Raw genomic sequence first — 71,586 nt, forward strand, 5'->3', positions numbered from 1 at the left:
GGCTCCGTGCCCGGCCAGGGCAGGCTTACCCCCAGGGCTGACACAGTATCCCCAGCGCTCTCATCGTCACTCATGTCTCTCATCTCGGTGATGGTTGGTTCACTTCAGATGGCACCTGCCCTCCGACTCTCCACGATGCTTTCAGCCTGCTTTTCCTCCCGGGGCGGTGGGGCCAAAGACAGGGAGAAGACAAAGGCTGGCCGCTGGTATTTAAGGAGCTCTCCCAGGTGCAACAGGTCCAGGCAAATCCAGGGATTTGCTGTGTTCCAGGGAGAAGAAAAGCTGTAGAAAGGTTAGAATAAGGGAGAGTCTGCTCTCATCTCCCACATAATGGTCATGAGAAATTCCCCAAACCCTTGTTAATAGGGACTGCTCAGCAGGAGTGAGTGTGAGATTCTTGCATCTGGAGCTGGGCCTGGGGCACTGGAAGGAGGGGAGGATCCAGCTGTGGGGGTGGGGCAGGAAGTAGTAGGATCTTCTGTGGCACTTTGGGACTTAGGGAACACAGACAAGCTAACTGATCACAGAGAAGGGAGGGAGGGGGTTTGCAGAGCATTCTTTGGGCTCAGTCATCGTACTAAGCCCTGGGTCTTGTGTTAATTTCGTGATTCTCTCCTTTTTTGATGAAATTGAGACACAGAGAGGTCATGATTATCTGCCTAGAGTCACATGATTAGGAATGACAGAGTCTTGTTTGACACAGTTTCTCTCCTTTCGGTGCTTCATTGTTCACACCTGTCTCTCTCCTGACCCCTTTCCTTGGACCAAGGCTTGCCTGCCAAGATATGGCTGGGTGAAGACGTGACTGGCCTCATCAGTATTGCTTTACTATGCCCAGGAGACTGGCCCAGAAAGATATAAGTTGCAAGAGTCAACTGGGAAAAAAAAAAGGCTCAACATAGGAGCTGTAAGTTGAATTTTACTCAGTTATCATACTGAGGACTATAGCCTGGGAGACAGTCTCTCAGCTAGCTCTGAGAAACTACCAGAGTTTGGAGTTGGAGGAGAATGTATATGAAATTTTTTGACTGGGAAATACATGTAGTCAAGTCTTGCTGTTGTTGTTTAGTTGCTAAATCATGCCTGACTCTTTTGCAACCCCATGAACTGTAGCCTATCAGGCTCCTCTGTCCATGGGATTTCTCCAGGCAAGAATACTTGAGTGGGTGGCTATTTCCTTCTCAAGGGGATCTTCCCCACCCAGGGACTGAACCCACATCTCCCATATTGGCAGGCAAATTCTTTTACCACTGAGCCACCAGGGAAGCCTACATCTTGGTAAAAGATGCCTGCCAATCACAAAAACCAGATATCTCCAGTTAATGATTTTAGTGCTTTGTTCTACATGGGAAGTGCAGAGAATCTGGGGTCATCAAAATTCTTCCTTAGATATGCATCTTAACTCTCTAGAGGCCCATGTACCCAGAACACAGGGTGCTTCATCCTGAATTCCTTTCAGGGTGTGCTGTCAGTCAGGGGCTAATGACTTGTAGAACTGGAAGACTGGGCAACATTTTTTCATTTCCACAAGTAACATCTAGTTTCCTTTAAGAACTTTCAAGAAACACTAAACATTCTTTAACAGAAAGCATCGTTGACAGTTTACACCAGAACTCTTGAGAATTCTTTACCTCCAGAGCCTTACCTCACTATACCCTCTAATCCAAAACTGTGATATCATAATCCTTGCCCAATCCCAAGCAAATTAAAAGACCCACTTCAAATCACACTTCAAAAATGTGCAACTTCCAGAGGTTAAGACAGTCCAGAGGTTAAGACTCCGCCTTTCAATGCAGGGGTGGTGAGTTTGATTCCTGGTCAGGGAACTAAGGTCTCAAATGCCCCTGTGTGCAGCCAGAATTTTTAAAAAGTGCCACTGGTTGTCCAGTAGTTAGGGTTCCATGCTTCCAGGTCAAGGGGCACAGGTTTGATTCCTGGTGAGGGAACTAAGATCTCATAAACTGGGCTATGCAGCCAAAAACCAAAAATGTCACTAAATATCCCACTAAATGTCCCTCCCACTCTGTGAAGTGAAGTGAAAGTCACTCAGTTATGTTCAGCCCTTGGTGACTCCACAGACTATACAGTCCCTGGAATTCTCCAGGCCATAATACTTGAGTGGGTATCTGTTCCCTTCTCCAGGGCATCTTCCCAACCCAGGGATCGAGTCCAGGTCTCCCGCATTGCAGGCGGATTCTTTACCAGCTGAGCCTACTAAGGCCCTGTTGACAATGCTTTTCCTTATCCTGCCAGCAATGCATGGCTTTGTCTTATCAATAGGCAAGGCTGGCTCAAAGGCAGACCTGCAACCCATGCAGTCACTAGGGACTCTGATGAGAAGGGCAACTTCATTTGGCCCAACTGTAATAAGATCTCAGTAAATACTAGCTATTAACTCCTATCAATGTCCTGACCCCATAACACCAGGAAAATTTTTTCTACATGGAACCTGGATTCTATTCTAATAAGTGATTCTGAGTTTGAGGGGTTTTTTGTTTTTTTTTTTGAGGGGGGGACCCACATGCTTCATTCAGAAAGTAATTTATCTCTTTCCCTCAAACTTCTAACTTTTCAGATGTGAAAGGTTTAGGCCCCATGTACATGCTGGGCTGATGCCAGGGTCTCACTCTGTGCCCAGAACCCCACTGGTTCTGGGGGAACAGGTCCAACAGAGTGGTCCATGGAACTTCTGGTCTCTATGGACACCATGGCATCTCAGAGGTCTGCTTGGAAGGCTATGGAGCAGAGGGAGGTGCACTTCAGGGTGTCTGCTGGTTGAGGGCATGAATACCTGCCAAAAGTAGGGAGTTAAGTCAGAAGGGAAAAGGAGGGCTTTCCAGGGAGAGGGAACAGCCTTATTATATCATGATTTATAATCAGAAATCTGTATTTCATCTTCATCTGTTCTTGGCACAGAGATGCTAAGATATTTGGAATTTCCTCAGCACTGAGGGTGTCTTTGTTTTATCAATGAGGTGACTTTTGAAAAAGCACTGTGTAAACAAAGAACGGGGCTGGTTGCCAAGGGAACCAGTGAGTTAATCTAGCAAATTGATGAGACCCAAAGAGGGGGTCTTGGAACCTCCCATCTACACATGGTTGATCAGAAGCACAGCTGACAACTGGACTTTGAGCTGGTGTCTGAAGCGAGGAGGCTGTCTTTGGGACTGAGCCCTTCACCTGAGGATGTGATGCTCTCCAGGTAAAGCTGAATGGTGGAACACTCAGCTGGTCTTACAGCTGGGGTCAGAGAACTGCTTGTTGGGGTTGGGAAAAACCACACGCATCACTAGCATGAAAGGGTGTGCTCTCCGCTGGGGTGAGAAGGATGGAGGGAAACCCGAAAAGGCGACAGGTGCCGGTTGGAGGAGGTCTGAGAGTTTGGACTGTTTCCTGCAGCTGCTGGAGTTCTTCAGGCCAGGCTGCCTGGCCAGACTGTGCCTCGGGTGGTGCTCAGAGCCTCCCTGAGCCGGATGAGGGGGCTGGTGGGACGATCAGAGAAGGGTGATGAAGGGTCACCAAGAGGAGGCGGGATGGACAGAGAGAGGCACACAGCACCTAATGAGGAGCAGAGGGTCTCTGAAAGGTTTCTCAGCATCAGTTGGGAAAGGCTTTTTCCATTTTCTCTCAGGTAAACGCATAGTGTCTGGTTCAAGATGTGGGGACCAAGGCAAGAGAGAGTAGCTAAAAAACTCTCCCAAGTGGTTGCCTGGAAGAAGCAGGACACTGCTAATTTTGTATTGTTGAAGTTTGTGTGTGCTGCATCTTTTTTTAATCATTTTATTTTTTTTAATTAAAAATTTTTATTTTATATTGGAGCATAGCTGATTAACAATATTGTTAGTTTCAAATCTATAGTAAAGTGATTCAGTTATACATATACATGGGTCTATTCTTTTTCAAATTCTTTCCCATTTAGGTTATTACAGAATATTCACCAGCATCCCTGTGCTATACCGTAGGTCCTTGTTATCTATTTTAAATATAGAAAGCTGTACATGTCAATCCCAAACTCCCAATCTATCCCTCCCCTCATGTTGCATCTTTTTTTTCCCATGTTGCATCTTAATAACAAAATTAATATAAAAAAGATGCAAGCCATTTCTAGGGGCTAGTCTATGTATTTTTAAATTAATTATATTAAGACTTTAGAGAAGTTTTAGGTTTACAGCAAAATTGAAGGGAAGATACAGATTTTCAATGTGACCCTTGCTCCCACTCTTGCACAACCTTCATCACCAACACCTCCCACCAATGGTTCACTTGTTACTTAGGATGAAAATGCACTAACATGTCATTATCACCCAGAGTCCACAGTTTACATCAGGGCTCACTCTTGGTGTTGGACATCCTGTGTGTTTGGATAAGTCTGTGTTGACAAGTGTCCATCATCATAGAGTCTGTGTTGTGGCAAGTCGCTTCAGTCGTGTCTGACTCTTTTCAACCCTTATGGGCTGTAGTCCACCAGGCTTCTCTGTCCATGGGATGCTCCAGGCAAGAATACTGGAGTGGGTTGCTGTGCCCTCCTCCAGGGGATCTTCCTGAATCAGGGTCATACAGAGTGGTTTCACTGCCCTAAAAACTCCCTGTGTTCCACCTCTCTTCCTCAGCCCCTGGCAGCCACTAGTCTTTACTGTCTCCATAGTTCTTGCCCTTTCCAGGATGTCTTATGTTGGGATCATACAGGATGTAGCCTTTGCAGACCGGCTTCTTTCACTTAGGAATGGGTTTAAGTTTCCTGTGTCTTTTCATGACTTGATAGCTCTTTTCCATTTCGTGCTGAGTAATGTTTCACTGTCTGGATTGTTGTTGTTGTTTAGTTGCTAAGTCGTGTCTGACTCTTTTGTGACCCCATGGACTGTAGCCTGCCAGGTTCCTCTGTCCATGGGATTTCCCAGGCAAGAACACTGGAGTGGGTTGCCATTTCCTGCTCAAGGGAATCTTCCTGACCCAGGGATCGAACCCCCATCTCCTGCATTGGCAGGCAGATTCTTTACCACCGAGCCACCAGGGAAGCCCCTGGTGCACTGTCTGGGTGCACCACAGTTTGTTTATCTACCGAAGGGTATCTTGATTGCTTCCAAGTTTTGGGCAGTTATGGATAAAGCTGCTACAAACGTCCATATGTAGGTTTTTGTGAGGACATAAGTTTTCCACTTGTTTGGGTAAATAGCAAGGAGCACGATGGCCGGATTGTATGGTAACAGCATGTTTAGTTTCGTAAGGAACCGCCCAACTCTCTTCCAGTGTGGCTGCACCATGTTGCATTCCCATCAGCAGTGAACGAGAGCTCCTGTTGCTCCACATACTTGCCAGCATTTGGTGGTGTCAGTGTTGTGGATCTTGGCCATCCTCCTCAGTGTGCAGTAGTGCCTCCTTGTTCTAATTTATGTTACCTGGTGACACGAGATGTGGAGCATCTTTTCAAATGCATATTTGCCACCCATGTATCTTATTAATATTTGGTAGGCGCCTCTTAAGGTCTTTGGCCCATTTCTTAATCAAGTTGTTTTCTTCTTCCTGAGTGTTAGACGGCCCACTGTATATGTTGGTAAGATACAGATGTGTCTCCCTCTCCTCCCAGTTTCACTGAGAAATAGTTGACACATATCCCTAAGTTGTATCAAGGTGTATAGTGTGATGGTGATTCACCAATATTGTGAAATGATGACAATAAGCTAACATCCATTATCTCTTTTGCATATATTTTCTTTCAGTCTGTGGCTTGTCCTTTCATCCTCTTGATAGCTAATGTATTTTTAGCCTTATGAAATCCAGCAAATCGAACAGATAAACAAGCAGCACTTTGGGAAGCAAAGTTCCCCAAGATATAGCAGTTAAAAAAAAAAAAGACTTGAAGGCAGGGCTGCATGGGCTGTGAGGGTCTGCACAGAGTGAGACAGTGGGCTCTGATGCTTGGTTTTGGAAGCCCTTGTGCTCCAGCAGTCCACAGCCACCAGGGAACCTTAGCAGCCACTGCAGTGGGTCACTGGGTGTCACGACAAAATCATGCAGGGAGACAAGGTTGGTGGCTCAGTGTCTGCAGTGTCTCACTCAGGAGAGTTTAGCCTCAAGCTGTGAGCCCTTGAAACTTGGATCTGTTGATCCTCAGATGGGACGGTGCCTGGGAATCTGTATTCTAAACACCACTACCCCTGTCCCCCAACGACCACTGACACTGGTGTCTCTATCAGGCAAACTCAGGAGCAGCTGGCTGTGGCAACCGGGTGGCCTCCCACTTGACTGCTTTTGCCCACAGACAGGACCCAGACGTTGTCTCCAGGGCCCAACGGTGTGGAAGGTGCTGGACGTGCCCCCACAGCACAGATCAGTCTGAGCCAACCTGCCCAGCTCCACCCACATCAACGACAATCAGTTTACCAAACACACAAAAGAAAAATATTTTATTTAAAATAGCCACTTTGGCCTTGACCCTGTCAGGGTTTTCATGACAACTTTGCACATGCCTAAAAACCTCTCTCAATGTCATTATGCCATTACAGGAAGTCTGAAAAAATGTTCTTTTTCTCATCATGGATGCATGCAGAGCTCTGTCTGTACCCTCAGCCGAGGCTAAAGTCATAATCCTTATTAAAAAACAAACACACACACACACACACACCAAAACAAAAACAGACACAATTCAGAAGCTCAGAAGAACAAAGAGGCAGAAAGTGCTTAGTAAACCTGAGAAAAAGACCAAGGTTCAAAAAGTGCCTGAGAAGAGAGGGGCTCAGGGCTGAGCCCATAGCCCCTGTGCAGGCTGAGGTCATACAGCGGTGCCCGGAGGATGAGGGTGGATAATCTTTAACTACACGGACACACAGAGAGAACCCACAGGAGCCCCACCACGTGTAAGAGGAACGCTCTTCTGTCTTGCTCTGATACGAGGCAGGAACCCCTCCTGGAGTTCAGAAAAGGGCTTTATTCCACTCGTTCTACTGCTCTGAACTCCAGCTGCCCAGCTAGACTGACCTGAGTGAGAAAGAGGAGATGCTGCTATTTGCCAGGCTCTGCCCACACCTGTTCACCACTCACAGGAACACTTTCACCCAGCTACACAGATGGGGTGGGGAGCAGAGGAAGGGAATGGAAATAGGTGCATCTTTGGGGTGGTTTTCAGAAGAGCAGACCGCACAGCAGAGGTGTGCACAGGTGGAATGAGGGTGGCCTCGACCCAGAGAGGCTCCTCTCTGTGCCCTGACTCCCTCTGCAGGTGTTTCCCAGCTGCATCCGGTCTGGGGAAACCCAGGTCTCAGGCTCGTCCTTAGAGGCCACGCCCAGCAGGCAGCAGTGTTGCACCATCTGATCCAAGGCTCTGGAGCCCCCTTGGGAACAAGATGTAGTCTAGCATCATTCTCCCTGGGGGCCCACACTCTAACTCAGCCGTGACTGATTTTCTCCTTTGCAACGGCAACCTCCGGAATTTCTGCTCCATTCTAGAAGCTAATGTGAGGCTCTTTACCATCTGGGCACCCAAGGTGTGCTGTAACATTCTTAGGGGAACCCTGACTCCCCCGACATAGGCCATTTCTGTAAGCAGACTGCCCTCCTGCCAAGCAGCCTGGAACTTTCTCTGAATCCTAAAGGGATGTTCACCCCTTGCTGATTTTCATAAAATCTTTTTTAAAAAGAAAACCCAACAAGAGCGTTTTCGACCTAGTTCTGTAGAGGACTCTTCCTTTCAGTCTCTTCCTGTTACAGATTTTGCTTTTGAGAGTAAAAGAGGGATCAGCAGTAGGCTGTGGCTTTGATTTTAATCCAGAACCATTTTACGGGTTCAGAACATCACTGCAGTTACGCAGAGTGCTCGTGGGACCCACGGGAGAGGCACCTAAGGGAGGCGCAACACCTGTTGAGTTAAGTTCGACTCCTCCTCCTCAAGCCGCACACCCCCCCATCCCAGTGACAAGTACACCTCCCTTCTTAGCCAGTGCCTTCTGTGACTTAACAGGGAAACTGTTTTCTGACCTATAGAGGAAAGGGTTGGTGGAAGAGTCATAGATGATAGAGATACGGATGCTTCTTTTAAATCCTTTTTCTTTCAAATCACCCCAGGATGCATATGTCACGGCCCCCACCCCAAACAATTCCCCTAACTTTCCCCTTCAGGGAAAAACCAGTATTTGGGTGATTCCCTAACTCTTTAGTTGCCTTCCCTATAAAAAATTAACCTAGGAAGTGAATAAATCAGCAATCTCCAGGCAAAAATTACTGGAGTGGGTAGCCATTCCCTTTTCCAGGGCTCCAGCCCTGGGTCTCCTTGCATTGCAGGCAGATTCTTTATCATCTGAGCCACCAGGGAAGCCCAATCCTTCCCCAACGTTAATTGTCTCATAGAGGCAGGAGTCTGGATTCTGGCCACACCATCTCCACCAAAGGCAGGCAGCCCATGGACACAGGAGGTTGTGTGTCCAATTCAGGAGGCCCCTGGAGACTGCCCATCCTGAGCAGCTGTGTGCAGCTGTGCCCATGCTGGTCACCAGGGAACCTCCTGGTTCAAGGTAACTGACCCTTGCATTGACCAGCAAAGCCATCCAGGAAAAGCCAGGCTCTCAGGGGAATCCCGACGCCCAGACAAACCAGGAATCTGCTCTGTGTTATCTCAGTGGGAGCCCCATCTCTGGCACCCCGACAGTTTATTGAGGATGGGTGCACGGTTGTACATGTATCTCTCGGTGCCTTTCTCACCCGTGTGGGTCCCTCTGACTGTAAACAGTGTCGTGTGGTCAGGGGCTCCAGACTCCTGGACCACAAGGCGACCTGGCAGTGCTCACGAACCACTGGTTTCCCTGAATCTCAGTGCAGCCCTCGTGCTGATGGAATCTCCCCAGTGCAGAAGGATGCGGCGTGAGGGGGCCATGCCTGAGGGTTGAGGAGGCAGACAAGCTGAGTTTGCACTGCTCCCCACAGGGGTCAGGAGCTGCAATGGCAGGAGGCTGACAGGGCACCTGACGTCCCTGCTAGGGACTCGGAGCTGCCTGCCCCAGGTCGGCCGCATCCACGCCTGGAACTAGGAGGGGAGCAGCTCAGGTGCTTGGAAATTCGTTTGGGGTCCACCTGGGCCTCTGAAACTCGCCCGTCTTGGAGGGCGCAGGAGCCTTGAGAGGGCCGGCCGGGCTCTCCGCGGCGGCGGGAGGCTGAGGGAAGCAGCAGCAGCAGCAGAGAGAGAGGAGTCGGGTCCTGACTGCACGCGTGCAGAAGACAAACATGATGCAGTTGGCACCTCCCTGGAAGGTGTTCCCAATGCCCTGGCGGGGAGAAAGGAAGAGGCATGAGTGCCAGGGCTGAGCAGGTCTGAGCAACACACACAAGGAGGAGCAGGGGACCCCGGACCTTGTCCTCCACCCCTGGGGGCTGATCAGTGGGGACCCTGGCCACGGGGACCTCTGACAGAGCACCGGACAGGCCTGAACTTGAAGGCATGCCTCTTGAGTCTTCTGGGTTGGGAAGGGCTAAGGGTCAGTCCACTTTCCTGGGGTTACTCCTAGGCCATGAGACAGCAGCTCAACCCCCCGGGGCTGCCCTGGAGCCACGCTGACCTTCAACTTCTCCTCAAGGCTCATGGAGGAGGGACAGGGGAGCAGGGTCCCCCATCCACCCACGCTGGCCGGAGTGTTGGGGTCTGCCTGCCCCACTGACCCTGCAGCTGGCTGGGTGGGGGAGGGCAGACCTACATGCAAAACCACCAGCACTGGCATCCGCACCGCCGGGGAGCCACAGAGGGTCAGGACGAAGCGTACGGTGCTCCAGACTCGGAGGCAAATGAAGATGAGCGGGATGAGGACCAGCTTCTTATCGGCCACGGAGGTGCGGCGCTGGAGCTGGTGCGCCTCAGAGAGGATGGGCCGGTACTCCGAGAGCTCCTCATGCTGTGCGGGGAAGGCAGAGAGCAGACGTGAGATGAGCGACCTGAGATGGGGGCCCTCCTCCCCACTCCCTCCCCTGCCCATGGGCTGCTGTCTCCTGCCTCCTCCTGGGGAAACAGACTGGCTGGAGCAGGAGGACGTGAGGCGTGCAGTGCCTGACGCTGGCAGCCCAGGTTCCATCTCTGGCCTGTCTTATCCATCCACTGTTCACTTCACATCCTCATGTGGGTGTCTAAAGCGTGTTGGAAGCTTCTCATGTTCAAAACAGATGCCTGACCTCGGCCCCAAGCCTACTGCCTGCTTCCCCATCTCAACTAACAAGAGCCCTGTCCTTCCAGCTGCCTGGGCCCCAAGCTTGGGAGCGGTCTTTGGTTCCTGTCTCTGTGCGACAGCTCACGTCCGCCCCATAGGCAAACCCCGCAGGCTCTGACCTCAAAACAGACTCAGACCTGGAAGTTCTGTCCACAGTCACTGCCACCAGCCAGGTCCAAACACCACCACCACTTCTCTGGACGGTTGCCACTGCCTCTTCACTGGTCTCCCTCCATCGCCCTGACCACCCCAACCCCCTCCCCACTGCAATGTCACTCTCAACACAAATGCAGTATGGTTCCTTGAAAACCAATGTTCATTACAACACTATTTGCAACAGCCAGGACATGGAAGCAAACTAGATGTCCACTGAAAGACGAATGGATAAGGAAGACGTGGCGCATATACACAATGGAATATTACTCAGCCATAAAAAAATCTGAGTCAGTTCTAGTGAGGTGGATGAACCTAGAGCCTGTTATACAGACTGAAGTAAGTCAGAAAGAGAAAAACAAATATCATATATTAACACACATATACGGAATCTAGAAAAACGGTACTGATGAACCTACTTGCAGGGCAGCCATGGAGACGAAGATACAGAGAACAGACTTGTGGACACAGTGAGGGAAGGAGAAAGTGGGACAAATGGAGAAAGTAGCATCAACATATATACACTACCAGGCATAAGACAGATAAAAGTGCTAGTCACTCAGTCATATCTGACTCTTTGTGACGCCATGGACTGTAGCCTGCCAGGCTCCTCTGTCCATGGGATTTCCCAAGGCAAAAATACTGGAGTGGGTAGCCATTCCCTTCTCCAGGGGATATTCCTGACCCAGGGATCCAGGTCTCCTGCATGGCAGGCAGATACTTTACCATCTGAGCCTCCAAGGAAGCCCCCATAAGGATGGCTGGTGGGAAGTTGCTGTATAGCACAGGGAGCCCCGTGTGGGGCTCTGTGATGATCTGGAAGGATGGTGGGGGGACAGGAGGGCAAGGAGGGAGGCTATGGAGGGAGGGGATGTATGTACAATTATGTCCAGTTCACACTGTTGTAGGGCAGAAACCAACACAACATTGTAAAAATTACAACAACAACAAACCTAAGTCAGATCAAGCCAGTCTTCCACTCCAAGCTCTTGGTGACTCCTCATTTCGTACATTCCTTACAAAGTTCCCAACTCTAGCTCTCTCTGACCTCATTCCTGCCACATTCCTCATGTTTATTCTGCTCCAGCCACACAGACCTCCTAATCCTCCAAACATGCCAGGCACACCCCACCCCCGGGCCTCTGCACAAGCTCCCTCCCACATACATGCCCCATCAGTTCAGTTCAGCTCAGTCATGTCTGACTCTTTGTGACCCCATGAACCACAGCACACCAGGCCTCCCTGTCCATCACCAACTCCCAGAGTTTACCCAAACTCATGTCCATTGAGTCGGTGATGCCATCTAACCATCTCACCCTCTGTTGTCCCCTTCTCCTCCTGCCTTCAATCTTTCCCAACATTAAGGTCTTTTCAAATGAGTCAGCTCTTCACATCAGGTGGCCAAACCGCCAAAAAAAAAGAAAGACACAGGCAAGAGCTGCAGCTGGGGAGCGGGGGGGGGGGGGGGGGGGGAGAGTCCTGGGTAGAGCCCGGTGGGGCTCCTGGGAACTTCTATCTGGGAGCCCTGGAATCCTCGTAGGGCAGCAGGAAAGAGAAGGTGAGAAGGGCACCCTCAGCCCAGACAGAAGACCAACTAAAAAGCCCTTCAAAGACAGAGGATCTCAGACCCATTGGTACACCTGCCAGCATCTCTGTCAGCGACTCCAAGTTGAGCCACAAGAGGGCGGCAGGGAGGAGTGAGAATCGGGTAGATTCCAAGTAAAAAGAAAACCCGAAATGTGTGTTTCAGGAGACAGACAGGAGTACAGGGTGGGGATGAGGTCTCAGACACCTTTGAGGAGCACCTTACACACTTGGAAATGGCTGTTGAACCTGCAGCACACTCGAAAGATGGGGACATTCTCTCCTACAATTTCAGCCTTGAAAACGCAGAGCAAAACAGAAAGACAGGCACCACATCAGCAGGATGAGCTAGGAAGTCTATCCCCCGAGCTTTCACTCTGTTACCGCTCCAGCCATGTGCCATATTTTATCTTCCATCAGAATTACACCTCTGCCTCCTCCTAGGAGTGCAGGAACCATGTTTGAATTCTCATTAGAAACTCCTATTGCCACACAGAACTTTCATGTATAGTAGATGCTCAATAAAAATACACTGAATGAATGCTTGAGCAGATCAATGGATGGGCTAATCTGAGTATTTCTGGGGTAGCAGTTTGCACATGGCTGGCTTCCCTGGTGGGTCAGCAGTAAAGAATACATCTGCCAAAGCAGATGTGGTTTCGATCCCTGGGTTGGGAAGATCCCCTGGAGAAGGGAATGGCAACCTACTCCAGGATTCTCGCCTGGGAAATCCCATGGACAGAGGAGCCTGGCGGGCTACAGTCCATGAGGTTGCAAAAGAGTCAGACACGACTTAGTGACTAAACAATCACAACAACGACTTGTACGTGGCTAGGAGAAAGCCTGTACTTTACATCTGCAGAAACGAACTGGTAGTCCAGCACCAGGAACAATTCGGTCAGATTATCAGAGGGAAAGCATTCTTTCCGAGAATTTCTGGCCAGAAGTCTAGCAGACTTCTGATCAGCCCAGTCTATTGAATTCCTGAGAGCCCGAAAAATCTACCACTTAGGATATTTTAATCACAAAGAATAAGAAGTGAATTATTTGTATCACTGATTATGGAAGTCTGTGGCCTCCCCTGCCCTCCCTCGGGGGTGGGGTGGGGCCCTGCCAGCTCAATTCTTATTTGGCTAGTGCTCATCTGCACGCAAGCATCTTTCATCCAGGTTCCTTTCAAGGTTAAACAACTGCATGGGTCTGTCCAGGAGGGGGCAGTAGAGAGCTGTGGCCCAGACCGCAGGCTGAGCTCATAGCCTCCTTAATTCCAGACACTCACTGGGAGTCTGGGGAACCCCTTAACCTTGGTGAGCCTTGTTTCCTCATCCACAAACGAAGGAATAAAAGGACCCGCCCCGACGGGTCTGTGTGTAATTAGCAAGCCAGACAACTCACGGTGCTTATAAAATTTGGCATGCGTCACGGTGAGTGATGCAGAGCAAGCCCTCCCTCACTCTCGCCGGTCACTCGTCCTTCCCCTGAGATGGCCGACCCCGACGCGGGGACACACTGGACACACAGAGCTCTGGGCGGGCCCCCCGGGGGCACCTACCGCCCGGCGGATGTGCTTCCGGATGAGGAGGTAGAGCACGGGCAGAGTGACGTAGGCCAGCAGCTCCCACAGCTTCCCGGTCAGCAGCATCCACAGCACCCGGTCTTCCGCCTCCAGGTTGATCCAGCACCAGCCCACCGACACGTCGGAGGCGTCGTAGCCGATCTTCTTCAGAGCCACAGCCGCCACGGTGATGGCCAGCGGAACCCCCCAGCTGAGGAGTAAGGAGCAAATAGGACGCGGTGAGGTCAGACCCAGCTCCCAGCAAAGCCAGCAAGGGCAAAGCGACTGGGATGCTGTGTAGACAAGGCCAGTGCTCTCCCAAGCCCGCAGCAGACAGGGTCCCTGGAGAACAGGGGGGTGGGAGTCCTCAAAGCCCCCAACACAGCCCTGTTCTGCCCAAGCCCAGGAAAGGGGACACAGGGGATGTCCTGGCCTCCCACCTGGACACACACAGCCTCCCAAGCGCTCAGAGGCTGGGTTCTAATTCAGAATTGCCAGGCTCCTCCGAGACTAGGATGCTATAGCACTCTCACTTCCCCGGTGGCTCAGACGGTAAAGTCTGCCTACAATGTGGGAGACCCGGGTTCGATCCTGTGTTGGGAAGATCCTCTGGAGAAGGAAATGGCAACTCACTCCAGTACTCTTGTTTGGAAAATCCCATGGACGGAGGAGCCTGGTAGTCTACATTCCATGGGGTCACAAAGAGTCGGACACGACTGAGTGACTAAAATCACACACCATAGCACCGGAACAGCCAGCTCCTTCCTGCATCGGGAGACCTGGGCACCAACCTGCAAACATCGGCCCACGTGGCCAAATATCATCCAGACACTCCACTAGCAGACAGGCCCCCGTGGCCAGCCTGGGTCCGGGAGTGCATACATACACTGGTGGCTTGGGGCTGTCAGGGTCCCGTGCAGCTGCAGCAGGAACTAGAAGAGGGGGCAGGCTCTAGGCAGACACATCTTCTTGGGCCCTGGCAAAGATCTAAGTGTGTTAGTCGCTCAGTCTTGTCTGACTCTTTGCGACCCCATGAACTGTAGCCTGCCAGGCTACTCTGTCCATGGAATTCTCCAGGCCAGAATACTGGAGTGGGTAGCCATTCCCTTCTCCAGGGGATCTTCCCAACCTGGGAATCGAACCCAAGTCTCCTGCATTGCAAGCAGATTCTTTACCATCTAAGCCACCACAGAAGCCCAAGGGGACCCTCTAAAGCATAGAGCCAGGGCAGGGCCCCCTCTCAAGGCAGTGCTGGATGGACTTTTCTAGAGTTTAACACAATGGCAACACAGCCCAGATTAGGGCCGAGCCCCAAGGCCCCTCCCCGGTCTTCCCCACACCAATCTCCCCCAAAAACCTTTCAAGTCTGTGAGAGGGACACAAACAAGCTAATGTGGAGGCCCGCAGGGTAGTTAAGAGCTTGGATGGCGATGCAACAGGCTGGGTCCAAGTCTCGGGCCTGCCCCGCGTCGCTGCAACACAGCAGTGTTTTTCGGCACAAAGGGGGATGATCACGGTGCCTGGAGCAGAGCATTGCAGTCAGTCATTACCAGAATAAACTGATCAGCGTGAGGTGCGCACACGGGGCAGGGTGTGTCCGTGTTTATGTCAGGCAGGCTCATCCCTAGGTCCCAGGATCCAGGATCCAGGATCCAGGCCTGTGGTGCAGGCGCCAGGGAGGCGTGAGGCCTGTGAACCCAGGAGGACACACAGGCCTATGTCCCAGGTCAGCTGCCAAGAGAACAAGCAGTAAGTGACCAGGACCATGTCATTAGGAAAACACTTAGTGCAGAAAGCGGTTCTACCCCAAGGGCTCTGTGTAAGGGATGCCGGGTCCTTCTGAAAGTCATAGAACAATGATGTGATCCCAGTTGCACCTGGTCTGTTACCAAAGGGAGGCTAGAAGAGCGGTGTTTCTATCAGGGTCTCCAAAGGCTGCAGGATGGGGGAGGAGGCAGGGTGGGGATGGAGATGTAAAGGAGAAAGTCAGCTCCCTGGGCCTGGGGAAAGCTTGGTGTCCATCCTCCACTGACCTCCGCAGGAAGGCCCCGCAGCCTTGCAGCTCTGGCTGTCCAGAGGCAGAAGCGACACGTCCTCCTTGAAGGCACAGAGGTGCAGGAGGGGCCAAAACTCTACCCAAATCAAAGGATTATGGGATTATTATGTTACACTTACAATGGAGTGTGCTATTTTTTTTTAAACTTTATTTGTGGCTGCACTGGGTCTTGGTTGCTGCAAGAGGGATTTCTCAGTTGTGATTAGCGGGGGCTACTCTAGTCATGGTGCAAAGGCTTCTCATTGCAGTGGCTTCTGTTGTTGTGGAGAAGGGCTCCAGCGTGCAGACTCTAGAGTGCAGACTCAGTAGTTGTGGCGCATGGGCTTAGTTGTTCTGTGGCATGTGGGATCTTCCTGGACCAGGGATCAAACCCGTGTCTCCTGCATTGGCAGGAGGATTCTTAATCACTGGACCACCAGGGAAGCCAAATGCTTGTCCTGTGAAGAATTATTGATCTATTGAGTTAATATATATTATTGTCAAACTATTTTGTCTTAATAAAAGGTTCCCATTTTAAAACTCAAGCCATTGTAAATAGTGCTGCAACGAACACTGTTGTATGGCAGAAACCAACACAACATTGTAAAGCAGTTATCCTCCAATTTTAAAAAACAACCTCACACCATCCTAGTAAAGGACAACATGTGTCCACTATGAGCTCCAGAAGGCGATGGCCATGTGGGCTCACTGCTCCATCTCAGCATCCACACCAGTGCCTGGCATGTGGCAGGGCAAAACTAGGACCTACTGAATGAATGAAGTATGAGCCCAGTGGCCAAGACAGCCTTTCCCAATTTACTCCTTAAATGTTCACTGCAAGGACATTACTGAAAGGAGGTGAAAGGCTTTTAAGGCAGTAGTCTCCAACCTTTTTGGCCCCAGGCACTGGTTTCATCGAAGACAATTTTTCCACAGACTGAGGGGTAGGGGAGATGGTTTTGGGATGTGGTGTTGGAAGACTGTTGAGTGTCCCTTGGACAGCACGGAGATCAAACCAGTCAATCCCACAGGAAATCAACCCTGAATATTCATTGGAAGGACTGATGCTGAAGCTGAAGCTCCAATACTTTGGCCACCTGATGTGAAGAACTGACTCATTGGAAAAGGCCCTGATGCTGGGAAAGATTGAAGGCAGGTAGAGAAGGGGACGACAGAGGATGAGATGGTGGGATGGCAACATCGACTCAGCGGACATGAGTTTGAGCAAGCTCCAGAAGATAGTGAAAGACAGAGAAGCCTGGAGTGCTGCAGTTCATGGGGTTGCAAAGAGTCAAGACACAACTTAGCGACTGAACAACAAAACACATTACATGCATTGTGCACTTTATTTCTATTATGGTTACAGCAGCTCCGCTTCAGATCATCAGGCATTAGATCCCAGAGGTTGGGGACCCCTGTTAAAGGGCTGAACCAGAAATCCTGAAGTTAGAGGTGGGAGAGCAGTGAGCAGATACCATTACCCGGCAGGACGGGAGCTGGGGATTCCCATCCTCGGGGGAAGGCAGAGCACAGGCTTGGCAGGAGGAAGCTGCTTCCTTCCCTCCTCAGCATCCCCAGGGCCCCCAAAGGAAACCTGGGGACCACAGGGTGACATTTCCAGGTTTTACAACTTTGGGTCTGACGGACAAAAGCTACAACACGATATCTCTCCTCTGTGTGACTGGAGTGTGCCTGGAGCTGAGTCTGTGCTGGAAAACAGCCAGAGGGAAGACCAAATAGACAAAAGGTTTTGAAAGGGCTGAGACTGTGGGTTGATCAATCAGAGTCGCTGTTTGAACTTGAGCACAGACAGCAGCTTTACTGGAGCCAGAAGCTGCCTGGGAGGTACCTGAGTGGAGGTGGGAAGAGGAGTAACCTCAGGGGGTGTGGGAACATAGTGGGTGGGATGATCTAATAACCCCACCAAGCAGGCTCTACCAGATGTGTAATTTATAGGTAAAGACACTGGCGCGTTGGTGATGTTTTAACATTAGAAAAACGTCTGCATACACACACACACACACACACACACACATAAACTGATTAAGAGTTTTACAATATAAAGTAAAATGTATGGAAACCAAGGGGGGCAAGGGAGAGTGGAATGAATTGAGAGATTGGGATTGACATATATACACGATTCATACTATGTATAAAATAGATGGGCTTCCCAGGTGGCCCAGTCGGTAAAGAATCCACCGACCAATGCAAGAGACACCAGAGACAAGGGTTTGATCCCTGGGTCAAACCCCTGGAGAAAAATGGCAACCTGCTCCAGTATTCTTGCCTGGGAAATCCCATGGACAGAGGAGCCTGCCAGGCTACATACAGTCCATGGGGTTGCAAAAGAGTCAGATAGGACTTAGCGACTAAACAACAACACATAAAATAGATAATAACTAATGAGAACCTACTGTATAGCTCAGGGAATTCTACTCAGTGCTCTGGGATGACCTATGGGAAGAAAATCCAAAAAAGAGGGGATATATGTATACTTAGAGCTGATTCACGTTGCTGTACAGCAGAAAATAACACATCGATCGTAATGTGAGAAACAGGCTCACCAGCCCAAACTCAAACGAATGGTCTTGGAGACACAAGGAAGCGAGGCTTTAATGATGGTCTTGCAAGATTGGGTGTCTGGTGGGCAGGCTCACCCAGAGTCGCTACATGGATCAAGTTATCCTCAAGTTATCCCTAGCATGCATGTCCCTCCTCTAGATCCTCACTGGCTCAATACTGGGGGGTGAACAATCTTCCTGGATGTCGCCTAGGTTTACTTCCTCTCTCTTTATGGGCTGGCCCCTCACTGACATCTTGTTTCCTCCTTTCCTGCGCACCTATTTCCGTTCTTATCTTTTGAATTCACCAACAGAATGAGCCAGCATGAAAATCCTAGGCATCCCACCCTCCCTCTGTCTGCCTGGACTTTCTAGTTTTGTAACTATTACATCAGCAAGCTGTCACTCAAAACTAGCTATTCTTGAAAATGGACCACTGTAAGTTCTTTATTTCTTGCAGTCAAGCAACCAGACTTCACTATTTTTTTTTAAACGATGTGAGGCGAGGCACACAATCTGTAAATAATAATAAAATATACAATACTCCTCATTGTACACTCCATACAGCCAATTGATTCTCACAGGATGCTCTTGTTGACTTTTTCCAAACTCTGGTATCCGCAGCCAACCTGTGGTTGCAGTTAGCCAATGAGAGTAGTTCCATGACGTGAAGGTGGGTGCTATTTTCATTTTCCTTAACGAGTAAGATGGAAGTGAAATGAGGAAGACCTGGGGCACCAGACGAGTGCTGGGAACTTTACTGGCTTGATATGAAGTTGATATGACATTTAACATGAGCAACCTCTCATTCCAACACCAGAAGATATTTCTTCTTTTTTCCTGCTCTGGGACCTGGCCCATTCTCATCACTTCTCCCTGAATATCCAGCTTCCCACTTGCCCTGATGTGGCTGCTACCTGGGCTTAGCTTCAGAGACAAGAAACACTTTTACATTTTATCTTTACTACTAACATTTCCTGGGCTTCCCAGGTGGCACTAGTGGTAAAGAATCCACCTATCATTGCTGGAGACATAAGGATATGGGTTTTATCCCTGGGTCGGGAAGATCCCCAGGAAGAGGGCGTGGCAACCTACTCCAATATCCTTGCCTGGAGAATCCTGAGGACAGAGGAGCCTGGAGGGCTACAGTCCGTAGGGTCTTAAAGAGTCAGACGTGACTGAAGCACACATGCACACACTCACATTTCCTAATCACTGTCTTAACTTTAGATCAGGGGGTCCAACATACTAGGGCACTCAGGCCAAATCCAGCCCAAAGTCTGTCTTTTATTTATTTTTCCATTTTATTTCTTTTAAATTGGAGTATAGTTGATTTAAAATGTGTTCGTTCCTGCTGTACAGCAAAGTGAATCAGTTATACATATATATATATCCACTGTTTTTATTCTTATTTTATAGTCTTTTAATTGGAGGGTAAATAATTTACAATATTGTGATGGTTTCTGCCATATATCAACATGAATCAGCCATGGGTATAAATATGTCCCTTTCTCCGAAACCTCCCCCCTGCTTCTCTCCCCATCCTACCCTTCTAGGTGGTCACAGAGCACTGGCTTTGTGTTCCCTACGTCATACAGCAAATTCCCACTGTTACCTACTTTACATATGGTAATGTGTATGTTTCAGTGCTACTATCTCAAATCATCCACCTTCTGTCTCCCCCACTGTGTCCACAAGTCTGTTTATTTCTGCATCTCCACTGCTGCCCTGTAGACAGGTTCATCAGTACCATCTTTCTAGATTCCATATATGTGTTACTATACAGTATTTTCCACTCTTTTTTTAGATTCTTTTCCCATGTAGGTCATTACAGAGCATTGAGTAGAGTTCCCTGTGCTATACAGTAGGTCCTTATTAGCAATCTCCTCCCTGGTGGCTCGGTCGGTAAAGAATCTGCTTGCAGTGCAGGAGACCTGGGTCCGATCCCTGGGTCAGGAAGATCCCCTGGAGGAGGAAGTGGCAACCCACTCCAATATTCTTGCCTGGGAAATCCCATGGACAGAGGAGCCTGGTGGGCTACAGGCCATGGGGTTGCAAGAGTGAGACACGACTTAGCGACTAATATATATATATAAATATATATATTTATATATGGTGGTATATATGTCAGTCCCAATCTCCCAATTTGTTGTCTGTTCTTTAAAATAAAGTTTTATTGGCACACAGCCACACTCACTGGTTACATGTCACCTATGGCTGTTTGCAGGTTACCAGAGCTGAGCTGAGCAATTGCATGGGAGGTCACATGGCCTGCAGAGCTGAAAATAATCACTATCCGGTCCTTTACAGGAAAAGTTTGCTGACATCTGCTTTACAAATCAACAAAACTATAATTAGGACCAAAGGGGTTCTAAGTAGTACTCTTGTTTTTAATATAATTTATTTAATTGTATGTTTAAATAATTTAATTTTTAATGATAGTTCTAACTAACAACCAGCCCAAAAAATACCCTGAAATTTAACAGTTAGGTCCCACAAACTGGCTCCAGGTCACCACTAGACAAGGGGTGAAAAGGATGGGGGGCTGAAACTGCCCCAGGTTCCCACCTACAGAGCGAGGTGAAAGGCTGGCAACCTCAGATAAGCCAAGCTGCTCTCGGGCCAAGCGATCACCCTGAGCTATTGGTGGTATGCGACCCTGGAAGGGACTCTGAAAAGACATGTGTGACCTAACTGCCACTTTCCAGAAATGTCTACTGCTAATTTCTGGCAAGTATAGGGCTGGCCAAAAAAGTCCAGTTGGGTTTTTCTGTAAGATGGTACAGAAAAACGTGAATGAAGTTTTTGGCCTACCCAATACCACGTAACAGGCTTTTTTTAATCCCTGTAAAAAAACACCATCAATCAAAAAATAAACAAAATCAGAAAAAGTAAGATATGGCTTAGCAACAGCACACATAAAACAGACCAAGGGTTGCAGTTGACTGTGACCCAGAAGGTTGCGTGGTCGGAGAGGTCTCCCTGATGCCCAGATGTGGGTGATGGAGAGCGGCCAGCAAACTGTCCTGCCTCCATGTGGACACCTGGGACCCACATTCTACACCTGAGCCTGTGAAGCTGGCACCAGAGTGGGCATGTGGGAGGTACTGGGTCTTGAGTGTGGAAAGACTTTTGAGGAGGTCCTGTGAGTGCAATAGTCATCAGGCTGCCAGAGGAAAGAAAAGGCAGGCGTGCTGCTCGAGTTCCAAAGCAGGGGGCTGAAGCGGCAGCTTTCTCCCCTGCCCACTCCCACCAAGAGAAGGAAGTCATGTGACCACGTGCAAGGGATGCTGTGAAAAGGTCTGAGGAGGGACATGGTTAGCGCAGGTGACCCCTTCTCTCCAAACGTGTGATACAGGCTGAGGAGAAGCAGGGCTGGGGTCACTTAGATGGAAGGCGCCTGAAGACCACAAAAAGAAAAGGGGCAGCAGAGGAGGAGATGGTTGGATGGCATCACTGACTCAATGGATATGAGTTTGAGCAAACTCCAGGAGATGGTGAAGGACAGGGAAACCTGGCGTGCTGCAGTCTATGGGGTCACAAAGATAGGACTGAGCAACTGAACAACAACAGAAGCCCACTCTGTGAACAGAATCCCCTACTTGGAAGGGCACCAAGAGCTTCTCCCAGAGGTGTCCAGCCCCAGTTCTCACCTGTGTTTGCCTGGAAACCGAGGCCAGACTCCCAGCTGGCTTCCCCTGCAGAGGCAGTTACGGGGTGACTATGTCTCCCCATCTTCCCCAAATTCCTGTGTTGAAGTCCTAACCCCTAGAACCTTGGGATGGGATTGTATCTGGGGATAAAGTCTTCAAAGAGGTGATGAGGTCAAAATGAGGTCATGGGGTGGGTCCTAATCCAATAGGGCAGGTGTCCATGCAAGAAGACTCAGGAGTCCCTTGGACTGCAAGGAGATCAAACCAGTCAATCCTAAAGGAAATCAACCCTGAATATCTTTGGAAGGACTGATGCTGAAGCGCCAAAACTTTGGCCACCTGATGTGAAGAGCCCTCTCACTGGAAAAGACCCTGATGCTGGGCAAGATTGAGAGCAGGAGGAGATGGGGGCATCAGAGGATGAGATGGTTGGATGGCATCCCCGACTCAATGGACATGAGCTTGAGCAAGCTCCGGGAGATGGTAATGGACAGGGAAGCCTGATGTGCTGCAGTCCCTGGGTTTGCAAAGAGTCAGACATGACTAAGAGACTGAACAACAAAGAATGGCCTTGTAAGAAGAGATCTGGATGCAACACTCACTGAGGGACGACCATCTGAGGACACAGGATGCAGACAGCTCTCTGCAAGCCAAGAGAGGAGGCCCTGCCCACACCTGGATCTCAGACTTCCAGCCTCTGGGATCCGGAGGGAAGGATGTCTGTTGTTTAAATGCCCCACCCAGTCTGTGGGCTTTGTTAGGGCAGCTGGGGCAGAATAAGGCAGAGGCTCTCTTACCAACTCTAGCAGAGAGACCACAGCCCAGCCCTGGGGACCTCCCCTCTCATCACACCCAGACCAGCAGAGCTGGAGACCCTCAGTAAGCTTAGGGGAGGTATAAACTGATAAAAGTCCTGCAGACTGGACATGAGCTTGGCTTGTGGAACTCGGCATTCACTTTGTTCTTCAGTTGCCCATTGAGAAGCTGAACCAATGCAGGATCAGCTGGGCAGTGAGCAGGCTACATCCCACACCTGGATTCCCAGCATTTGTTAGAGTGCCACGAGAGGCAGCCGGTGCCCATAAGAGCAGTGCTCTGGGTTTCCCTCAGAGTTCCCAGTCTGCCCAGTTGGGGATCTTCTGAAATCTGTCCCACCAGTCAGGGTGGGGAACACCTGGAGTGACTCAGAGATGGGAAGACCCTTCCCCCTCCACCCCACAGGCTCCAGATCTCATCAGTCCCCCATGGATTCCTGCACTGCCCCCTCAGCAGACGTCACCCTTCCTACAGATCTCTGCTACATGGGTGGCCCCTGCTGGGAAGGGCACAGGAGGGTCTTCTCCCCCAAACAGCAGAGCCTGGTCCCTGTGCCTGTGCCATATGGAAAGCCATGACTGTGAACGTGACCCCGAGATGCTCTGAGGACAAAACCACCAAGCAACAATGTGCCGATTTAGAGAGCTCTTGGGAGCAGGACAGAGCCGGCCCGGCAAGGCAGCTGCAGGGAGCAGGGCCTGGGGATAGGAATCCAGGCCTGAGGAGGCCTAGAGGTTTCTGCCCAGACAATGGGCTCTTAGTGTGAAGCGCCGGGCAGAGGGGCAGGACGTGGGAGATCAGGGCGTCAGCCACTGGCCAGGCCACCATGAGGTCGCTCTGCGGCCCTGGCTGCAGAGGCGAAACATTCCCTGCCAGTGCTGAGCTCTGCAGCCCTGGTTCTGGGGGGCTGAGGAGCACTCTGTAGCACGCAGCGATGCTTTCCTGCCCACCTGGGCCCCGTAAGGCCTGCGGCATGTGCCTGTGCCCCAGCAGGGTCGAGGGGCAGCCCCTGGTACCCCCACAAACACGCAAACGCAGTGCAGAGACCTCACTGTAGCAGGGCTCTCAGAAAACAGTCAGTTCAGCTCTTGTCATTTTGGGGAGCACCACCTGGTGTGGGGTGCTGTTCACACAGCTGTTGCGTCCATCCTCATTCAGGCACAGCCCGCCTGGGGCCTTGTCACTGGGCGCCTCGGCGAGTGAGCCGGTGTCTGCTTAGAGAGCTCACAGGCGCTCCCCTTCAGGGCCCACGGTTCCCCTTTTCTCTGCACAGGAACTTCCCCCTCCCCACAGCAGGGGGTTTTATAGTGACCATGGGGTGCCCTAGATTTCTCTCTTCCTCCAGAACACTCAGCCACTGCCAGAGGGTGGGTGGGCATGTGGCCAGGGGTCATGCCCACATCTATCCCTACTTCAGTGGAGCCCAAAGAAATCCTAAGGCTGCTGAAGGCAGCCAGCTTGGCCTGGGCCCGTGGCGAGATGTGACACCCCTGGCCCAACCTCCCCCCGCAATCACAGGATACACCAGCAGATGCCTGGCACAGCAGTGGCCCTGAGGCATGCATGTTGGGGACAGTTAAGGACCCTGCCAGCCTGGTTCAGAAGGATCCCACCACCTTGGGGGGGAAGAGGGGCTGTTTTGAAAGGCAGGTTGCTTTTTGCAGGGTGACAGAGATGGTTTCAGGCTTATCTTATCAAAAGGGAAATGACCCCACCCATGGCCACTGAGCTGCCCAGCACTTTCATAGGTGAGAACTGCAAACAGATGGTCACAGATACTTAACCACATGCATGTACAACATAAGCACAAACAAACTTATGGTCACCAAAAGGGAAAGATGGGGTGGATAATTTAGGATTCTACGTGTTTGGGATTAACATATACACACAATTATATATAAAATAGATAAACAACAAGGACCTACTGCATAGTACAGGAAACTCTGCTCAGTATTTTCTGATAACTTATAAGGAAAATGAATCTAGAAAAGAATATAAATATATAACTGAATCTGTGTTATACACCTGAAAATAACACAACATTGTAAGTCAACTATGTTTCAATCAATCGATCAATCATGTGGTGTCGCTGCCTCCACTGCTAAGACACAGTACAAAGGGACTTGATACAGGACTTGCCCTTGAACGTGGAATATTCTCACACCTTGGCTTCTCTGATAGTTCAGTTGGTAAAGAATCCACCTGCAATGCAGGAGACCCCAGTTCGATTCCTGGGTCGGGAAGATCCACTGGAGAAGGGATAGGTTACCCACTCCAGTATCCTGGCCTAGAGAATTCCATTGACTGTATAGTCCACGGGGTCGCAAAGAGTTGGACACGACTGAACAACTTTCACTTTCACTTCACTTAAAAATGAAGCAACAACCAGAAGATTCACCTTGGAACACTACAAGAGTCAATGGATATGAAACCCTTGAGTGAGAACTTGAGACTTCCAGGAGGTTTATCTAGACAATATCCTTATTAATTACAAAAGGAAAAACAGTAACTGCAATGGAGACTGGTAGATTATACCTCGACCAAGTGATCAAAGTGAACATCACCAGGAAACGTACAAATCACAGTCGCCAGCCACCCCCAGGTAGCAAGCGAGAACCGGTTTCTGTGAGATTTCAGCCCAAAGTGCCGATTCTGAATCTGTTAGGGGACACACTGACTGAAACTGCCCACCCCAGTAACCATCTGCATGAGTTATTTTTCACCAGGCGATTCTGGTAAGGGACACAGAACTAACAAGCTGCCACCAACCAGAAGAATTTGGGAAAGGTCACAAGGAGACAGGAGACTCCAGTCCATACGTCCTCCCAGAATCCTCCTCACTGGAATTCATCTTAGCCGAGCAATACTCACACCACCAGGAAGGGCCTTGAGTCACAGTGATTGACCAGAGACTACCTGGAAATGAATTCCGTCATCATAAAACCCAAGGCTGCGAGCCACGTGCCAGAGCAGTCCTCCTGGGTTCCTTTACGTACTGCTCTCCCCGTGGACGCCCCTTCCCAACAAAGTCTCTTGCTTTGTCAGCACGTATGCCTCTTCGGACAATTCATTTCCAGGTGTCAGACAAGCATCCACTCTTGGGTCCTAAAGGGGGTCCCCTTTTCTGCAACAAATCCACTCACAAGGAAGCATCAGGCAACCTGGGTGAGAGAGACATCCTACAAAATAGGGTGCCTGTACTATTCCCAGGTGTTTCAGTGGTAAAGAATCTGCCTGCCACTGCAGGAGATGTGGATTTGATCCCTGGGTTGGAAGGGAATGGCAACCCGCTCCGTTATTCTTGCCTGGGAAACTCCATGGACAGAGGAGCCTGGTGGGCTACAGCCTATGGGGTTGCAAAGAGTCGGACACGACTTAGCGACTGAATAACACTAACAACGTGATCACGCAAGAGACTGTCCTTGCCTTTTGGAAATACACCCCGAAGGATTAGGAGTTGGGGGCATCAGGTCTGCAACTTACTCTTAAATGATTCCAGAAAAAAATTATTGGAAAAGATAAATAAGGCTAACGTGTTTAATTACATGTTAATAATGGGTGAAATCCGGAAAGCTAAAAATAAATGACTGCCGAATTACCTCTCAGTTTAAAAAATTATTGTCAAGGCCAAGAGACAAGACAGAATCCTAAAGGGGCACTGACCCTGAAGTTCTAACCCGGAGCCTCCCCCTCACAGCTCTGTGGCTCAGGCATGTCTCATCAGCTGTGGCTGGAGGGTGACCAACCCTGGGTGAGTCCCCTGGGTTACAGAGGATCAAGGCGCTAAGGAATCAAGACAGCACTTTGCAAGACCTCAGGAGACTGACCTCTGAGGATAAAGTCTAAGCTGCCCTCCTTCCCCAATGAGATTTTTTTTTTTTTTTTTTAAGTCGTTCAGTAAAGGAAACTATGTCAGGCATTATGATAGGGCCCCAGGGGGCATGCAGGGACTTCGTGGGTACTTGCCTGCATGCATGACTCTCTCCAGCCTCCTGCAGTGTATGGCTGCATTCAGCTCTATAGATGGCTTTTCCCACTTATCATGTCCTGCCACTTAAAAATATATATATGACTTGTAGAGTTCATGGCCAGTATTTAATGGCAGCATAACACTTCCAGGTGGGGTATAGTCTATAACTTACTGATCCCCTATTTTTTGGACATTAAGGTTGGTTTCAAATTGTTATCACTGGCTAACAGTGCCACACAAACTCCTTTGTACATCCGGCTTTGCATGTCATTTGGTTGATCTCCTTAGACTAGATCCCTATAATAGGATTTCTGGGATCAAGGGGTATGAACCAAATACTTTCTATATGGATTATTCCAATTTACATGGCCAAAAATAATTAGGAAAACACCAGTTTCATCTGCATATCACATTAATATCCTGCCTTACTACTTTTTTCCTTCTAATTGAAAGAGAAAATGGTACTTCTTTGTTATTGTTTGTATTGAGTATTCATGCTTTTACTACTTTGTCAGAATGTCCTCTGTCCGTTTCTGAAGATATTTGTCAGTTTTCTTTGAAAAAAAAATCAACTCATAAGAACTCTTTAGAGAATAGAGATTGACATTTTGTGTATTCATATTTTAAAATATTTTTGGAGATTGGAAGGTCTGAAGAAGAGGACTGATTTCCAGTCATTTGAAATGGTCAACGACTGAGTCACTGTGTAGCCTGAGTCTGAAGATGAGACTTCCCACTGCCAAGAGGTCTTTGCTAGTGGAGGTAATGGAATTCCTGTTGAGCTATTTCAAATCCTAAAAGATGATGCTATTAAAGTGCTGCACTCAATATGCCAGCAAATTTGGAAAACTCAGCAGTGACAACAGGACTGAAAAAGATCAGTGTTCATTCCAATCCCAAAGAAAGGCAATGCCAAAGACTCTTCAAACTACTGAACAATTGTACTCACCTCACACACTAGCAAAGTAATGCTCAAAATTCTCCAAGCGAGGTTTCAACAGTATGTGAACCAAGAACTTCCAGATGTTCAAGCTGGATTTAGAAAAGACAAAGGAACCAGAAATCAAATTGCCAACATCTGTTGGATCATAGAAAAAGCAAGAGAATTCCATAAAAATATCTACTTCTGCTTCATTGGCTACACTAAAGCCTTTGACTATGTGAATCATGACAAACAGTGCAAAATTCTTTAAGAGATGGGAATTTACCTTAGGAAAGACCAGCTTACTGCCTCCTGAGAAATCTGCATGCAGGTCAAGAAGCAATAGTTAGAACCGGACATGGAACAACAGACTGGTTTCAAATTGGGAAAGGAGTACGTCAAGGCTGTATATTGTCACCCTGCTTATTTAACTTATATGCAGAGTACATCATAGGAAATGCCAGACTGGATGAAGCACAAGCTGGAATCAAGATTGCAGGGAGAAATATCAACAACCTCAGATATGCAGACGACACCACCCTTATGGCAGAAAGCGAAGAGGAACTGAAGAGCCTCTTGATGAAAGTGAAATAGGAGAGTGAAAAAGCTGGTTTAAAACTCAACATTCAAAAAACGAAGACATGGCATCTGGTCCCATCACTTCACGGCAAATAGATGGAGAAACAATGGAAACAGTGAGAGACTTTATTTTCTTGGGCTCCAAAATCACGGCAGATAGTGACTGCAGCCATGAAATTAAAAGACACTTGCTCCTTGGAAGAAAAGCTATGACCAACCTAGGCAGCACATTAAAAGCAGAGACATTACTGTGCCTACAAAGGTCCATCTAGTCAAAGCTATGGTTTTTCCGGCAGTCATGTATGGATGGGAGAGTTGGACTATAAAGAAAGCTGAGCACCAAAGAATTGATGCTTTTGAATTGTGGTGCTGGAGAAGACTATTAAGAGTCCCTTGGACAGCAAGGAGATCAAACCATCAATTCTAAAGGAAATCAGTCCTGAATATTCACTGGAAGGACTGATGCTGAAGCTGAAATTCCAATACTTTGGCCACCTAATGCTCAGAACTAACTCACTGGAAAAGACACTGATGCTGGAAAAGATTGAAGGCAGGAGGAGAAAGGGACGACAGAGGATGAGATGGTTGGATGGCATCACCAACTCAATGGACATGAGTTTGAGCAAGCTCCGGGAGTTGGTGATGGACAAAGAAGCCTGGCATGCTGCAGTCCATGGGGTTGCAAAGAGTCGGACACGACTGAGCAACTGAACTGAACTGAACTGAAGAGGTCCTTCAGCAGCCATAAACTAATCCTTCAAAGAAAGACACTGAAGAGTCCCTAGCTATATCGTCTGGGAGGATCCAGGTCAATACATGAACTTGCTGGACAGGTTTTTACCAAATTTTAGACTAGCAAAGAGAGTGCTAACTTCTGGAAGAGAAAAAACTGTCAAAGTCCCTTTGACAGGAAAAATTTCTTTTTTCTTTTAAGAAGCTAGTGGATAGAGACTTCTCTGGTGGTCCAGTAGTTAAGAATCTGCCTTCTAATGCAGGAGACTTGGGTTCGAACCCTGGTGAGGTAACTAAACTACCACAACTATTGAGCCTGTGAGCTGCAACTATAGACCCAATGTAGCCATATATATATATATAAAGTAGGTGGATCACATACAACAGACAAGAGGAACAATCTGCTTCCTTACAGCCAGAGAAGGACACACAGGCTTTCTTAGGAGGCTTTCCCTAAGCATCACAGAAAACACCCCTAGAAGTGAAAAGAAAGGTTCTTAGGGAATGTGTCTTTTCTATAGAAGCTGCACAGGTTCTCTTTATCACTTAAAAAATACATTGTATTCAGTACTTTTCAAAAGAGGGGGGAAAAGAGAAGAGAACCTTGCAAAGAAAGTCTTGGGCCCCTTCCCAGGTACATGTGAGTTCACGCTGCCCACACCCAACCAGACCCCCAAGAACAGGGTCCCAGAAATGGATGCAGAGATCCAGTGGGACAGGGAGAAAGGAAAGGCCGCCCCCTCTCTGGGTCTCTGCAGCACCTGACCCTGTCTGAATGGGTCACTGCAAACATTTTGACTTGAACAGCTGAGAAGCAGGCCATTTAACTTCCCAGGGACCAGCTGGCCTCCCTCCAACAGCCGTGAGACCTGGAGGTCAAGTGACTCTTGTAGGCTTGTGACCTCACTGTTGTGACACCCAGGTGACTTGTCTCTACAAAAGTGCTGACCATCCTCTGTCCCTTGGAAAGAACTCAAGTATTTAACAGAGAGGACCTATAATTAGGTCAGCATTTGGTGCTCTTATTTGGAGGAGGGAGAAGAGGAAAGAAGCTCTATAAAATTCCTGCCTTGGGCTCAGCACAGGACCTCACCAGATGTTTGAATCCTGAGATTACATTGGGAAGGGGCCAACCTTGGTTCACAGGTGAGAGTTACCTGGATGAGACACTACCATGCCAGGGCAGGACAAGGACTTGGTTCTCACTACCCAGAGACTCCAGGCAGCTGGCAGCTGTCTTCCAGTCCAGCCTCTGCCTCTGACCTCAATTTCAGAGCTGCTGAACCCTGCAGAGAAAGATCATCTAGAACACAGATAACAAGAGATTGGTGCCTGAGGTTTAGAGATGAGTAAAGATAAAATAAACAAGACTGTCCTTCCTAAATTTTAGCGCTGAGGCAGAGGGTTGGGTGGAGGCCAGCCTGACAGTGAGATGAACCACGTGTACTTTTCCATCCTAGGGCACCTAACTCATCTCTCAGGTGCCTGCCCCCATGCCCACGGGCAGTAGAGATGGCCAGAACGTAGTGAAACAGGAGGCCAAAGGTCCAGAGTGGCCTTACCAGTTCTCCAGGTGCTTCCACGTTACCAGGGTCGGGCTCTGAGGGTGAGCTCTAGTCCCCCACGCTCCAGGGTCTGCGCCGAGGCGCCCACCTCCCTGGGAGGCTCGAGCTGGGGCCACCTCAAAGGGACACCCCCTGCGGCGATATACAGAACTAGTTCTTCATCAAGACCCTCATTCCGCTGGCCCAGGGCTGTCCCGGGACATGAGCAGATACTGCCGGCTGGGTGGCCAGCCAGAGGTCCGACCAAGACGCGTGGCCCTGAGAGTGGCGAGGGCCACAGGGACAGCACACAGGATCCGGGCAGGGATCAGGGAACCTGAAGGAAAGCGGTGTCGCTGCCACCCACCTGATGACATGGAAAGCCCAGAGCAGGCGGCCAGTCTCGGGCCCGCGCGCCGTGCGCACGATGCTGAGATACAGGTAGAGGGCGATGGCCACCGTCCAGAAGAAGGAGCTGGTGTTGGCGAAGGTGGAGAAGGCGCCCTGCAGCACGCAGTCCCACGAGGAGTCCTTGAAGTCCTGCAGGACCCCGTAGAAGTAAGAGGTGGCCGAGAGCAGGTCGGCCAGAGACAGGAAGAGCAGCAGGCGCCGCGCCTGGCTGCGCAGGTCGGGCCACAGGGCGTGCGTGGCCATCAGCAGGCCCGAGCCCAGCGCGGAGAGCACGCACGACAGCAGCACCACGGCGCGCTCCGACGGCACCAGCTCGGTGGGCGGCGCGGGAGGTAGCATGGCCGGGCGCGGAGAGGGTTGGGATCGGGGCTCCGCGTGTGGCCGCCGCCGCCGCAGCCGCAGCTGTCTGGGCACCGACCCACGAGCCGCTAGTCTCCCAGAGCCCTCCCCGCCCGCGTCCGGCCCCTCCCGAGCCCTCGGGGCCCGCGGTCCACGCCCCGCCCCTGTCCCTAGGCCCCGCCCGTTCCCCCTCACCACGCCCCTGCGCCCTCTACGCTCCGCCCCGTAGCCCCCACGCCCAGACAGCGGGTGCGCCCCGCCCCCGCCCCCGCCCCCGCCCCCGCCCCCGCCCCCGCCCCCGCCCCCGCCCCCGCCCCCGCCCTCGCCCCCGCCCCCGCCCCCGCCCTCGCCCTGACACCACACCTCTTCGTCCTCAAGCCCCGCCCGATGGCCCCCAAGTCCCGACTGCGGACCGGCGTCGGCCACTGGACAGTCCCACGAGCCCCACCCTGGCCCCGGCGCGCGCGCCCCTAGGCTGCCCGACAGCTCTGCGGCACGCTCTCCAAGTCCCCGCCGGTCTGCTCACACCACACTTGTGGTACCCTGCATGATCCGTCCTGCAGGCCGCAGGTCTGCCGGACTCCCTCCCCACCCAGAGCTCGGAGTCCTGGGGAGGGATGTATTGGCAATTTTTTAAGGGCTAATATTTCCTTCCTTCTTTACTGCCAGTCTTTGTACGGGGGAGGGGGGCTGGTGAGGGGGCAGTGGTATGCTGGAGGGAGGGGTGGAGGCATTCTTTCCACTGGTAACAAAAGCAACAGTGGAAGTGATTCTTGTTCTTTAAGCAGTGATAACAGAGGTGGGAGTTGTTTGGAAGTGGGTGGTGGTTCCCGAGGGGGATGCTTCCAATTTTTCTTACAATGAGCAAGCTCACTGTTTTGGTTTTTTCTTTTTTAAATTAAGTTTAGTGGGTGAAATTTTAAAGAAAGGAAACAATTTCTACTTTATCAGTTTTTTTCTCTTTTGAAAATTCCATTTTAAAAATTGGGGTACCATTCGTGTACCATAAAATTGGCCCTTGTAAGTATGCAGTTGGCTTCCCTGGTGGCTCATTGGTAAAAGAAGCCACTTGTCAATGCAGGAGAGGCAGGTTCAATGCCTGGGCTGGAAGGATCCCCTGGAGTAGGAAATGGCAACCACTCCAGTATTGTTGCCTGGAGAATACCAAGGACAGAGCAGCCTGGTGGACTATAGTCCACGCAGTCCGGAAAGAGTTGGACACAACTTAACAACTAAACACATGTACAGTGATTTATAGTGTATACACAAGTTTGTGCAAGCATCCTCCCTGTCAAATTCCACAACATTTTCATCACCTCAAAAAGAAACACAGATGGTTCAGCAGGTAAAAAATCCGCCTGCAGGAGATTCTGTCTCCCACAGAATCCCTCCTGCGGGAGACACAGGAGACGCAGGTTTGATCCCCGGGTAGGGAAGATCCCTGGAGAAGGAAATGGCAACCCACTCCAGTACTCCTGCCTGAGAAATTCAATGGACAGGGGAGCCTGGCTGGCTGCAGTCCATAGGGCTGCAGGCAGTCAGACTCGACTGAGCACATCCCACAGGGTCAAAAGAGAGGTAAGAAGTCCCAAATGGGATCACATGCTAAGCTCAAGGGACAAAACCAGGACTTCATACCTAACCTAACTGTGGTTTCAACCTCTTCTAGGAATGCAATCTTAGTCAGTCTTGAATTTCCTGCTCTGCAGTAGTGAAGTAATCCATTGATAGACCCCTGCAATCCTCCAAAGGAAGGCCACCTCAGCTGACATAATCAGCTCTTTGCTGACTAATTTCCTTGTCCCACCTCTTTCTGCCTGTAAAAGTCTTCCATTTTGTCCGGCTCTTCAGAGCTCCTTTCTGTTTGCTAGATGGGCTGCTGCATGATTCATGATCAGTGAATAAAGCCAGGAAGATCTTTACCACTTACTCAGTTGAACTGTGTTTTGTAACAGTAGTCACTCCCTGTTTCTCACTCTCCCCAGCTCCTGGCAACTTTTAATCCACCTTCTGTGTCTATGGGTTTGCCTGTTCTGGACATTTCACAGAGATGGAATCAAATAATAAGTTGTCTTTTGTGACTGGCTTCTTTCACTTAGCTTATTTTCAAGGTTCATCCACATTGTGGTGTATATCAGTGCTTCATTTATGGCTGAATAATATTCCATTGTGGAGAAGGCACTGACACCCCGCTCCAGTACTCTTGCCTGGAAAATCCCATGGACAGAGGAGCCTGGCGGGCTGCAGTCCATGGGGTCTCGAAGAGTCGGACACGACTGAGTGACTTCACTTTCACTTTTCACTTTCATGCATTGGAGAAGGAAATGGCAACCCACTCCAGTATTCTAGCCTGGAGAATCCCAGGGATGGGTGAGCCTGGTGAGCTACCGTCTATGGGGTCGCACAGAGTCGGACACAACTGAAGCGACTTAGCAGCAGCAGCAGCAATATTCCATTGTAAGGATGTCCCATATTTGTTTTTCCATTTTATCAATTGATAGCTATATTCGGCTATTATAAATAATGCTTCTGTCAACATTTATATACAAGTTTTTGTGTGAACATTTATTTTCAGTTCTCTTGGGTATATACCCAGGAGTGGAATTCCTGGGTCATTTCAGTTCAGTTCAGTTCAGATCAGTTGCATCCAACTCTTTGTGACCCCATGGAGGACTACAGTATGCTAGGCTTCCCTGTCCACATCACCAACTCCTGGAGCTTGCTCAAACTTATGTCCATCGAGTCAGTGATGCGATCCAACCATCTCATCCTCTGTTGTCCCCTTCTCCTGCCTTCAATCTTTCCCAGCATCAGGGTCTTTTCCAATGAGTCAGTTCTTCACATCAGGTGGCCAAGGTATTGGAGCTTCAGCTTCAGCATCAGTCCTTCCAATGCATATTCAGGGTTGATTTCCTTTAGGATTGACTGGTTTGATCTCCTTGCTGGCCAAGGGACTCTCAAGAGTCTTCTCCAACACCACAGTTCAAAAGCATCAGTTCTTTGGCACTCGGCTTTCTTTATAGTCCAACTCTCACATCCATACATGACTGCCGGAAAAACCATAGCTTTGATTAGATGGATCTTTGTTGGCAAAGTAATGTCTCTGATTTTTAATATGCTGTCTAGGTTGGTCATAGCTTTTCTTCCAAGGAGCAAGTGTCTTTTAATTTCATGGCTGCAGTCACTATCTGCCGTGATTTTGGAGCCCAAGAAAATAAAGTCTCTCACTGTTTCCATTGTTTCTCCATCTATTTGCCGTGAAGTGATGGGACCAGATGCCATGATCTTCGTTTTTTGAATGTTGAGTTTTAAACCAGCTTTTTCACTCTCCTATTTCACTTTCATCAAGAGGCTCTTCAGTTCCTCTTCGCTTTCTGCCATAAGGGTGGTGTCGTCTGCATATCTGAGGTTGTTGATATTTCTCCCTGCAATCTTGATTCCAGCTTGTGCTTCATCCAGTCTGGCATTTCCTGTGATGTACTCTGCATATAAGTTAAATAAGCAGGGTGACAATATACAGCCTTGACGTACTCCTTTCCCAATTTGAAACCAGTCTGTTGTTCCATGTCCGGTTCTAACTGTTGCTCCTTGACCTGCATACAGATTTCTCAGGAGGCAGGTAAGCTGGTCTTTCCTAAGGTAAATTCCCATCTCTTGAAGAATTTTGCACAGTTTGTCGTGATCTACATATTCAAAGGTTTTAGTGTAGCCAATGAAGCAGAAGTAGATATTTTTCTGGAATTCTCTTGCTTTTTCTATGATCCAACAGATGTTGACAATTTGATCTCTGGTTCCTCTGTCTTTTCTGGGTCACATGGTTACTCCATTTTTAACTTTTTGAGGAACTGTTAGACTTTTCCCCAAAGTGGCACCATTTTATATTCCTGCAGCAATGTATGAAGGCTCTAATTTCTCCACAGTCTCTAACTGTTTGATTCTAGCCATCCTAGAATGGCTGGTGTTTCATTGTGGTTTTGATTTGTTGTTGCTCAGTGTTCAATTCTTTGCAACCCCATGGACTGCAGCACGCCAGGCCTCCCTGTCCCTCACCATCTCCCGGAGTTTTGATTTACATTTCTCTAATTAATAATTATGTGGAGCATCTTTTCCTATGCTTATTGACCACCTGCATTTCCTCTTTGGAGAAATGTCTGTTCAAATCCCTTGCCTATTTTTTAAATAAGTAGTATTTTTGTTATTGAGTGGTAAGAGTTCTTTATATGTTCTGGATATTAGACCTATCAGATACATGATTTACAAAAATTTTCTCCCATTCTGTGGGTTGTCTTTTAAATCTCTTGATAGTATACAAGGAAGTACAAAAGTTTTTATTTTAACAATGTCTAGTTTACCTCTTTTTTCTCCCTCTGGCTGTTATGCTTTTGGTTTACTATCTTTGGTATCACATCTAAGAAGCCAGTGCCTAATCCAAGTTCAGAAAGATTTACACCTACGCTCTCTTCTTCCCAGTGTAACACAGCAGTAGCTTTGCAGTAAATTTTGAAATGAGGAAGTGTGAGTCCTGCCACGTTGTTTTCCTTTTCACTATTATTTTAGCTGTTTGGTGTCCCTTGAAATTCAGTATCAATTTGAGAATCAGCTTTTCCATTTCTGGAAAAAAAAAACAGTAAGGATTGCATTGAATCTGTATGGAAATTTGGGGGGAATAATGCCGTCTTAATAGTATTAAATGTTCTTATCTATGACCAGGGGACATCTTTCCTTTTATTTAGGTCATCTTTAATTTCAGTCAATGATGTTTTATTGTTTTCAGTTTACATTAGATTTGATTTTGCAAGTGACTCATAAAAGGCAAAGATTATCATCTGCATGGATTATCTTTTTTGCATCTAACTTTTAAAAACATTGTGTTATGAACTATGCATACTGACAAGTAGTTAAAACACAGATATACAATCTAATAAATAATTATAGAGCAAATACCCACCAAGAAATACATTATCAGCACACCAGAAACTTCCTCTCAGGCCTATTTCTTCCTCCTTGGTCATTTTCTTGCTTTTCAAAAACTGTTCATGTATACGTCCCTAAAAAAAGTAGTATAGTTTGCCTGTCATCTAATTTTTTTTTTTTTGGCCACACCATGTGGCTTGTGGAATCTCAGTTCTCTGTACCGGGGTTGAATACAGGCCCTCAGCAGTGAAAGTGTGGACCTCCAGGGACCTCCCTGAACTTTATGTAAGTGGAATCACACCCTATGTTCCTTTTTGTATCTTCTATTTTTTAACATGTTTTTAAAATTTTAATTGAAATAGAGTTGATTTACAATGTTGTGTTAGTTTAAGGTGTATAGCAAAGTGATTCACACACATATATATTCTTTATTTACATTCTCTTCCATTACAGATTATTGTAAGATATCGAGAATAGGCTCAGATAGTAAAGAATCTGCCTGCAGTGCAGGAGACTCAGGTTTGATCCCTGGGTCAGGAAGATCCCCTGGAGAAGGGAAGGGCAACCCACTCCAGTATTCTTTCCTGGAAAATCCCATGGACAGAGGAGCCTGGTGGGCTACAGTCCATGGGGTCGCAGAGTCGGACACGACTGAGCAACTATGACTTTCACTTTCACTTTCTGTGCTATACAGTAGGTCCTTGTTAGTTATCTATTTTATATATAGGAGTGTATATATTGTAATCCCAAACACCTATCTTATCCCCCCCACCCCGATCCCCTTTGGTAACCATAAATTTGTTTTCTATGTCTGTGAGTCTATTTCTGTTTTGTAAATAAGTTCATTTGTGTCATTTTGTCTCCTGTTTTTTTGCTCAATTTATTTTTGAGATTCATCTATGTTCTCATTGAAGCTGCAATTTTTTCAATTTCATTGCCTGCCATACAGTATTCCACCGTATAAATAAATATCTATCCCATCTACTGTTTTGGGACATGTTGGATTGTTGGACAAGCAATGCTGGAATAAGCATACATTCTTTTTTTTTTTTTTTAATTTATTTTTATTTATTTATTTTAGTTGGGGGCTAATTACTTTGCAATATTGTAATAGTTTTTGCCATACATTGACATGAATCAGCCATGGGTTTACATGTGTTCCCCTTCCTGGACCCCCCACCCACCTCCCTCCCCATCCCATCCCTCTGGGTCATCCCATTGCCCCGGCCCTGAGCCCTTGTCTCATGCATCGAACATGGAATGGTGTTCTGTTTCACATATGATAATATACATGTTTCAATGCTATTCTCCCAGAACGTCCCACCCTCACCTTCTCCCTCAGAGTCCATAAAATTGTTCTATGCATCTGTGTCTCTTATTCTTTTTTTAATCAGGAAAAAAGTTACTAAGAACAATTCTCAGCAGCTGGAACAGCGTATTCATGAACTTTGCTCTGCAGAGGTCAAAGAGCAGCTGCTTTCCTTCTGAGTCACTTAGGAAGCCCTTGACCTCCTCCTGAGAAGACCCAAGATCGTGAACAGCCCAGGGCTGTCAATGAAGCTGCTCAGCTTTTTACTGGTGTGAATAGTTCTAAGTTTGGATTGTGCAACCAGCTTTGGCACATGGCCACGCAAGAGCCTGGAATGGACTCTCCCCGGATCATAGTCATTTAATCCTTCAGAAGGTCTTTGAAGGACAAGGGAGGACAGGGGACATCTTCTGGCGAGCATCTCTGTCACAGATCAAGTCGACTAGATCTTTCTTGATTTATTGACATGAAAACCCTTCACCCACCTCCCCAGGCTTTTATTATATTTCATGTTTTTAGGGAAAAGTACAAGTGCCCCTCCCCTACTACCACAATTTGCAGTCAAGTTTCCTACCTTTGGGGAAATTGCAGGAGTCAGCACATCTGAAGTGCAATGGATAAACCTCGTCCTGGGAAAACCACTTTTGAGATCATGGTATTTCTCCAGTCAGGTAAGCATGTGCTCAGTCGCGTCCAAGTCTTTGCAACGCCATGGACTATAGCCTGCCAGGTTCGTCTGTCCCTGGGATTTTCCAGGCAAGAAGACTGGAGTGGGTTGCCGTTCCCTTCTCCATGGGATCTTCCCAGGCCAGATCGAACCCAGGGCTCCTGCGTCTCCTGTATCGCAGGCGGATTCTTTACCGCTGTGCCACCTGGGAAGCCCTTCAGGTAAGTATAGTGGTTGGTTATTTTACATGCGAGTTTGAGCAAGAGAACCCTTGGCATTCTCTGCACTGGAAAACATTCAAACAACATTCATACTTCTCATTACAGGGGAAAAAAATGGGAAAGACATGTAATGAAATCACTTCAAATCACTTAGATTTAAGCTTGAGGCCAATTTTCCAGTCTGATGGCACTGATATTGCCCAGATGGGTCCGGGGACTAAGCAGAAGGGTGGGAATCATGACTCCCAAGTTGTTGCGTGATCTTAAGCTACCTAATGTGGTCTCTGCAAAAAGGAGCCAAGGACTCTGGACACCTTGCCTCTCAACACAGGTGCTGGGTTCTGCTTCTCCCATCTCCATCCCAGGAGATGGTGGTCCTCCAAGGAGGTGTGACCCAGACAGCAAACCCAGAGAAACTCCTGGCTCCAAGCTTCCACTGACAGTTCCTACCCACATGGAATGCAGGGTCCCATCAGCCATGTTTTAAGAGGCCTGTCCTCTCAGTCCTCCCCCTCCCTCTTTAGAGGAATTGGTAAAAAATCCAGATGGAACCTTCATTTGATCCTGAGTCATCTCTCTAGCCTCTGCGCCAAGCCAGCCGGCAGTTGTCTGCTGCTCCCATGTCCAAAGAGGTCATGTCTAAAGGTCCTGGCACATCATGACAGCCCCCCTTGCCCGGCAGTTGTCTGGCTGCAGAACTAGGGGCCCAGACCCGGAGAGGCCCCATGGCCATGGCCAGCAGCCCAGGAACAGATTGGCTTGGGTTTGCTTCTCCCTTGTCCTCCCACCCCAGAAATGGCACAAGGTTTTTCTCTCTTGTCAACTGCAAAGGGGATGGCAATCTGAAGTCTCTCAAATGAAGGAGCCCTAAATGATTTTCTGAGCTCAACTCCAACCTAAGCAGTAAGCTATGTATTTGATTTTTAACACTAGAACAGAAGAGGGACTTTTCCTCATGCTGTTGGTAGAAATGTGGGCTGGCTAGCTTTCTCATTTCTCTCTTTGAAGGTGAATATGGCTCATCTTGCCCTTTTCTATGTAGGTACCATGGTGAGCAACAGCTGTGGAAGAGGAACCTGGCTCACGTGGGCCCCTCTCCCTACTCCCCCCTCCCAGCATCCTCAAAGGAGGTAGTGTAAACCCTGACACGCTCATGTGACCACTGAGCCACACAGATGGAAAACTAGGGCAAGCTGACCAGCCACAGTTGTGCAGTTGTAACTGACCAGGGTTCTTGGCCTCTTTGATCAATAGAAGTTGTTAAGAGGCCAGACAAGAAATTCAGGCAAGACTTTATTGGAGTGTCTGGTGTAGCAGGAGGGATGGAGAACAAGCAACAGGTTCCCTTGCTTGCTCGCTCTCTGTGGGGGTGCAGGGGAAGGGGCAAGCTGGTTCCTTATATGGGATGAAGGGAGGGTTCCTTATATGGGGTGAGGGGAGGGTTCCTTATATGGGGTGAGGGGAGGGTTCCTTATATGGGGTGAGGGGAGGGTTCCTTATATGGGGTGAGGGGAGGGTGTGTTCCTTATATGGAGTGAGGGAGGCCAAAGGGGTGGCTTAGGTGGTTTGCCCACCCCTTTGGTGGTGTTACATGCAGAGGGCATGTACACTATCCTGCTTTTTCTCCCTGGCTCTTCAGACTTGAAAGTTGGATTTTTGGTCTTTTTGTATCTTCTTGTTTATAACTGCATGCACGGTTATTTTTAGTCCCTTATAGTTTCTTTGTATTTTGTTGTTGGAGGAAAAGTTTGTCCAGGTGCAAACACTGCAGCAAAGGCTCCCAGGTCCCAGCCTGTCTCACAGCCAGGGGCCTCTTCTTCAAGGGGCATGGCTGGTGGGTGTATTTTCCTACCAGAGAGACCCTCAGGTCTCAGGAAGATGTGTTTAAACCCTCACCCCTCCCTTCCCATTACCTTGAACCTTCCCCTCCTTACCCCAAAGTCTAAAAGCTGTTGTCGCCAGTTTGCTGTGCACCAGGCCCTCCTGCCTGCGGAAGCCCTTTAGACCCTGCCTCTGCCAAGCTCTTATACCGCAGCAGCTCCCAGGGTGACCACTGCTGTGGTTCCCAGCTGCCTGGGCCAAGTTAAAGCATAGCGGGGGCACTTCCTTGGCGGCCCAGTGGTTAAGACTTCGCCTTCCATTGCAGGGGCTGCAGGTTCAATCCCTGGTCAGGAAGCTAAGATTCCACATGCCTTGCAGTCAAAAAACCAGAACATAAAGCAGAAACAATAGTGTAAAGACTTTTAAAATGGTCTACAAAAAAAATAAACCCTTAAAAAAAATAGCTGAATCACTAAAGGGAACGCCTACTTTCCTTTATACCTCTGCATGGGGCTCACTTTGCAGGTGGGAGTGGCTGAAACTACATTGCTGGCACCAGGAGTGAGGTCTCTCTCTCCTAGTGGAAGACCCAGGTTCTAGTCCTGCTGCTCAGTCCTGGCCATGTTGGTGGGCAGAATTCTAAAAATGGTCCCACTTGATTCCTGAGCCCTGGTCATTTCATCAAACACTAATCTAGGTACTCCTCTGAGAGGATTTTGAAGATGGAATTAAAGGTTTGTTATGACCTGAGTGTTCATACTCCCTCCCACCGCCACGCCTCACCAAATTCACATACTGCAACCCTAACCCTGAATGTGATGGTATTAGAAGGTGGGGCCTTTGGGAGGTGATTAGGTTTAGATTCGATGTGAGGATGGAGCCCCTATGATGGGACTGGTGCCTCTGCAAGAAGAGGAAGAAACATCAAAGCTTCCTCTGTCCACTGTGTGAGGATATAGCAAGAAGGCAGCTATCCACAAGCCAAGAAGCAGGTTTTCCCCAGGAACCTAATCTGTCAGCAGCTTGATCTTGGACTCCTAGCCTCTAGAACCCTGAAAAACAAATGTCTACTGTTTAAGCCACTCAGTCTGCAGTATCTTGTTACAGCCGCCCGAGCTAAGTCAGGTGGCCCCAAGTCAGGTGGCCCCTTGAGATACAAAGATGATCCAGGTTGGCCTGAACCCTTTACAAGCAGAAAGTTTTCTTTGGCCAGGAGTAGAGGAGGAAGTCAGAGAGCATTGAAGAGTGAGGGAGATTCCATCAGAGGGAGATTTGGCGTGAGGACCCAGCTGCCAGCAGTGATGGTGTGAGTTGTTCAGTCACTCAGTCGTGCCAACTCTTTGTGACCCCCATGGACTGCAGCACGCCAGGCTCTGTCCTTCACTATCTCCTGGAATTTGTTCAAACTCATGTCCATTGAGTGGATGATGCCATCCAACCATCTCATTCTCTTTCACCCCCTTCTTCTCCTGCCTTCAATCTTTCCCAGCATCACAGTCTTTTCCAATGACTCAGCTCTTCCCAGTATGTGGCCAAAGTATTGGAGCTTCAGCATCCGTCCTTCCAATGCATATTCAGGGTTGATTTCCTTTAGGATTGACTGGTTGGATCTCCTTGCTGTCCAAGGGGCTCTCAAGAATCTTCTCTTATGAGAGGGCCTATGAAATACTAGGGATGAAAGAGACCTGAACTCAGCCAATCCTTGAACAAGCTGAGAACACAGCCATTAATGCTGGAGTGTGGGACCCTGAATTGAAGACCCAGTTGAGCCATGACAGACTTCTGACCTGAAAGGTCTATGAGATAATAACTGGCTGTTTTATAAGCCACCAAATTGATGCCGGAGAAGACTCTGAGAGTCCCTTGGATTGCAAGGAGATCAAACCACTCAATCATAAAGGAAATCAACCTTGAATATTCACTGGAAGGACTGATGCTGAAACTGCAGCTCCAATACTTTGGCCATCTGATGCAAAGAGCTGATTCATGGTAAAAGGCCCTGATGCTAGGAAAGATTGAGGGCAGGAGGAGAAGGAGGTGACAAGAGGATGAGATGGTTAGATAGCATTGCTGACTCAACGGACATGAATTTGAGCAAACTCTGGGCAATAGTGGAGGATAGAGGAGCCTCCTGGCTGCAGTCCTTGGGGTTGCAAAGAGTTGGGGACACAACAACAACAACAACAAATTTGGTGTAATCTGTTACAAAGAAATAGTAAACAAATATTCCACTTAATCTTCTAAGTCCCCGTGTCTCATTCAGAAAGTAAGGACAGAAAATCCAAAGGGTTGTTGTGAATAAAGGATGTTGGGGCTTGTGGACAGATCCCTGAGCTTGGGGCTAGAAGGCCAAAAGTCGCTAGTTGTGTCACTTTTAGCAAGTTATTTAACTTCTCCTAGTCTCAGTTTCCACACTTCTAAAATGGAGCCAACAGCAGCTATTTTCTTAATGACTGAGTGGCAGTTGGGCTCATGGCCACCCAGCCAAAGACTACATTTCCCAGAATCCCTTGCAAAGAGGCATGGTCACTGCCCAAGGCCTCACCAATGAAATGAGAGTGAGGCATGTGGGCTGCTTCTAGGGTGGACTTTAAAGCATAGCACGTGCCCTCCAGCTCCTGCCCCTCCTATGCCTGGAACACTGAGGTGCCAGCCACACAGCTTCAACAAGCAGACAAGGAACATGACTTCCAGGATGGTGGAGAAGAAAGATGGTATGAACCCAGGTCCCTGAATGAGGGGGTTGCTGAGTCACCCACTGGCTTGGCATGTGAGAGAGAAATAAACATGTTTCCTTGGAGCCCTTGGCTATTGGGGAGGGGGCAGGGTGCTCTTGTTACAGCAGCCTGGTCTCTGCCTTGACTAATTCAAGCAACTAGTACAGGGAACACAGGTCCAAGGGTGGCAAAGAAAAATTGGGGATGTCATGTAAGCATTAATTAGCCCAGAGCCTCCCTTTCACCTAGGATTTTGTTTTGTAAAATGGAGCAATTATTAAAATATCAAGTGATTTTTTAATCCTCCTCAATAAGTGTTACTTCAAGAATATGCTAGAAGTTCAGTGAATCAGGAGATTGTGGTGATTTATTCATTCCACAGATTATCTATTGAGCCCCTATTAATTGCCTGAAGATATAACACTGAACAAAAAAAAATACCCACTTTGGAGGAGTTTTCCTGCTAGGCAGGAGGGAGGTGATAAACAACCAACAAATACATAATGTTCAATGGTGATTAGTATGGGAGAGAAGAGTAAATAAAAGGGTGGAGGCATGCCAGTGAGGGTGATGGGAACATGTTAAACAGGTATCCAGAGAAGATCTCCCTGATGCCATAGTATTTGAACAAGATCCGGAAGTGAGCGAGTGTCCTGGGACACACAGGGGAAGAACATTCTAGGCAGGGGAAACAATCCATGCAAATGCCCTGAGGAGGAGCATAGCCTATGTTTTCAGGGAACAGCAAGGAGCCTCTGGAGGGGGGATCAGAGGGCAGAGAGATCATGAGGGCCCCACAGTCAACATAAGGAATTCAGCTTTTGCATGCTGAGAGTCCCTTGGACTGCAACGAGATCAAACCACTTAATCATAAAGGAAATCAACCTTGAATACTCCCTGGAAGGACTAATGCTGAAGCTGAAGCTCCAATATTTTGGCCACCTGATTAAAAGAACCAACTCATTGGAAAAGACCCTGATGCTGGGAAAGACTAAGACTAGTTCTAGACTAAGAACAGGAGGAGCAATTGGAGAGCTGAGTAGAGTGGTGTTCTGAGCTCCATGTACAGAGTAAAGCCTGGCTTAGAGGCTACTGTGTCATTGAGGTGAGGGGTGATGGAGGCAGAAATCAACGATGTGTAGTTCCAGATGCAGAGATGATAGGATATATGGAGGGGTCGGGTGTGAGTGTGAGCAAATGAGGAGTCAAGAAAGATTCTAGAGTTCCAAGATGAAAGAGCAGAGTTGCTCTTGCCTAGAGGGGGCAGATATGGGGAGGCAACTGAAGGAGCTCAGTTCTGGATGCCTTTGATTCCTATTGGACAAGCTAACTGGTCCTACTTGGGGAAGGTCCTACTTGGAGATAGAAATTTGGAGGCGGTCAGCATAAAGATGGTGTTTAAGCCATGAGAACTGAGAGCTCCCAGGGACCAACATCTGCAGAGGGAGCCCTGGGTACTACAAACTAGAAGTGGGAGGATGAGTCAGTGGAACCAGAAAGATGTCTTTCAGCAGTGATTGTTTTTTTTATTGTGGCAAAATTAAAATTTTTTGATATGTCATAAAAATTGTAATTTTAACTATGTTGAAGTATGTGATTCAGTGGCACTGATGACCTTCACAAGACTCTGTAGCCATCACCACTATTTCCCAAACTTTTTCATCACCCCAAACAGAAACTTTGTACCCCTTAAGCAATAACTCCCCATTGTCTCTTCCCTCTAACCCTGGCAATATCTACTTTCGTCTCTAAGGAGTTCCCATTTCTGGACCCTTCACATCAATGGACTCAGACAACAGGTGGTCATTTCTATATGCTTCTTTCATTTACTATAATGTCTTCAAGGTTTACTCATGTTGTAGCATGTAATGGCACTTTATTTCCTTTTATGCCAAGTAGTATCCCATTGGATGAATATTTTGCTTATCCATTCACTTGTTGATGAACACCTGGGTTGTTTCTGCCTCTTGGCTATTGTGAATAATGCTGCTGTGAATAAGCAGTGACTCTTAATGGGGGCTTGGGGAGGAAATAAAAGCTATGAGCATGTGTCTTTCCCAGAAGCCCTTCACAATCTTCCAGGGGTTTTCTTTGGTTCTACAAAAGAGGACTATGGGCTAAACTGATTGAAAACAGCTTTAAAACAAATGGGGTTAAAAGAAAATTATCAATACATATTAAATCTCAATTAGACAGGAAATATATTACACATATATTCAATAGGAACATGGGACCTAAATATTGAGCATGTACAAGCTATGCTATGTCTTGCTCAACACCTGCTTCTCCACAAAACGCACACTCAATAAAGGGAGGGACCTGGCTGGCCTTATGCATGGTGTCTGTCACACAACAGGTCCTCAGTCAATGTCTGTGGGACAAATGGAGCAGCCAGATGACAGTCACTCGAGTCCTGGCAAGGGACACATAGTGGCCCCAACCGCCTTTCTAGGGCAAGGTTCTTACCTGCAGGCAGTAACCTGGAAGGGGACTAGGTGAGTCTGTTTTCATCAACTTCCCACAGAAATTGAGCAAATCCTTTACTTACCAATGTGGAAAACAAGGCCCAGGAGTTCGGTGTTTTGTTTATTTGTTTGAGCAGTGCCAACAACAGAAATCACAGATGTTTTCCTATCATGTTGCAGGTTTCTCAAAATACCACTCATGCTCATCACTACTTTTAAATTATGGTTGTTACTTGGCCAGCTGCTGCCGGATCATATTTAATGTGCTAATAGAGGCACATATGTGTGTGTATTAGTCGCTCAGTCATATCCAACTTTTTGGGACCCCATGGGCTGTAGCCTGTCAGGCTCCTCTGTCCATGGAGTTCTCCAGGCAAGAATAATGGTGTGGGTAGCCATTCCCTTCTCTAGGGGATTTTCCAGACCCAGGGATTAAACCCAGGTCTCCTACATTTCAGGCAGATTCTTTACTGCCTCAGCCACAAGGGAAGCCCAGGGGCACATGTATCACTCTAACAAATTTGGTTTTATCAACTATTTTGATAATTATGTTACACTATGCGCTGTGCTTAGTCACTCAGTCGTGTCTCTTTTCGACCCTATGGACTATAGCCCGCCAGGCTTCCCTGCCCATGGGGATTCTCCAGGCAAGAATACTGGAACGGGTTGCCATGCCCTCCTCCAGGGGACCTTCCCAACCCAGGGATCGAACCAGGTCTCCCACATTGCAGGCGGATTCTTTATCATCTGAGCCACCTGGGAAGCCCAAGAATACTGGCATGGGTAGCCTATCCCTTCTCCAGGGCAACTTCCTGACCCAGGAATCCAACGGGGGTCTCCTACATTGCAGGTGGATTCCTTACCAGCTGAGCTACCAGGGAAGCCCATGTTACACTATATTTGCTATATAATCCATGTATTTTTTCCATCTTTGGGTCTATAGGCACTGATAGATGGGCAAGGGGGGTCACAGTCAAAAGGCTGCTCCCAGGGCTTGTCTCCATTCCCCCTCTTCCTTCATCCCTGGGACACACCTGGGTCCAGGATCCAGACTCACACCCAGACTCCACGTCCTGACCCGGCTGTGAGGGCACCTCTCGCCACCAGGAGGCGCTGCTTCCTCCGTGTCAGCGGAAGCCCAGGGGCAGATACAGGGCTTCCTCCCTCCATCTTTGTCCTAATCAGGGCTGGTTAACGGAACCTCCTGGCAACTTTTTTCTTGTTCTCATTCTCTGATCCCCCACGCCCTTCTTTTTCTCTACCCCGCCCCCACTCTCTCTTAAAGTAAAAAAACACGTTCTATAACGGAAAATTTCAAAATGTACCAAAGTATATGCGAACCCCCCGATTGCCGTGAGCCAACTTCAACAATTATCGTCTTACAACCAATCTTGTTTCACCTACATCCTGCCTGGGGAACTTTCTAAGTATGTAGATACCCAGGTCCCACCCAAGATGGGGGAGTCAGAGTCTTAGGTCTTAGGAAACTCCCAGGCCGCCCTTTGGGAACCACTTTTACAAACTTGGCCCTGCCTCCGGGATGCCTGCTCCGCACCTTTGCCCGCCATCCCCCACCCAGTGCTGTTCACACAACTCGGCCTCCGACCCCTACCCCACAGCCCCCACCCGGAGCTTGCTGGCCTTCTCCCATCTCTGACCCAAGTCTTGTGGCTCCCGTCACCCCTCTCGCTCAGGCCCCACAGGACTCCGGCACAGCTGGTCCCTGTCCTCTGTATGGTCGCTCTTCTGCATCTATCTGAGAGCCAGTACTAAGTGACCACGCCTCACACCCTTGAGCAATCGCCGGTGGCTACGTTCTGTTGGCTTCTGGGTCTTTCGCTGCCTCTTCCTATGGACAGAGAACAGGCCCCAGAGTCCATCATTTCTAGGCTGGAAAGATACTGCTAAGCTATTAAAACTTGACTTTGAAGTGTTCAGAAAAATCTCAGTGATGAGCTGAACTGTGTCACCACTACCCCGCCCCCACTCTGCAAATCCATAGTTGGAAGTCCTGACCCTCAGGATTTCAGAATGTGACTGAATTTGGAGACTGGGTTCCCCTCTATCCCCCTAGTATTTATTTATCTATGTGACTGCACTGGGTCTTAGTTGTGGCACCAGCATCTTCGATCTTAGTTGTGACATGTGGGATCTAGTTTCCCGACCAGGGACTGAACTTGGGACCCCACTGGACCACCAGGGAAGTCCTTGGAGATAGGTTTTTTTAATGAAGTAATCAGGTTAGAGGTCATTAGGGTGGGTTCTAATCCAATATGACTGGCATCCTCATAAAAAGGCGAGGTGTGGTCACAGACAGGCACAGATCATGTGAGGACATAGGAAGAGGAGGGCCATCCGTGAACCAAGGAGACAGGCCTCAGATGGCACCAGCTCTGCCGACACCTTGATCTTGGACTTCCAGCCTCTGCAACTGTGAGAAGACAAGAGTTTCTGCAGTTCTTTGTTAGTGCAGCCCTAGCAGGGTAACACAATCCCCAAGCAGAAAGAAGTCACAAAACGAGAAACATTTCTCCCTGAGTTCTGATGAACCAGTTTCTGATGACTGTCAGAGGCAGCCCCAAGCACTGGATCCAGGTTCTGTATTTGTGTGTGTCCCCTGAGAGGTCCTGGGTTCAGCCGGAAGGAGAATCCTGGTCCCACCCAGCCTCCCTTACCCCGACTCTCTGGGTGGGTCAGTCATCATCTTGTTCTGCAGCACCTGCTCTGTGCCAGGCTGTCTCAGGAAGTGCTCACCAAGTCCTGATCCCAAACCGGGTCATGAGTTTGACGTGGGACAACAGAGCCCTCATGACCTCCAGCCTGAAGGCTTGTGGCAGGTGTTAGACAAAAGTGGCTACACAATTCATGGGCCAGGTGCACAATGAAATTGCAGGTCCTTGTTCCAAAGTCATTACCAAGTTCCACTGGTGACAGCCTAGATGCAGGCCCTCCTAAGCACAGGGTCCTTCCTGTGTGGCTGTACAGACTGCATCTCCTGAAGCATCCACCGTGGCTCTTAGGAAACAGCAAAGGAAGGAGCGAGGCCAGAGTCCAGAGCACAGCAACATCACCAGGAGCCACTGACTTGTCACCAGCACCGAGAATCAGCCACCTGACCTGGGGGAGATGGCTTCTACATTAATAGTTAATAGTTTCATCTCTTCTCACCTATCTGTATTCCATGTTTTAGCAGCGACTTCAAATAGAAAAAGACAATCCTTAAAGTCTGTCATTTAGAGACAGGGTAATCTGTGATTTCTGTGCATTATGGAAATTAGACTAAGGCTTGATGCTTTGTTCTGGAATGATGCCTCAGGATCCTGGGGATGGAGTGAGGAGGTAGCAGCCTGAACAATTACTACAGAAACACCAAAGGGGTACAGGGCACCTCTTAGTTAAAGAGTCCAAGGGCCTATGTATTTGGCTGTTTACTTTGGCAATTCCAGTTCCAGCAAAGGATGGATTTGTCCAAAGTGGCTTCAGGTAATGTCCAGAGAGAGATGCAGGGGATGAAGAGCGAGGGACCCCCTCCTTCCTCTGTGTAGGCATATCATTTAGAGTTTGTGAGTTTCAAACAATAAATGGGACTCTGGTGAACTCACGTCTAATGAAAACAAGGCAGCTCCTGGGATGGCAGGAATACTTAGGCAGGATGGGAACAGGGAGCTTGGGGGACCCAGGGGGCCCGAGTGACAGGATCCCCCTTTGAATGTGTGCACTGGGACCAGCAAACTGCAAGTACACCTCGTCTGCACCCTGAGCTCATGACTCACACTGACCGGGGGAGCCCCTGACTGCATCTAGTGGTTTTCCCAAGGATACAGCAGCTGCCACTAGAAGAGGCTGCTGGGGAGCAAAACTCCCCCAATGCTCCCTAGTCCTTGGGCACCCTACTAGCACCCCATCTAGTGTAGGGCATGGACTAGGTGCTGAATTAAAGCTTTCATTTTGACCAGATTCCCCACCACACCCACCAATTTTAACCACTGATCCTGGGGAGACAGAGCCCCAGAAAAGAATGGCAAAGATTATTTCCTTCCCACCTGCCCCCCATTAAATGTATAAAGGCTACAGTTTATAGATTATTTTGTACGTGTCCAAGTGTAGGCTGGCCAAACAGAAAAAGTAAGAAATTTGGTTTTAAATATTCCAGGAAATCTCAATTTAAATTACATCAGTTCTTATCTGGGCCTCAGTTTCTGATCTGGAAAATGGGATTGTACTACAATGAACTTTCCCTAACGTGTGATTCAGAGAGGGGAGAATTCAAGTTCCTATTGGGTTTTAAGAGCTGTGTAAGGTCCCTGTGGTCATACAGACAAATTAGGGAACAAAAGGACCTTGCAGTTCATTTGTTAAAAGGGCCCTTAATTATTGCCTCACCTCAGAGGCACCATCTGATGCTTCATCTAAAGAAAGTGTATTTTTAAGGGCACTGGTTTTGTGGATGTGTTTAAATATAAATGTAATACCTATGTGTGCATGCATACAGATATATACACGTTTTTGTTTTTAATAAACTTTAAATTTTGGAATAATTTTACATTTACAGAAAAGTTGCAAAGAAAATTCCCTCATATCCTTCACTCAGTTCCTCTAAATGTTAACATTTTACACAACCATTATCAAAACTTAGAAATTAACATTGGTAAATGTTAAAAGGTCTTTCTTGGGTTTCATCAGTTTCTCTACTCATATCTTTCTTCTGTTCCAGGATCCAATCGAGGACACCACACAGCATTTAGTCAAATATATGTTGTAACTTTTTATTTTGAAATAACAATAGATTTATAGAAAATTGCAAAAAAAAAATACAGAGAGATCCTATGTACCTTTGAGTCAGTTTCTCTCAGTAACTGTAGGAGAGTACTGAAACTAGGAAATAGATATTACTGATCCAAAGAGCTTATTAAATATATAGGCTGACATATATTTTTTTTTTTAAGTGATTTTTTTGTTTTTTTGGCCTCGCCTCATGTCATGCGGGATCCCAGTTCCCCAACCACGATCGAACCTGCACCTCCAGCCTTAGAAGCACGGAGTCTTAGCCACTGGACAACCAGAGAAATACCTGCATATACATTTTAACCAAATATATGTTTTAACCTCCACTTTGCCTCAGTCAAGAACAGATACTTTCCCCCAAAACATAAAACTTGCATTTAACTCTACCTGCCTCCAAACTTAAGTCCAGTCATGAAGTTCTTGGTCCCTCTCTCCAACCCACCAGCTATAAACAAGGATTTGCCCATTTGTTCCCAAAGATGAAGTGCACTCTGCCCCAGGGCCAGACATCCTCAACTTAAGGACCCAAACTCCCCAAATTCAAGGCCAATGTGCATGCATGCATGTGTGTGTGTGCGCACGCATGTGTGTGTGTATGGGTGAGACAGACAGAGACAGGGAATTAGCCTTCTTTCCCACTCTATTTTAAACTCACTCCCGTGGAGCCAACACCACCCCTCATGTCTCCACAGGAGAGGAGATAAAGAGCTAGATGAATATCCAAGTACATGTCTTCTGTTATCATCAGATATAAAGATGACAGAAACATTCTACCCATCCGCTCTCAGACTGCAGGAGTAAATTCAACTGCCATGAAGACGTCAGTTTTATCTGAGACCCAAACAGAAGCAGAGGCTACCTGATGTTTGTTTCCTGAATGATCATCCAGGGATGTCTACAGGTGACCTGTATCTGAGACAGGTCACAGATAAGTGACCCATATGTGAGAAACAGATCATGTTTCTGTGCTGACATAACTGTGCATGTGTTAGTCACTAAGTTGTGTCTGACTCTTTGTGATCCCATAGACTGTAGCCCGCCAGGCTCCCCTGTCCACGGAATTCTTTAGGCAAGAATACTGGAGTAGGTTGCCTGATCCCCTTCTCCAGGAGATCTTACTGACCCAGGGATCAAACCCAGGTCTCCTACACTGCAGGCGGATTCTTTACCACTGGGCCACCAGGGATGCCCCTTGCTGGTGTAACTAAAAGCAAAGCTAGACAGGAAAAGGTTACTTTGCAAATGATTTTACCTGAACTCAAATTAACAGTCTAGTTAAATCATAATCCAAACCTGTGGTCCCTTTAGGCTTCCTTGGTGGCTCAGACGGTAAAGAATCCATCTGTAACGCAGGAGACCTTGGTTCGATCCTTAGGTTGGGAAGATCCCCTGGAGAAGGGAATGCAACCTACTCCACTACTTTTGCCTGGAGAATTCCCTGGACAGAGGAGTCTGGTCGCTTTATTTGAGAAGTTCAAGCCCCTGAATCAGTTGGTGGTTGGAGAAGGCAGGCATTCTTTACTTCAGCCTAAAACTGGGGGAAAAAATGTAAAGACTTTGACTTATAATCGATCCCAAATTCTGTCTTAGTCAGAACTCCCATGAGGGCTCTGGGCTGGCTCTGACACTGCAGCCGGCATCCCAGGCATGCAATGGCCCTGCTGCAGCCCACACAGGCTCTAGGGAGCAGAGAGGAACTGTGGCCAGGCGGCCACAGGCGTGGCCAGTGCAGTGTGCATGACAAAGGGATCCTCTCTGAAGCCAGCCTGCTGAGCAGAGGAGGACCGGACCATTCCCACGGGAACCAATCTGGCTGCCTGCTTTGCTTTCCAGCAATAAGAGAAAGAGGACTGGCTTAGCCTGGAGGAGGGGCTATCAGGCAGAATGTGTCAAGGCCAAGGTTCAATTTCAAATCCCAGAAAACCATTCTAAGGCCCTTCTGACTCTTACAAAGTGGTCAGAATGGAAATAGTCTCCTCTCCCTTCCAGAGTTTAGAAGCACAAAGAAAGACAAGACAGAGCTAAGAGACAGGGTCCAGTTGGGTGGGCATGAGCAGGGGAGGTGCCCTGGGCAGTGGCTGGAAGGGGAGCAGCAGACGACACACAGAGGCTGCAGGAGAGCTGGTCACAGTAGGTGCTGTCCTCAGACTGCATTAACAGTACCCATCGCTTCATGGACCCTGGAGGCTAGTCTTACTTTAGTCAATGGGGTCAGAGGAGTCAGCCACTGGCACGCGGCTTTGCCTCTGGGATTTGGGTGAATTCCTATAAGCACTAGATTGGAGAACAATGGGGAAAATCAGCGGGACAGTGAACTGGGGAACTCACCACTCAGTGTCAGCAAGTGGATACCAATAGCAGCAAGGCAAGGACCCCAAGCTGGTTTGGCAGGCTCTGGGGACACACAGGGCCTGGCTTGCTGTTGGGTTATCCCGGGCTTGCTGGAGGCCATGGGGTGTGCCTGGTGATCCAAGACTTGGAAAAGCCACTGCTGTCTTGGCTCTCCATCCTTTGGTGGCTTGGATCCAGTTCCTGTTGCCATGGTAATCTGGCAGGCCTCACAGCTCGCTGGACCCAAAGCTGGCATCGGTAGGTGGAACTGGTGGGACCTGGAGAACCAAACTCTTGTCTCAGCTGAGCTCCCTTGGAGCAACCTTTCTCATCAGCCACCAGCTTCTCCTCCCCATCAACTTCCTGGGCCTGGCTTCAGATGAAAAGAAAAACTCTCCCCAAGACAGACACGTCTCCTAACGCCCACACAGGCACCTTCTCTGAAGTATATGATTGCATTTGAAATCTGATTTGTGCAGGGAGAGAGTAGAGGGTGTTCACATTCAAATCACTTGGCAAAGGGGGTCCCCACAGGTCAGTGACACCACCCCAGGCCCATCTCTAAGGACACGAGCCTGCAGTTAGGAGTACAGAGTTCAGAGCCAGATTGCTTGGGCCCCTCCCTTTCTATCAACTGCATCCTTTGTTACTTTTAAAATTTATTATTATTATTATTGTTTTTGGCTACATTCTGTGGCTTGTGGGATCTTCATTGCCCAACCAGGGATTAAACCTGTGCCCCCTGCAGTGGAATCACAGAGCCCTAACCATTGGACCACCAGGGAAGTCCCATCCTGTGTTACTACTTCCGTTTCTTCTCTGAAAGGCAGGGTAACAACAGATTCTTGCTCTTGAGATAATACATAAGCCCTAGTATGCAGGGCTTCATATATAGTAAGTGCTCCATAAACATTGGCAATTATCATTCCTATGTGCAAACTCCTCCCAATCAGAAACCACCCATGGCCCAGCCTGTGCACCTTTTTCCTCCAACAGTGATGAGCAGGCGGCTCCAGGGGCCCAAGAGCTTGCTTCCCCAGCAGCCCTTACCAGCTGCCACGGCAGGGAAAAGCCTCCAACATCCTGTCCCAGCATCCCACGATGGTTCAAGCGTCTCGCCCCTTTCTTCCCTTCTGGGCCCACAACGTGCAGCACTTCTAGGGCAGTATACTTGCTGATTGCTTCCTGCATTATTACTCACAACAACCAGCTAAGACACTGCCAAAGAAACACTCACAGCTGGCCCCGCCGATGACAGGGGACAGGCCTGTCCTGCCCCTGCTTGAAACCTGCAGAGAAAGAAACGGGGGGGTGGGGGGGGGGAGGAAAGAGGATGGAGGAGAAAGCTGAGATAGCAAAGATCCCACCAGGGCTGGCTCACGACCCACACTGATCGGGAGGAAAAATAAGCCAGCGCTTCCCTGGAGGAAAAGTTAGAAAATGACAATAGTTTAAAATTCATGGAGACTTCCCTGGTGGTCCAGTGGTTGAGAATCCACCTTGCAATGCAGGGGATGTGGGTTTGATCTGTGGGGGCAAGGAACTAAGATCCCACATGACTTGGGGGGCAGCTAAGCCCAAACGCTGCAACAAGAGAAGCCCTTGCCCTGCAACAAAGACCCAGTGCAGCCAAAAAAAAAAAAGCAAGCAACAAAATAAAGCTGCAGTGACTGCTCCCAGATCCCAGGCATGGTGTAGAGTAGATCCATCAGAGTTCTGCCAAAGGAGATATGGATGAAGATTTATGTCAAGGAGTGGGCTCATGTGATCACAGGGGCTGTTAGGCCAGGCTGAAGTCTGCAGAGTAGCCTAGCAAGCTGGAGACTCCTGGGCTGGAGCTGGTACTGCCATCCAACCACAGAATTTCTTCCTCTTGGGCCCCAGCTGGGCTCTTAAGGCCTTCAACTGATTAGATGAGGCCCACCAACTCTCCTGGATGATCTTCACTCAAAGTCAACTGATGGTGGATGACGACCCACCTGCAAAATGTCACAGCAGCACCTAGACTAGTGTCTGGCTGGGTTCCTGGGTCCCACAGCCTGCTCACGCAGACACCTCAAATTGACCATCACAGAGAGGCGGCCTGAAGATCGCGTGACTCACAGCTTTGGATGCAGACCACCCAAGGTGTGGGAGGGGGGACATGCAAGGGGTGTTCTCTACCCCAGCATGGGAAGTCCCAGAAACCTGTGTTCCAGGCAAGGGGTTACAGAGGAAGGCAGCTCCCCAACCAGAGGACTCTCTCTGCCGGAGAGGAGAAAGCCCCTGGGAGGGTGTCCTACACACATCGCAGGAGGAGGGCACAGAGGCTCATCCTTTCTTGGCTACAAAATGTCCAGTGGGGCTGATGGAATGACTGCTTACCTCAGTCTTCTGCTCCCAAACAGGTGAACACGTCTGTATTTCTAACAAAGCAAGGCAGGGGACTTCCCTGGTGGTCCATTGGCTAAGACTCTTTGCTCCCAATGCAGGGGGCCCAGGTTTGATCCATGGTCAGGGAATTAGACCCCACATGCCATAACTAAAGATGCCATGTGCTACAGTGAAGATCAGAGGTCCCGTGTGTCACAACTAAGACCCAGGGCAGCCAAAGAAATAAATATTTTAAAAAATAAAATAAAAGCAAGCCAGGCGTTATCTTTTAGTGTGGGAAAAATGCCCCAAATATGTCCAATTTTACCCCAAAGTTAAGTCCTGGCAGAACACATTCATCAGGTTAGAGCACCGATCTTCCTGTGTGTAAGAGTTGCCTGGGAGCTTGGAAAGGGGCAGATTCCCAGCCCCACAGTGGAGCTTCTGATCTAGTAGGTCTGGGAAGGGGCCAAAGGCACTTCCTGCAGTGACCATGCCCTCACATGAGCACAGGGACAAGGGGGTCTGAGACTCCCCCTCCCCTGACTCCCAGCCTAGGCCGGCCCAGGCAGAGGACCCTGGAAACTGGAAGCAGAGGCAGGCTTCCAACTGTGAAGATGACTACGTGCAGACCAAGGGGCAGTGCCACACCTGGCCAGTGTGGATGCTCTCCGGCTGCAGTCCCGAGTGTGGCTCTGCCGCTACCGAGGGTGGGAGGGCTGTGCATTTCACAGGGACAGGGCATATCTTCATCCCTGGCAGAGGTCTAGAGCAGGTGTCACAGTGTGTGGGAAGGATGGAGACGAGGGGCCTGTCAGATCCGGGTCCAGCTCATCCTCAGGCTCAGAAACAGTCTGGGAAGAAAAGATGCCTCAAGGACTTCCGTGGTGGTCCTGCAGTTGGGACTCCAGAGCTTTCAATGTCCAGGCCTGGGTTCGATTCCTGGTGGGGGGAACTAAGACCCTACAAGCTCCTCAGAGCAGCACCCCCCAAAAAAAGATCCTCCAAAAAGCAAGATGGGGGGCTGGGGGTATCCAAGCTAAACAGCCCCTGCCCCCTGATTTCCTTGCGGAACCCCATTTTCTGAATCTAGGTAGCAACCTTGATGAAGAGGTCTACCTAGGGAGGCTGCCTCACTCCCCTCCCCTCCCCTCGTCCTCGCCCCAGGCACCACGGCTGATGAGTCAGGGCTTTCAGATGGAGAGGACAATCTTCCAGAGAGAGGAGGCCGGGAACTGAGTGACAATTTTTTCCATCAGAGAGAGGAGGCTAGGGAGAATAATCAGTCAGTGCCTCAAATCTGACTGTATTCCATGAAATTTACAAAACACACCAAGTGAGCAGTCTTTCACGGAATCAGACTTGACTGGAAAGTCACGACCCAAGTGAACATACTTTGTCAATGTACTTTCTTTTCTACTGAAACGCCTTTGGTCCACTTGCCAGGCGAGCTTCTGCTGCATTAACACAAGATGTTTAAAAGGCCTGGAGTTCCGTTCAGAGCTGTGATGATGCTTCACTTCTCTTCTCCTTGTGTGTGTGCTAAGTCGCTTCAGTCATATCCTGCTCTTTGTGACCCCTGTGGACTGTAGACCACCAGGCTCCTCTGTCCATGGGATTCTCCAGGCAAGAATACTGGAGTGGGTTGCCATGCCCTCCTGCAGGGGATCTTCCCAGCCCAAGGATCAAATCCACGTCTCCTGCATTGGCAGGCGGCTTCTTTGCCACTAATGCCACCTGGGAAGCCCTTCTCTTCTTCTTACAGGGGCCCTTTTGAGCCCCAAGCCAAATACATCTTGCTATGGAGCTAGAGCTGCCGGCCCAGGGAACCAGGAGGAATACAAGAAAACCAGAAGTCATCTTCACCAGGGGCGTTTTAAGTTCCTAGCACTTAAATTTTAAGCATTAAAGAAAAAGTGGATTCTGAGAACAAGGCTCTTGAATGTTACCATTCCTGGGAAAGCAGGACCCGTTCTCCATCCACGGAGATGTGGAAATTCACTCAGGAAACCTTTCTAATTCCACAGTGCATCTTTCAGAAAGCACAAATGTCCCCTTCATGGACCCACCCATAACATATTACTTGCATTAGGTGCTGAAGACTCAATGGGGAGGATGTCCTGGGTCCTGGGGGACTCCTGGTGAGAGAGAGCGATATAGGGAGGAAATCAGAGACGTGCAGAATCATAACTGTGAGCGGTTCTGAACCACAGGAACAGGTGCTTTGGAAGAGCCTGGCCTGGTGGCACAAGCAAGGTACTCAAAAAGAGTCACGGCTTTGCATCACGCACTCCTCTGCAAAGCTTTGCAAGGAATCCAAGACATTTCATACCAGCCCTAAGTGTTCTCTTGCGTCTCAAAGTGATGTCAAAAGTGGGAAGAAGGATTTCCCTGGTGATCCAGTGGTTACGAATCGCCCTGCCAATGCAGGAGACATAGGTTTGATCCCTGGTCAGGGAAGATTCCGCATGCCTTGGAGCAACTAAGCCTGCACACTACAACTACTGAGCCTGTGCCCCAGAGGCTGTGCTCCACAATAAGAGAAGCTACCACAATGAGGAGTCTGCACACCGCAGCTAGAGAATAGCCCCTGCTCACAGCTACAGAAAAGCCCAAGCAGCCACGGAGACCTAGCATAGTCAAAAATAAATAAATAAATAAATAAATATATATATATTTTTTTTAAAGAAGAAAAGCTCAAACTCTTAAAAACCACTGGCTCAGATGTTTAAGGAAGAAGGCCTCCTAGGAGGTGAAAGGCTAAGCGTGGATACCATGATTACCTAAAACTGCTCTTGCATTAAGAACTGCGTACTGAAAAAAATACACGTGTGTTAGGAGCAAGAGTTATTGCCCCCAAATCAGTTAGAAATCTGAATAAATGTAAATTTTTGATGTGGCAATACTGCCCCAAATTCACACCCTCTCTCCACCTCTCACAGACCCTGATTTGATGCAGGTTATCTACCCTCCTCTCCTGGTCCACATGGGCCTCAAGAATTCCAACACAATAACCCCCTCCCCCTTGCCACTGATTGGCTGGGGCTGGACAGGGGGTCTTGGGAAAAGTTTCCTCACTTACAATAAGAGACCCCAGGAAGAGCTAGGCAGGAGGTGAGCTGGTGGGAGACAAGTCAGTATGTGGAGGATGGCAAAGCAGAAATAGGGACAAAGTCTTAACTCCTTGACCTTGCAGAGTCCTGGATACATAACCCATCACAAAGCTCCTCTATCTCTGCACTTACTGTTTTATAAAAAATTTAATGTTCTGATCATTTGTCATTTTGAGTAGCGTTTTCTCCTACTTACAGAAGAAGGAATCCTAACCGATACATCCCATAATCTAAGCAATTTGAACACCACAAATTACCTTGGAATTAAAAATGAAAAAAAAAGGGCAAACTACCTAACAAAAAATGTGTGTGTTACAAAAGGTTCAACAGCAGAAGCAGCTTCTGTGTCCTCTCCCTGCAAAGTTCAAGGGCAATTTGAGACAAACATGGCATCTGCTCTGAGCACCTGGGTGATGTTCCCAGATATTGGCAGATAGGGGAGGGCACGGACCGCAGAGAGGAAGCACTGCGTAAGTTCAAAGATGCCAAACGGGACAAAACCAGTCTCCGCTTCCGGCTGGGAGTCCCGGCTTTGTTCTTCAGATCTGTGCTCTTCCCTGCCTGCCCTCAAGCCAGAACCACTCCCCCACCCCGACCAAAGACTAAGGGGACAACTTCCGGGCTAAATAAAATGTGGGTGAGAACCCTGGACATTGGTTCTCACAAGTCTAGTCCATCTTAGCAGGAGAGGTGACGTGAAACTTCAAACAATTTCAAAATAAAACTCTGCCCAAGGGCTGTAATGTGAGTTTGAGTTTTGGAAGGAGCCCAGCACTCTTCATGCTTCTGAGTTGAGACTCGGCATGAGGCAGCACCCAGCCCAAACAAATCCTCTTTGCTGTTGTTTAGTCAGTAACTTGTGTCCAACTCTTTGTAACCCCGTGAACTATAGCCCGCCAGGCTCCTCTGTCCATGGGATTTCCCAGGCAAGAATACTGGAGTGGGTTGCCCTTTCCTTCTCTAGGGGATCTTCCCAACCCAAGGATTGAACCCACGTATCCTGCATTGGCAGGCAGATTCTTTACCTGTGAGCCACCTGGGAAGCCCACGGAGCCTGGATGCTGAATGGCAAATCAGGAAGGCAAGGTCCAGAAATGAGATTTTTTTTTTTTTTGTAACTATGAATGAGGAGCCTGTGGAAGGCTTTGTTGTGGTTAGGTGGGCTGTTTTCCTTTCCCATAAGGAGGATTTAAGGGCTCCTGTGGTGGCTCAGTGGTAAAGAATCCACCATGGATTCTATCCCTGGGTCGGAAATCTCATGGACAGAGGAGCCTGGCGGGCTATATTCCATGGGGCTGCAAAGAGTCAGACATGACTGAGCGACTGAACCACAGCACCAACAACAATCTAGGCTCCGTAAGAAACCTGCTTTTCAGAACCAAGGACCAGACAATTAGATGTGTTTTTCTGAGGCAAAGGCCAAGTTTCCCACATACAAACACGGCAAGTACTCTCCGAACAAACTCATGACTTCCCTCAAAAATCTCAAAGGCTTTTTTTCCCCTCCAAGTCATAAGTGTTGCCTGAAGCTGACAGTGAACTAAACCAGCAGAAAAGATAAAAAGATGGATTACCTGGTTTGTGGGCTGAGGGAGGACCAGGGATGGGACCCTCAGCTGTGGCCCCGAAGCTACTGGAGTCGCTCCACCTGTCCAACTAGCCGGGCTCGCCTCCACCTCTGGGCCTGGGCTAGCTGCCAGTGCTCAGGCCCTACCATAGATGTGCATTCGTCTGCGGAGAGGTGCTGGCACCTGGGGTCCCCTCCCCTCTCTGCCCCTGCCATGTGACCTACCCCCTCCACCTGCCCAGCCTATCAAGCACTGGAACATCCCTCCTGAGTCACCTGGATGCTAAATCTACAGCTGGTGGAGAAAAGGACAAAAGGGAAGAGGAAGAAGGGAGGAGGAGAGAGGAAAAAAACAGCCCCCCCCCCCCCCCCCCCCGCCAACAGTGCCCCGGTGATGGGTAGAGGTGGAGCCAGGTGGGACCAGGAGCTTGGGCAAGACCTTCGCAGGGATCGTCAGGGTCAAATTCCAGGGCTGCTCTTTCCCACTGGGTAGCTATTCTGGGAAAGTAGCTTTCAGCCAGCTGCTGACAGACCGGCTACCGCGGAGGCTGGAATCCGGAAAACGCAGAGCTGGCACAGGTGAAGGCAGGGAGAACAGCCCCAGGGAATAAAGGGTGCCCCTGAAACTCTGCTCTGAGTGCACACAGACCCACTCACCCCTCCTGGCCCCAGCCCTTCAAGAAGGATCCCTGGGCACCTGGAGTACTGACTGTCTGGTTTGAGAGAGGAGGTCCTGGTTTCATGTGCTAACTGGGGGTGGATGGGCACAGTTGGTGGGCCTGGTGGCATCTGGTGCAGCCAGCTAGCGTCCTGCCATCCAGGATGAAGAGCCCTTGGCAGCCAGATCTAGCTTCTGGTCCCTTCTGTTCTCTGGCCAGTCCAGCGCAAGTCAACAGCAAGCATGGAGCTCTCGGCACAGGCTGAATGTGAGGCCACAGGCGGCGCCAGGGGGGCGGGCCTGGGCATCCCAACTGCTGTTCAAGTTCAGTCGCGTGCTTTGGAGGCAGCCAATCAAGCCGAGCCGCTGGGAGACACTGCAGAACAGAAGCACCGACGCCCAGGAGGAGAGCTGTGGGCACACGAGATCTTCTGATAACTAGAGTTTTCGAGTGCAAGGCAGGTGTTAAGATCTAAAGCCCCCACTTGGAAACCAGAACCCATTTCCCTAAGGAGTCAGTGAGGCAGGAAAAGGAGCCCAAGAGAGGACCAGTCAGAACCCAGCCTTCTTCCTCGGGGTTACAGCCTCCCTCACCAAGTGGGTAGAAGGCGTGGTCTCTGACCTCAGGATTGCATCAGTCCTCAGGGCTACATTGAGCTTTGTGCAGCCCCACCTCAAAGGCAGCAGCTTTCTCAGGGCCTCAAGAGGAGCCCCCAACAGGTCAGGCCTTGCCCAAGGGTCCTGATGCACAGCAGTGGGATGTGACTCTGGGTGGGTGGGTCCACCTGGAACCTGTCTCTCCTTCCTCCTTCTTCCTCCTTGTCCTCCCCCTCCCCCTCCCGGCTCCTCCTCTGCCTTCCTCCCCAGCCAGTCCTAGGTCAGAGGCCTTAAGAAAATCGCCCAAGCACTGGCCAACTCCAGACCGCTCTGGCCCTTAGATCATATGCTAGTCACTGGGCTAAGACCCAAACGAACGGGAGAAAAATGCTTGGCGATTTCAGAAAACTGAACTGCAAGGGTGCTCACAGTAAAATCTTAAGCAGGAGCCCCACATGTCCTTGAATGCTTGAGGCAAGCACTTCCCAAGCAGAGCTAAAGGAGAAGTGTCTGCCTCCAATTTAGCAGACGAGAATCTTTTAGATTTACGTACAGAGTCCCATGATAAGTCATTTGGGATCCCCCAAAGTAGAAAGGCTCTTGTGGTTAGAGCTGGGTGAGTCAATGAAACAAACAAATGAGCTCGATGAGGTCAGCCTTTTGGAAAAGGAACAAACAAAACTGCACCCGAGTGAGAAGCAGCTCGTGATGCCAAGGCAGTGATCGCTGGAAGCCCAATATGAGTCCTCAAGTCCAGGGGCTCTCAGTAGGGGCAAGTCTGTCCCCCTGGGGACATCTGGCAACATCTGGAGACCTTTTTGGTGGTCACAAGCGGAGGTGGAAATGCTACTGGTAATGAGTGGGTACAGGCCAGGCGAACTGATGACATCTCACTGCACAGGACAGATCCACAGCAGAGAATGAACTGCCCCAAATATCAACAATGCTGGGACTGGGAAACAGTTCTAATACCACAAAAAAGACTTTCCTCTCTTCTTTAAAAGTCCTGGACAAATGGTCACCTTTAATCACTAGACATGTCCTCAGCCCAGAGGGCCTCCTGCTACCTGCCAGGCCAGGTGATCATGGGTCAGTATCTTTGCAGGCAACTCTAGGTACAGACCCCAGCTTGGGCGAGCTGCCTGGCTGCCCCAGCCCAAGGGTCCCAATCCTCAGAACGGACTCCTACTGTGCAGCTGCAGAGACCTCCCAATGAAGCCATGGAGAGGGAGTGGTGACAGTCCTCACAGTCACAGCGCACGACTTCACCAGTGACAGGTACTTCCTGGGCATCAACGACCTTTCACATACTTTGTTGCGCCCAAATAAATAAGAGCCCTGCCCATTAAAGCAGTCTTTCTGCGTTCCTGACCTGCCAGGCCAGTGAGACACTCAGGAGCCACACGTCCAAGGGTGCAGAGCGATGGGGACCTCACAGGAAGGCAAGGCACCGAGGGAAGCTGGGAGCTGAACAAGCCCCCCACCCTGAGCTGAGTCCAACCAGACTCCATCCCCTGCCTCTGCAGACAGGCTGAGGGTCGGGGGTACCTGAGTAGCAGGATTCACACAGCCACTCCTACGTGGTGAGCCCCCAGAGAGTGGAGCTGGGCTGATTGACCGGCATCTGGGGGTGACCCTGGCTCTGAGCTGCAGACCCTGCAATCGAGTGTCTGGATATGAGTCCAGCAGAGACAGAGGCTCATCACACTCCCGGAGGTTTTTCTACCACGAGGCTAAGCCAACAGTCAACGGAAACCACCCTGGGGGCTGGGTTGGCACGAAGGACCAAGCACAGACTGACAGTGGCCGCCGTCAGGGAGCTGGGGTTAAGGAGAGAGGGAGACTGGAACAGGCCCAACCCACTAACTTCATCTACCTCAGAACTGCTTGACTTTTTTTTTTTTTAACAGTTTAAAAAAAAATTATTTTGATGTGGACCATTTTTAAACTCTATTGAATTTGTTACAATTATCACCTTCATTTTATGTTTTGGTTTTTTGGCCAGGAGGCATGTAGGATCTTAGCTCCCGGACCAGGAATCGAACCTGTATCCCCTGCATTCGAAGGCGAAGTCTTAACCACTGGACTCTGCCAGGGAAGTTCCTGAACTGTTTGACATTTTATGAGCATTACTATTAATTTTATAATTTTAAAAGAACATGAAAAAAGATGACTGAGAGCTGAATATCTGGCGTCCAGGCCCTCTTTCCTGGGAACACACTCTGCCTGCTCAGGGCTCTCTGCACGGCCATCTTGCAGGGACTCCAGATCCCCGGCGCCAGACCTCAGAGAGTTGCCCTGGTGAGACTCTGCAAAGACCACAGAGAAAGGGCAGAGGCAATGAGCGAGGGCAGCTCTTTTCTGATAACCTCAGGGAACAAAGACAGCCCAGCCAGGCCAGCAGCCTGGGTGGGAGGGAGGCTGAGGACCCGACACCCCAAGTCTCCTGCCAACACTCTCTGAGCAGTTGACTGTCACCATGATGGTCTTTCAGACCAAGACAAGGTTCTGGATCCATTGCTCACCCCGAGGTCCATAATGCGGAGGAAAGTTGTACACGGCTAAAACGTGTCTCCCACACCCCATTCCACCCCTGCCCCCACACACCTCTAGGTTCAGTGCCTCTCCCCATCCAGTCTGCTCACAGTTGGAACAAGGCCTACCCTCCCTGAACTGCCATGTTGACCTTCATGCACCCCACTTCAGACCTACGGAACCCGAGATCTGGTTTTTCCATGTCCGATCAGCTTCTGGTCTGGAGCCAGCATTGTCACCACTGTTCAACCTCTCACTACTCTCCAACCCCCAGTTCTGGGGGTGAAAGCTTCTGCACAGCAAACCACTGACAAAATGAAAAGACAACCTACTGAATGGGAGAAAATGTTTGCAACTGATATGACCAATAAGGAGTTAATGTCCAAACTATATAAACAGCTCATTTAGCTCAATAAAAAAAAAAATTAAAAATGGGCAGAAGACATGAATAGATACTTTTCTGAAGACACACAGATGGCCAACAGGCACATGAAAAGATGCCCCACATCACTATCATCAGAGAAATACAAATCAAAACCACAGGCGAGAGATACCACCTCACACCTGTCAGAATGGCTATCAAAAAGACCACACATAACAAATATTGGCGAGGGTGTGGAGAAAAAGGAACTCTTGCACACTGTTGGGGAGAATGCAAACTGGTGCAGCTATTATGGAAAACAGTATGAAGGTTCCTCAAAACAGATAAAAATAGAAGTATCATAAGATCAAGTATACATATCCTGGGTATATATACCCCCAAACCGAAAAACACTAATTCAAAAACATACATGCACCCCAATGTTCCTAGCAGCATTATTTACAAAAGCCAGGATACGGAAGCAACCTAAGAGTCCATCAACAGATGAACGGATAAAGAAGATGTGGTGTGTAAACATATAATGGAATACTACTCAGCCATAAGAAAGAATGCAATTTTTCCCATTTGCAACAACACAAATGGACCTAGAGGGTCCATGGTGAAGGAAGTCAGATTGAGAAAGACAAATATTATATGTCATCATTTATATGTGGAATCTAAAAAATAAACAAATGAGTGTAAAAAAAAAGAAGCAGACTCATAGATATAAACTAGTGGTTAACACTGGGGAGAAAGAAGGGGGAGGGGCAAGATGGGGGAGGGGACTAAGAGTTACAAATTACTATGTAAAAAATAGAAGTTACAAAGATATATTATACAGCAAAGGGAATGTAGTCAGTATTTTATAATAACTTTAAATGGAGTATAATCTATAAGAATTTTGAATCACTATATTGTATATCAGAAACTAATATAATATTGTACATCAATTATACCTCAATAATAAAATTATTTTAAAAACTAAAAAAAAGAGAAAAGAATATACAGGTGCGAAGGCAAACACCACCAGTATTCCCAGTGGGTTAAAAGGAAAAGTCACTTGGATGCTACAGAAATGTTGCCCTACTGGTTCCCATAAGAAGCCCCAGTCTGGGATCTGGACTGTGGAAATTAACTGGGGATCTGGGCTGCAGGGGGGAGAGTAGAAGAGATACAGAAGCCAAGCAGACATTAATTCACTGCTCTGGGCAGTAAATTAATGGAGGAACCTACTCCTTGCCGCGCTCAAAGGGAAGGCTCCAGCATCTAGGTTGTTTATGAGGCTGGGCAGGAGGACTCAATGAATCAACATGGTCAGACAGCTCACCCACCACACCACCTGTGTGTGCTCAGTTGTGTGTGACTCTTTGCAACCCCATGGACAGGCTCCTCTGTCAATGGGATGTCCCAGACAAGAATACTGGAGTGGGTTGCCATTTCCTACTCCAGGAGATCTTCCCAACCCAGGGTTAGCTCTGTGCTGTGCTGTACTTAGCTGCTCAGTTCTGTCTGACTCTTTGCAACCCCATGGACTGTAGCCTGCCAGGCTCCTCTGTCCATGGGGATTCTCCAGGCAAGAATACTGGAGTGGGTTGTCATGTTCTCCTCCAGGGGATCTTCCCAACCCAGGGATTGAACCCAGGTCTCCCACATTGCAGGCAGATTCTTTACTCTCTGAGCCACCAGGGAAGCCAAGGGTTAGCTCAAGGATGGTCAAATAAGAATTACAAAGGAGGGATGTTTGTGGACTCCAGTGCCATCTGCTCTGCTCCTGTCCCCACATACTGATGGATCACTTTTCACCTACACCCCCAAATATTCGACACCCTCAAACCATGCCTGACCCCTGAGCCACTGAGTTAACCCTGTCCTTAGAAGAATCAGACATGCTGACTGGCAAACTGGCTGGCTGGGCGGGAAACTCAGCTCATTCAGGGGATTTTGCATCTGAGTATAAATTTGCTGTTTCGCTTAAGCCAAAAGAATGAAGCTCTAATTTGTAAATTTCAGCCACAAACCAGCTCTCTCAAGGAGACTGGGTCTTGGTGGCAGGGAAAGGGGAGAGTTCCCTGAGATCACACACCGGAACCTTCTGCTCACGCTTCTGCAGGCTTTCCTGCCTCCGTGCCTTGCTGGCCAGCCTCTCTGTCTTGGGCACCCTCTTTCCAGCTTCAGCAAACGACTTTACATGTCCTTCAAGTCTCAGTCAGCCCTCCTCTCCCGGGGGAGGCGCGGTACCTGCCCAGGCTGTAGGCTCCCGTGCCCGCCCCAAGCATCATCCGTCGCACCCCCAGCCTGCTCTCAGTCAGGAGGCTCCGTTTGCATGCTCCACTTGTTAACGACCAGGCTGGGCTGCAGCTGCACTGTCTGTACACGAGGAGGCACGACACAGGTGAGGCAGGAGATGGGAAAGTATTTCAAGAACTCTAAGTGTAAAGAATTCTGTTTACATGTTAGATCCTCTGAGCGCACCTAATCGGAAAGTTATCGGTGATTTGGACTCTTAAGAAGTTTGTTAGTTTGGTGCCTGAAACCAGGACTGCTGCAGCCCAAAGGGACCACTCAGTCAGCCCAGAGAAGGTGCACTGACCCAGCCGGGGCAGAGGTGGGGGGTTGGGGGTTGGAGGTGGTCCACTTAGCTGAGTGCCTGTGCTCAGAACAGACCTCAGACATCCGGAAACACCCCGGGGACTGTGAGAGAATACACTGCTGTTGTTTTAAGCCATCCAGTCTGTGGTCATTCATTACAGCAGCCACAGGACACTCATATATCCCTGGGGTCATCAGTGAACTCACTGCAACAGGAAGAAGGAGGTGGCCGGGGCTTGTGGGCGAGAAGAGGCCCCCAAGCAGCCTGAACTCCTGCCCTTCCTCAGGATGTACTGTCACCCCCAATACTGTGTACTTTCTGTTAATCAATACTCTCCTTGGATAAACCTAGTTACCCCAACTTTATAGTTAGCTGAAATTCAAAATCAAGTAAATGATATGACTAATATTAAATGAAAGCAATGAATCCAAGTTTTGTTTTCAAATGACACCCATGCCCTTATTCTGATTTTGGGGTGGGGGCAGGATTGCCCTTGAGATCCACTTATTAGTTCATTCTTTAATATGCCTGCAATGCAGGAGACCCAGATTTGACCCCTAGGTTGGGAAGATCCCCTGGAGAAGGGAATGGCAACCCACTCCAGTATTCTTGCCTGGGGAATTCCATGGACAGAGAGGCCTGGCAGGCTACAGTCCACGGGGTTGCAAAGAGTCAGATACCTGAGTGACTAACACTTTACACACAATGCTAATCAGATAGAGGGGGTTTCATGCCCCGCAGTAATTTAGAAGCAGCCACTCAGACGGTAGGAAAAGGTTTGCTGAAATTGGATCACTGGCGAAACCAAGCAGAGACAAGAGAGGGATGCAGAGCAGGAAAAGAAGTGGAGATGCTCTAAGACACACTCGCCAACACTTAAAAACAGCACAGGGAGCTCAGCTCGGTGCTCAGTGAAGACCGAGAGGAGTGGGGGTGAAAGAGAGGTTCAAGAGGGAGGGGATATGTGTATACATATAGCTGATTCACTTTGCTCAACAGCAGAAACTAATGCAACACTGTAAAGCAATTATACTCCAATTTAAAAAATGAATAAAAAATAAAAGAGCCCGGAGGCCCTGAGGCTGGGGTCTTCAGGCCATGATTCCACACTACACAGCACAGCCTTGCATCTTCAGAGTGATGATCTAGCTAATAGAAGGTAAAATGGTATTTATTCTGCTTTAAGAAACATACTGTTCCCTTTGTCCGCCTGTCCCCACAGTGAACTCCAGGCTGGTCCCCCCGCCCACGTTCCCAGGCAGAGGGCATCCCACCCTCTCTTCTTGTTAACTCTGCCCTGGATGCAGCGAGGGGACTGGTGAAGAGCTGAGCACATGACCCAGAAGGGGCTCACCAAGCGAGCTGGGCTCAGGGACACATAAATGGATGGATAAAGGAACAAGAAGAGATGGGCGAACTTCAGATTTTGATTAAATGTCTGAATTCCTCCCTGGGCTTGGCCCCTCTCTCTGCTGACTCTGCCTCAAACTCCCGCAGCTCCATTTCTCTTTCAGAAAATTCCTGGGACCATTTAACCATGGAAACAGCCATGACGATATGAATGGCTCAGAGGGCAGGTCCTCAAAATCCAGGGGGATCAGGAAAAAATGTCAGAAATGCTGCTAGTGTCCTAACTTAAAAAAAAAAAAATAAATTGCAAATAGCTGGCATGACAAGAAACTATGAGGCCAAAAAGCCCACGAATAGAATTAGAAATGGTTGTGGGGGACTTCCCTGGTGGTTCAGTGCCTAAGACTCCAAGTTCCCAGTGCAGGGGGTTTTGGTTCAATCCCTGGTTGGGAAACTCGACTCCACATCCCGCAGCTAAAGACCCCACATGCCCCAACGAAGACCTGGGGCAGCCAAATAAATAAAATAAATACTTTTTAAAAAAGAAAGAAATGGTGGTGGACAGATCCCTCAGGGCCCATGAGGGTGGCTTCCTGGTGCTCAGGCCCTAGTGTCATCTGCTCCCTTGGGTGTGGACGGGACCTGGGACTCACTTCTGACTGTGAGAAAAAGGGCAAGGTGGTGGATCATGGATCTTAAAGTGCCTTCATACCATCTGGGTCCTGGGATGTCCTGCAGTCTCTCCCACATCGGGAGTGGGGGAAGCAGCAGAGTGATCACAGCTGCAGACTCTGAGTCATGCTACCTGCATTCAAGCCATAACCACACTTGTGCCAGGGAGGTAAACCCCTCTAAGCTTCAGTTTCCCCATATGTAAAATGGGTACAATAGTAGCTTCCTCACAGCCTTGCTGTGAGGATTAAATAAGATAATATTTGAAAAGTGCTTAGCACAGCACCTGGCATGCAGTAAGCACTCAATAAATGTTTGCTACTTGTGCATTACTTATTCACCTTCTGTTGTCCTGGCTGGACCGTAAAGTCCACGTGGGCAGCAATGGTCTGTCTTTCCCGCTGTGGCACATAGCCTTGAACACGGGGTGGGTCACAGAGTACGTGTGAACCATGCCATTCTCTGTGAGGCAGGCAGGACGGCAATTTTTTTATTCCAAGAAAGTGAGTTGAGAGATGTTAAATTGTTGCCCAAAAGCACCAAGGAAACGGAGGGTAAAACAAGGACCATCTCGATCCCAAACAATGTTCTTTCTATTTCTCCACTGCCTTCAGCGCGCCTTCTAACAAAGTTAATTTGACACATATTTAAGGATAAGTGCTAGCCTCTAGTACAGTAATTAGGCTTAAATGGAAACAATTCACATAAATGAACATAATTAGCACTGTGTGTACACACTCAAAGCTTGCATTTCTGGAAGTGTTTGGGAGAAGGTGTGATTCTCTGGTGAAGGGAGAGTAAGAGGCTGGGAAGGGTTTGCTGTCTTTTTTTTTTTTTTTTAATTTGGTGTAGGATGATGTGGCTGAGGAGTGGCTTGAAGGGAAGTTTCTGAAGTATTCTGGGGTTAAATGGCTTTTGAGGGGATGGGACAGTCCTCAGTGTGGGGGCCAAGGTGGTGGTGGGGTTTCTGGAGACATATCAGGCCCCAAGGCGCAGGCTCTGTCTGAAATATTACTCTGGGTCTATCCTCCCTTCTCCCCTGCTAAAAGGCTACTACAGCTGCCCGCTTACCCTAGCAGGGTCTCTCTACATCCCAGCCCACATCCCTCCACTGGCTTGGCCCCTGATCAGGGAGGTGGGCGTTAGTGGCAAGAAGACAGCCAGGTGGTACCCAGGGGAAGGAAATTCAACACAGGCCCCCAACCAGCTGTTTCTCTGCACATTATGAAGAAGTGTTTCTCTGCATCTCCAGGTTGGAGGCAAGGGCTTCGAATTTGCTTTGGGGTTTGGGGAGGTAATTCTGGGAACCACCACTTGCCTTGTGGTGATCCTGGGGGAGGAACTGCTCCGTGGCTGACGTCATGGGCCAGGATTTTAAACCTGCTTCACCCCATCACGGGTGGTGGGTTTCATAATCAAAGGGGGTTACAACGGCAGTAGTCACCCACTTTCAAGTCTAGTTTAAATAATTTTGTTGTGAGATGATGTGACAACCTCAGAAAATGTTTTAACGTCAGGTTTAGGAATCAATTCGGCTCAAGTCAACTAACACCCCTTCTCCAGTACGGGCACCCCTCCTCCACTACAGTCAGGCCAGCTCTTTCGCCTCTGGATGCAACCTCCCTTTCCTCCGCCCACTTTCCCATCTACTGAGTGTCGAAACTCCACTTTCCTCACAGGAAGCTGCGATAAGCCTGAAGCTGATCTGCCAAGTGGAGGATGGGCCAGTCCAGAGGAGGTGATGGCAACTGGGCAGGAGCTGCCCAGACTGGTGCTAAGCGAGGCAGGGAGGCCGGCAGCAGTGACTCAGCACCACTGGCAGGAAGGGACAAGACGAGCATCAGATGACAGGGCAGTGGAGGTCAGGACTAGACTGGCTGACCATGGGCGCCATTTATGGGAGCTGCTGGAGGGCGGTTACCGCTGCCGCTGCACGTGTGCTAAGTCACTTCAGTCATGTCTGACTCTTTGTGACGCTATCGAGTGTAGCCCACCAGGCTCCTCTGTCCATGGGATTTCCCAGGCAAGAATACTGGAGCGGGTTGCCACGTCCTTCTCCAGGGGATCTTCCCCACTCAGGGATCGAACCCAAGTCTCTTACATCTCCTGCATCGGCAGGCGGGTGCTTTACCACTAGCGCCACCTGGGAAGCCCATTACCACCTGCCCACAGTCAAGGATACAAAGGATATGGGAGCAGAAAGTATTCTTTCTGTATCCACCCAAGGCATTCTGCTCCACTTAAATATCTGCAACACTAGTTAACAACAACAAAAAGGAAAGCAGCGATTTTGGGGAAGGGGAAGAAAGGGATATCTGCAATGCAAAAATCTAACAAAAAACTTCAAAAACCTCACTACATTCTATCAGTGTAGAGGAAGTTTCTTCTGATTTAGTCAAAGTATTAAACATGCTTGATACCTAACAGCCACCACAGTGCCCTGTTGCATGGTTCAGGTACATTATCTAATTGATTTTACACTGTGAAGTAGGTCCTAACACAAGCCCAGCTTTACAGATGAGGAACCAAAACCCAGGCAGGTTAAGCCATATTTGCAGATTCACGCAGCTAGTGACACAGACAGGCCTGGCAGGCAAGTCCTTGACTAACAAGCCGTGAGCTTCATGGACTTTGGGGTCCCAGGGGGAACTGAGGTGCCTTTGAAAGGAGAGAAAAGATCCATACCTGCTAATGGACTGCAGCATCTGGCAGCGTTTGCATGGCATCTACAGCCAGACCCTGAAGGGGAGTGGACACCCAAGGTCAGCCACCCAAAGCGTTCACTCCTAAGGACTCTTTTGTCATTGAAACTGGGATTTAAAGTAGTTCTTGCCAGTCCTCCTGACTAACACACATAAACCCTGGTTGTCAGACAGCCTAAAACAAAATGATGCCGATTCTATGGGTGCTGGAGCCAGGACTCTCTTCCTCAGGGTGTCTCTATCTTCTTCCTGCGAGACACAGGCAACCTCGACAGCAAAGGCCACCAGTGCAAACTCAGCAGGAACTGCTAGAGAGCTCTGGAGGAGCCTACACCCACACCACTCCCTAGGGACCTAAATTCCAAGGTCCTTGTCGCTTTTCAGTGATTAAAAATGATGATCAGGGATTCCCTGGTGGCTCAATGGTAAAGAATCCCCGTGCCAGTGCAGGGGACACAGGTTTGATTCCTGGTCCAGGACGATTCCACATGCTTCAGAGCAGCTAAGCCTGTGTACCACAACTACTGAGCCCACACCCTAGAGCCCAGGAGCTGCAACTACTGAAGCCCAAGTGTCCTAAGGCCTGTGTTTCACCACTGCAGTGAGAAGCCAGAGCACAGTAACTAGCGAGTAGCCCCCACTCTGGGACTAGGGAAAGCACTCACGTAACAACAAAGACCCAGGACAGCCAAAAAAAAAAAACCCTGAGGCTCATAATTGATAACCAACAAGGACCTACCGCAGAGCACAGGGAACTATACTTAATGTTTTGTAATAACCTATAAGGGAAAAGAATCTGAAAATACATATATATATGTACAACT

General features: G+C 48.9%; 1 protein-coding gene and 1 non-coding gene across 2 annotated transcripts; both read right to left on the reverse strand.

Annotated features, from left to right (window-relative positions):
* Positions 1–6,376: 6,376 nt before the first annotated feature.
* GPR157 (G protein-coupled receptor 157) lies at positions 6,377–31,181 on the reverse strand. Its single transcript, XM_081490527.1, has 4 exons — positions 30,653–31,181; positions 13,471–13,684; positions 9,678–9,872; positions 6,377–9,251 (listed from the first exon to the last, which is right to left on the reverse strand). Exons 1-4 carry the CDS (start codon positions 31,033–31,035, stop codon positions 9,030–9,032), a joined length of 1,014 nt encoding a protein of 337 aa, XP_081346653.1. The 5' UTR covers positions 31,036–31,181; the 3' UTR covers positions 6,377–9,029.
* A 6,593-nt stretch (positions 31,182–37,774) lies between these two features.
* Positions 37,775–37,937, reverse strand: LOC145508188 (U1 spliceosomal RNA). The gene has a single exon (XR_014055440.1). It is a non-coding gene; the product is annotated as a U1 spliceosomal RNA (small nuclear RNA).
* Between the last annotated feature and the right edge of the window lie 33,649 nt (positions 37,938–71,586).

This window comes from Giraffa tippelskirchi, chromosome 5, assembly GCF_054371585.1.
Source record: "Giraffa tippelskirchi isolate mGirTip1 chromosome 5, T2T-mGirTip1v1.2.pri, whole genome shotgun sequence".
Classification (NCBI taxonomy): domain Eukaryota; kingdom Metazoa; phylum Chordata; class Mammalia; order Artiodactyla; family Giraffidae; genus Giraffa; species Giraffa tippelskirchi.

Coding starts and splice junctions, on each gene's coding strand:
- GPR157 (XM_081490527.1), bottom strand. CDS start 31,035: ATGCTACCTCCCGCGCCGCCCACCGAGCTGGTGCCGTCGGAGCGCGCC. Junction 13,685..30,652: donor TGGGCTTTCCATGTCATCAG/GTGGGTGGCAGC, acceptor CTTACTCCTCAG/CTGGGGGGTTCCGCTGGCCA. Junction 9,252..9,677: donor CAGTGCTGGTGGTTTTGCAT/GTAGGTCTGCCC, acceptor TCTCCCCGCCAG/GGCATTGGGAACACCTTCCA.